The sequence below is a fragment of the Calonectris borealis genome, chromosome 26, assembly GCF_964195595.1.
Source record: "Calonectris borealis chromosome 26, bCalBor7.hap1.2, whole genome shotgun sequence".
NCBI classification, from domain to species: Eukaryota; Metazoa; Chordata; class Aves; order Procellariiformes; family Procellariidae; genus Calonectris; species Calonectris borealis.
In genome coordinates this window covers 2,867,810-2,936,460 of record NC_134337.1, presented here as the reverse complement: position 1 = coordinate 2,936,460, position 68,651 = coordinate 2,867,810, and the positions used below count along the sequence as shown (strand labels likewise).

Genomic DNA, 68,651 nt, shown 5'->3' with positions numbered 1-68,651 from the left:
TGCTGCTCCGCTCGCCCCGCGCCGACGAGGAGGAGGACGCCGAGTCCTCGCCGCCCCCGCCGCCCCGCGAACGCTTGGCTTTGGCCGGCGAACGCTCCTTGCCCTTCATGGCGGCGGGCGGCGGGGCCCCCTCCCGCCCCCGGCCCTGCTCCCGCCGGCGGCCTCACCGACTGACTGACCGCCGCGCTCACGCACCCGCCGCCATCTTGGAAGCCGCGGCGGCAGCGAGCCCCGCCCCCCCGGCGCCCATTGGGCGCTCGGCGCCGGCCCGCCGCCCTCGTTGGCCGCCAAGCGCGTCACCCCCACCCCCTCGCCCACGCCGGGCGGAAGGCCCGCCCATTCCCCCTCTCTGCCCCTTCCGATTGGTTCAGCGTGCTGTCCTTCCGCCGGCCGGCCTCGCGCGCCCGCGAGGAGGGGGCGGGAAGAGCCGCCCCCTCAGTCCTCCCCAACCCGCTCGCTCATTGGACGGTTAGGAAGGGCGCGGCCTTCTGATTGGGGACCCCCCTGTCAATCGTAGCAGTTCAACCATGGGAGGACGTCCCCTGCTCATTGGCCATTGGGCCGAACCTACCTCCTCCTTCTGATTGGCTCTCTTACCTGCCAGTTATAATGGTCCTGCTGCGGCCCCACCCCACCCTTCCCCATTGGCCCGCTCGCTTAGACGCGGGTTCCCATCGTCCCTCTCAAATTCTCGCGAGCTGCTCTTTCCCCGCTCCCTTTCCTCATTGGTCACTGGTAACCTTTCCTACGCTGCTCTGATTGGCTGAAATCTACGCCGCTCCCGAAGAAGCGCGGGCTGCTGCCCAAGCTCCATTCTTCGTTTATCATTGGGCGACAAAAAGCTCCCCAGGCATCTGATTGGTTGCAGTCAGATAGCTTGCGGATAGGCTAAAGCGTAGATCAGTCACGCTTGCTCTGTCTCTGATTGGTCGTAGCGGGGAAGGGGGCGGTTTCCCCGGCAGAGTTCGCCTTGCGGCCGCGGCTCAGGGTTCAGAGCGCGCCGGGCTGCGGCGCGGAGCTGAGGGGGCGGAGGTGCGGTCTCCGCCCGTCTCCTCAGCCGGCGGGGACGCGCGAGCGGCCGCGGGATAAACGCCGCCGGGGTGGGCTGGGGCTCAACTTCACCGGAGGGAAGGGCCGAGGGGGAAAGGAGAGAGCGATCAGGCCGGTCGCGACAGCTCGGTCTACAGTCAGTGCCTGTTCTGCCCTCCGCCTGTTGCCATGTACGTGTCCGCACCAGGAAATGCACTGAAACACCTCCCGGTGCGGCTGTGGGGGTCCCGCAGGTCCCTGGGCCGGCAGCGTGACCCGGGGCCCGGCCCTCCCCTCCTGGGTGTCGGGGCCTGAGGAGGAGCGGCCGGGAGCAGGGCCGGGGACTGTCCGCCTGTCACGGTCGCGCCTCGCCCTGTTACTGCTCACTGGAGGCGTTCGAACCGTTTGCAGTATTCCCCATTTAAACCATCACAGAAATCGTTAGTTATGCTGATATATTTTCGCTTTCCCCAGTGTTCTGGGCCCCTGTACTCGCGCTCCTCTTCGCTCCCCTGCTCTGCCTGTGCGTAGAATGGAAAAATAAAGGTTCAAAGGGTGAGAAAGCTGTGGCAGGGGAGGACCCCGGTGGAAGTGCTGCCCCTGCATCCTACTATCCCATAAATAACCCCCCCAAACCCTAATTTCACACCCCCAGGGCTCCGCTGGAGAATTATTTGTTCGTTCTTCCTGGCTGCCATCGAAACGCGTCGCAATCCAGCAGTACCTGAGGAGGGGAAAAAAAAAACCCTGCAACCACACTGCAGCAGGAAGAACTTCATTTAACCCAACGATGCTACGGCCCCCCTGAGCCATGTTTTATAATCACAGCCTAAGTGGTTTGAAATAAGGAGAGCAGAAAGCACAATGTTCCCTGGCTGTGCCTCTGAGTGAAATGTCCTCGCAGCTCTGTGTCACCCCATGGAAATAAGATCGCTCCCCAGGAACGCCTAAATCCAACGGAGGGGGAATTGAATCAGATTTTTTAATAGCGGTCCATTAGACTGCATTTCTCCCTGTCATATCATCTCCTTCTGACAGAGATGGTACACAGAGGCTCCTGAAATTGTGGGTGGGTTTTCAGGAGTGGGTAAATAGCTGATGTCTAAACATAGACCTAGGAGTGATAGAAACCGTGTTTGAAATATACGTTGAGCTTCAGAAAATGAGATCCTCCTATGTAACAACGCTGAGTTAACCTAACACGCATATCGGAAACAGACCCGCAATGATATGGGAGTTCGGCTCATGTGGATATCATTATCGTAAAATGTATGGAAGACAGATACAATTAGATGGATGTGGATCATCCAGATGAAGTGATACAAAGGTATGTGAGGGAGGGGTGGCATCACCGGCGCGGAGGAGCCTCGGCTGAGCGAGACCTGGAGTCTGTCAGGCTTATCGCAACCGCTGCTCTTGTCTTTCCACCGGAAAAAGCCGCTTTCCTGGGGAGAGCGGAAGGATAAAGGATAACTGAAGGATAAAGCTCGGGCTTTTTTTTATCCCCCCCCCCAAAAAAATTGCTATTCTGTCAAGGTGCTACCAGTTTACAGAAATATCTCACTTCCAGGGCCAGGGTTGCGAGAAAGGTTTCTGGAGGCTGGGATGGGATGGATTGAGGAAGGAGCCCCAGCCCACAGCATGCTTTGGGGAGCAGAATATCCCAGTTTACAATTAAAAAAAGCATCATTTTAGTCTGGACCCACATCCCATGCAGATACCCCTCCCCGCCAGCTTCCCTCCTGCATGTCCCGTGGCGTCTGTCAGAGCATCACAGAGGAGCTGAGGAATCACTCCTCGGCTAGGTAAGATAAAACTGTGGGGAAAAACCTATTTTGTCATATTCCAGCTTCATCTTTGAGGTTACATCTGGTAAAACCTGGCACAGCTCCACTGGCTTGAGAGGAAATGCATCACTTTAAACAGCTAGTGATAGAGACTTCTATCTGCCAAGGTCCTAACCGCTTCCTCGTGCTGCCTCGGGTTGGGAGAGAAACACAGAAATTAAAATTCCTCAGCTGATGAGTCACGGCTTAAAAGACACCTTGGGGGAGCGCTGGGCCACATCATGGCAGGGACGGGCCCTCCTGACGGACATTTAATCTGATTTCACTCCTCCTGACCCGCTCCTTCCAAGGGAGGACTCTTCTCCTCCTGGATTTTTCCACCTCCACATCAGTCGCCGTCGACATGGATCTCTGCAGCGCCCGGTTCAGCAGCACCGGTGCGTTTTGGAGCGGGTTTTGGCACTGGAAAAAGGCAACGCAGCACCTGAGACCAGCCCTGGAGAAGGGCACGCTTTGTCAGGCCATGAGAAACGAGCCGGCTTAAGAAGGAATCTCCCCCCAGGCCCAGGCTAGATAAAGAGCCCTCTGTCTGCGCTTATGTATATGTGTATGAATAATTAAGGTGCCAGATGGCCCTTGAGCCCCTGGTCTAGATATAAACATCTAATTACATTTGGTGTCCGTGGGAGTTGGATATCCAGGTCCCTCTGCGGAGCTGGGCTCATCCCAGAGGATACTTGGGTGTTGTAGAACCAAGGAAACCTGCTGTTTTCCTGCAAAAACCTTTCTCTAGGGGTTTAACTGTGCGTCTTCTTTTCAAAACCTGGCTGGAGATGATTGCAGAGGAACAGGTCAGTCTGATGGAGGAGGACAAGCAAAGAGAACTCCCCGACAGGATCCCAAAGCCCCAGCTCTGAGCCCCGCTGATCGACACGGGCAGAAGACTTGCGAGCATCTCGACTGGCAAGGCGTTTGCTTGTTTGCAGTTCTGCATTCAGACAAGCTGCCTTTCTTCCTGGAGATGCGCTTGCATCCCAGCTGGCCATTAGAGACGTCGAAATACATTAGCTTCACTTAGGCGAGGCCACAAGAGCCCTCCCGGGACCGGAGCTGCCAGCACAGGAGCGAGCTGTCGCGCACTCTGACCCGGAGAGGAGGCGAAAGGTTCCCCTGAACGGTCGCTGCAATTCTCGCGACGATCTCCGCAGCGGTCCAGACCTCGCCTTTGCCAGCAGAAAAAAAAACTGGAGAACATCCACCCTGCGGGATGCCGGTGAGGTTTGGCAACGAACCGCAGGGCAGCTCCCAGTACCTCGAGGAAAGTCGGGAGAGAGCCGATTTCTTCCTGCAGCCGGGAAAACGATGTCCGGCAGCCTCGCGGGGAGGATGGGGGTCAAGTTCAAGACTCCTCACTCTGCCCTGTGCCTCGGCTCGCGTTAACTGCTCCCTTCGCCCTGGTTCAGCTCTGCTCAGCACCGTCCCTGAGGGCTTTGGGGACAGCTTTTGCAGCGGTTCCTCAAGCGGGGTGGTCCCGGCGCCCCGTCGACCTCCTCGGAGCATCCTTGCAAAGAGCAGCCGCAGGCACCCGGCTGCTCCCCAGCCTCCTGCCACCCCGGGGACCCAGCCCCATGCCCCCCGGGGCTCTGCCCCATCCTGCCCGGCAGGCAGAGCAGGCAGCCCCTGCCTGTCCCGCTGCCGGCAGAGGGCAACGGCAGCCCATGAATTACCGGGGCCTGATCCGGCCCCGCTGCCGCAGCCCTGCCCGGGGCCGGCCGCAGGAGCTGGGCCCTCTGCCCTGGCGCAGCCCCTCCTAACCCCCCCCTCCTCCGCTCCCTTTTCTTCTCCATTTCATCTCTTTTCCTCCGCTGCACGGGGAGTGCTCGAGTTTAATAAGTAATGAAGGAATTTATGGAGCCATTAGCACAGTAATTGTTCGCTTGCCACCTAATATTCAGAGATTAATGGAGAGGGAAAAATAAACCCCCGAAGTATAGAGAGGATTAAGGCAGGATCGGGGATCCAGGATCACATTGCAGGGCCACATCCTCCACCGAAGCCCTGGGTCCTGAGGACGGCTGGTGCCTGGACATGAATCTATAATTACAAAGATTTGGGCACCCAGGGATTCTCCATGCTCTCGGCCTCCTGCCCTTCCCAGTCCCCAGCTTCCCTGCCCAGGACTCGCCGAGGATGGTCCCGCTCAGGACAGCGATGTCCATATGGGGCGGAGGCACCTGATTTTGGGTGCCCAGCCCTGGTCTCTTCTCGCAGGGCCCCGCGGCTCCTCCTGCAGGGGTGCAGCCCGAGGAAGCCAAGCAGTGCCCTGGGAAGCTGCGCACATCCACGGGCTTCAGGTGGTTTGGCTCACGTCTGTCTCCGGTCCATCTGCCCCCTGCAAGCTGGTGCCTTTGCCTTCCAATCGCTACCTGTGCACAGAGGAGCCCAATTTTACATCCTACTCCGCTCAGAGACCCTTCCACCGAGAGGCAGCAACCTGGTCCATCATCACTCTGTGCCTCAGTTCCTCCCTCTGGGAGCAGGGAGGAAAACGAAGCCGTCCTCCCGGGGAGGAGCAGCACGGCCCAGAAGGTCTCGGGCCATCTGTGCTCACGCCGAGCAGAGACGAGACCCGCCACGATCCCGGCAGGCAGGCGCCTTTAAACGCTGGAGCCTCCGCTCGAGCCATTGCCATGTCACCGCACGGTGACACGCTGCCACAGCCAGGACATGACGAGCGAGCGCCGCAGCAGCCTCGCATGAGCTGGGTCTTGCTGGGCAGACGGCAAACAGGTGGCAGCTCCGGAGGAGGGGGACCTCACATAACCACGGGACCCCAAAACGACCCGAACACCTGAAATGTGGCTTGGTCTCTTGGGTCCCTTTGATGGAGGAGGATTCTTCTTGGTCAGAGAGAGAGGGGGAATATGGGGAGGGGAGACCTTCCCCATCTCTGCTCTGAGCTATAACGTCACTGCCGAGCATGACGTGTTTGCAGGATGAGTGACACTTGCTCCGGGAGGGAGAGGCAGTGCTAAGGGATGCTGTGAAAAGCCAGCCGGCGGCACCAGGGCCCGGTTCCCAGCAGCTGAGACTTGCACCCTTTCCCCATGTCCCAGCGGGGAGGAAAGCAAGGACGCAGCCTGCGGCACAAGACGTTTCTCAACCATTTGCACAAGCAGCCAGGAAGGGAGAAGCTGGGTAGGAGCTTGCGGGGACCCACACTGGGCGGACCAAGGAGATGGCCCCATGTGCCAGCCAGCTCCCAGGCACCTCATGCCTCTCTTCCACCCCCGTAAGGATTGGTACCTTGTTCCTGCTGTGCCAAATGCTGTCACAAAAATGCAGAAGCCCCCCATCTCCCTTTAGTCTTCAGGGTGGCGTGTGACACGTCTCGCAGCTCTTCCCTGTGACATGCTCCAGCCGCAGTGGGAGCGGAGAGCGTCATGCCGAACAGCACGTCCTCTCCTGTCCCATCAGGGCACCTTTGCCTGCAGCCTTAGAGGAGAAAAGACCAAATCTTCACAACATCTTCCCTCCCTTCCGACACCTTCCCAAGCGAAAAAGGCGTCGTGCTGAAATGCGTTGCTCTGTGCGGCAGGCGAGGAGCCCAGAAGTTGCCAGGGACCCCTCTGCTCCGAGGACGCACGTGCTAACCACAAAACTCCAGGGTTTTTTTCCTAGTTATCCCCCTTCCCCACCCTACCACTCCCCGCCATGCACGGGCAGCCCGACACTGGTTTCTCTTCCCTGTCACCCATGCACAAATTCCCACCTTCTCCTAACCAGCTCCTGTGCCTCAGTTTCCCCTGTGGGTTTTCAGAGAGGGTTTTTTCTGTGCAAGGCAGGTGGGGATGGACCATGCCCTCACCAAGCACCAAACGCCCACCAGCATCTCCCAGCTCAGGTACTCCATCACACGTCCATCATGTCTTTATGTCGCTAGTGGGAGGGAAAGATGGCAATTAAAATAAATCAGAGGCCGGCAGCGCCGTTTGTCATCTGGAGGGGAGCAGTTACAACCTGGACAGGGTGGGAACTCAGGCAGGAGACAATCAATAAAGCCCACAGGTCTGTAAGGAGACACCCACCAACCTTCAGCCGGGCCCCCAAAGTCAAAACCCCGCCTGACTTTGCTGTCGGAGCAACGCTGGACCTGCAGAAGGAACATGCGAGTTGAATTCCCTCGAGCTCTTGGGTTTCCAAGCCGACAGCCTGGGGCGAGACTTTGCTGCTCAAGGAGACCCTTCTCCACAGCGTAACGGGATCCTCCGCACCACGGAGGAGCGGTGAATAATTCATGGGCTCTGGCTGATCACGCAGCTCCTGGGGCAGACGTGGGAGCTGGGCAACGAGGGCTGCTCTGGAACAGGGTCTTTAGCCCAGGATGCTCCTAGGAATGAGGGCATCTTCTTACTCCTGAAGGACCGAGAGCTGGAAAACACTTAGGGATCTCAGTGCCAATGGCCCATCTGGTGTGAGGGGCGTAGTGCTGCTCCTGGCCATCCCGGTCCTTCATACCTGCTGAGCATTGTGGTAGCTTCATACTCTTCCTCCCGTGGGACCATACCTGCCCCTCGTGTCTCCTTGTGGGTGTTGCATTACGGATTTAGTGCCATGCCATTCCATCCCTCTAGCTGGTCCATCAGCAGTTCACTTCCAGAAGGGCTGGGCTCAGTCCAACATCTCCTCATCCACTCCCAGCTTTCACGGGGACAAGGACCCAAGCCAGGCTGTCCTCACTCAGGCAGAGGGACCAGCGCAGGTTACTCCCGAAGAAGGAAAACCACAATGGACCGGGTGGTGACACCGCAAACCTGCCCCACGCAGGCTGGTGAGAGCCCATGGGGTCTCCGAGGGTTGCATTGCCAGCCCTACCTCATCAGCAGGAGCCCTGGATTTGGCCTGCTGGTAGACTCTGATGGAAAACGACCTTATTTTAGAAACCCAAAAGGCTCAACATGTGGCTTTTTGTGGCGTGAGGGCAGTTCATGGGCACGGGAGGGTGGCTCAGAGCAACCCTGCAGCCTCCTGCCCCAGGATCTCCCCCAACTCCATCCCATGAACCTCCTTCCCCTCTAAGCTGTGCTAGATCCCATAGGTCTTTATCAAAAACCACTCTGTACATTTGGTGCCTGGAGCTCCCTCAGCCATGGACTATGAATTCTTGCTAAATATATATTTAAGGGAGTCGTGGGGATATTTTTAAATGACCCCTGAAGCTATTTCTGCTTAATTTCCCTCACTTTTCCTCCATGTCTCTCCCTGATTTGCTTCTCCACAGAGGACAAGAGCTCATTTTCATCTCTCCTGTCTGGGAGATGGGGTGCCTGGCTGGCTGAAGACAAAAAAAAAACAGTCCAAAAAAGAGCAGACATGGCTGAGCAAGAATAGCAGCTGGGGCTGGCCCAGGGCAGAGCACGGCGGGGTCCATCCCCCCTCCTGCTTCAGGGTGCTGCTATCACCAGCCAAGAGCAACCAGGGTGAAATATTCCCCTCTGCAGCCCTGCCCAGGCACCCAACAGGGCTTTTAACCCCTCTGTAGTCTTAAATTAGATTAAACCTACGTGGTCAGGACAAGATCTGCTCGTGGTCCTGATGCTTTGGGCCAGTCTTTAGTCCGGGCTCAAAAGCGAAGGCACGTCCCCACTGCACTCAGCTTCTGCAAGAAAACAGCGGCTCCATCCATAGCCCCAAAACCATCTTACTTTCCACTCCGGGCCAAGCCATTTCACTGCTTTACATCTCAATTTTCCCGTCTGACACCTGTGGATAATCACCCAGCCCTGGAGCTAATAAGGTCCCACAGATGGAAGAGGTTATTCTCCAAGGCAGCCCTCAGGGAAAGGGCAACGTGTGCGCGTGTGTGTGTGCACTCGCGTACACACATGTGGGTTTATTGCACCTAAACACTGCCAGGAGAGAAATACAAACAGTGGAAAACCCAAGTCTTTGCTGCTGATAAGAAAGCGGTTCGTTAGGTTAACCCTTTCATCTCCGCGGCGGTCTCCTGCCCCGTCCTCTTTCCGCTGATGTCCTTGAGAAGCCACCATCATTCATCTCGGCTGATCGGCTCATTCGTCTTCCCCGCAGGTGGGATTTGCCCTTCAGGCTCTGCCCCTCGCCCTTACCATCCGTTCTTTACACGGGCGATTAGCTCCCAGCACTAAGCTTCATCCTGCCCGCTGGCGGCTGTCTCCCCCCGCGGCAGACTCCCCCTCATCCTGACCGCTTCGGTTTGGGCATTTCTTGGATGGTCGTGGGGATTTTGTCTGGCTCTTTTGGGTGGGTTAAGTGGGAAGCAGCAGGATTGCCTGCTGGCTTGCAGCAGAAACGGGGGAAATGCTCTGCTGTGGTTTGCCCCGGCAGGCAGCCAAACACCACACAGCCGCTCGCTCACTCCCCCCATACAGTGGGATGGGGGAAAGAATTGGAAAAAAAAAAGTAAAATTCATGGCTTGAGAGAAAGACAGCTTAATAGAACAGAAAAGGAAGGGAAAATAATAATAATAATAATAATAATAAACAACAACAATAATGGTAGAATATACAAAATGAGTGATGCACAATGCAATTGCTCACCACCCACCGACCGATACCCAAGCAGCGATCGCTACTTCCTAGACCACGCCTTCTATTTATATACTGAGCATGACGTCGTATGGTATGGAATACCCCATTGGCCAGTTGGGTCAGCTGTCCTGGCTATGCTCCCTCCCAGCCCCTTGTGCACCTGGCAGAGCACGGGAAGCTGAAAAGTCCTTGACTATGGACTACTTAGCAACAACTAAAAACATCAGTGTGTTATCAACGTTCTTCTCATACTAAATCCAAAACACGGCACTGGGAAGAAATTTAACTCTATCCCAACCGAAACCAGGACATGCTCCTTGCTTCTCCTCCATGGCTTTCCGTCCCTGCCTTCCCTCCCAAATTTCCTCACCTGCAACCCACCTTTAGCTTTTTTTTGGCACTTCCCCGGCTGCTCAGACACCTCCAACCCTTGCGAAGTGCTGACTCACTGGAATCCTTCAGAAAATACGGACAAGAGCACGTAGTAAACCAGAAAATGGGGATCCCAGGGAGGGAGTGGATCCCTGCCGAGGTCCCACCTCCCAGGGAACTCCCCCAGCCCCTCTGCCCCAAGGCAGGATTTTAACCTGCAGCTGCACTGTCCCAGGTGAGCAGCCCCAGCATTTCACCAGTGAGATTTAACCACCAGAGTCCAGCCTGGATTTCCCACCCAGGCTCCTCCAAACTCTCCCACAAGGCACGTGGAGTAGCACAGACACAGGAACAAACACATTTCAGAGCCTGAGGACACTCAGACCTTCAATTTTGTTCCAGAACTCTCCAGAAAACTTTAAGAAACCCTAGTTGCTCTTTCCTGGTGCTTAATGACCCCAAGGTAGAGGCTTCTGGTAATCAGGTTACCATTGCTCTGCTGAGATGCAATAACCACCGCCGACACTCTCGGTGCATTCACGGCAAACTAAATTGCGTGAGCTGGTGCAGCCAGTTCCTCCCTGGGCGCTTGCTACACATTCAGGGTTTGGCACTGAGGTTGTTTCTCACACCTCAGTCAAATGCAGGCTGGAGCTGCTGTGAATATTTGTCTGCTCGTTGGAAAAAATCTCCCCAAATTCTGGCTGGGAGATGGGACAGAGGAGCTGAGGACGGGGGAAACTGTGTGGCTCACTGTAAAACTTCTCAGCCAAGGTCCTTTCAAAGTCCCGTTGCACATTCAGTCCTGGAGATGCTCCATCAACTCCTGCATCTGTATTTCAGCACAGGACGGATCCGGGATCCTTGGTTAGGAGCTCAGGAGCACCCATGTGCTACAGCCTGACACGCTGAGACCAAGTACGGATGGGGCGAGATGCCCTGAAATGCCTCTAAGAGAGGGAACCTGACCCCAGGAGACCACCGAGACATGGAGAGTCTCGGTGCTTCAGAAAACATTATACCAAGTGAGAAAAGTTGAGTGCTGCAACCTGCACACTGGATCTAACCACCTTCCTCACCACGACGTGGATGGCCACAAAGCCCTCGGCTTCACCTCTGAAGACATCCCTGGAGGACCAGAAAGGTCTTTTCAAGCTAAACAACATGGGGAAAAAGTCCTCCCTCAGCCAGTGCCCATCTCCCCTCTTTGCAGGCGCTGCTTGCAAAGGCAGAAATCAAGCCAGAGCCCACCCCGAGCTAATCCGGGTCCTGCCTTGGCCCTGGGTTGCCATTCCCCGTGGTGGCTCCAGACCCTCCGTCCCAGTACGCTGCATCCCTTCCTTTCTCCGAGCCCGCAGCGTCACGGCGAGAGCTCTTATCGCTCGAGCAGGTGCTGCCGCCCGGAAAAGGACTCCCAAGGACATGAGCCAAGGAAGGTCACACCACGCTTGGCTTGATTAGATGGATCACAGACCAGTTCCTACCCCTCCTCCAAGGCCAACGGAGCAGGGCTGTGATCTTCCCAGGTGACCGGCTCCAGTTTGCCTGGGGCTGATCTCTGGGACACAGAAGGGGAGATGACACCCACCTCCATGGGAGCCACATTTTCCCCAGGTCCAAGGCCAGGGGTGCAGCCCTGCTGCGTTCACCCTCTCCCCTGGCTCCTCTGGCCACTGTCCCCACAGGGAGAGAGGCAGTGGCTGAGATAATTTACCATTTAATGTGGGCAGATGGCTTAATTTAAACAAAATCAGAGAGGAGGAAAGCCAGTCTGTGAATGTCTCGATGAGTTCAGCCTGTTCTCCCATCTCTCCCCCTCCCTGCACTGCCCTTCTCCAGCAGCAGGTAAGGTCCCCACGCTGCCCAGGGCATGGCAGCGCCCTGCTGCAGGGCTGGATCCAGCCCCAAAGGCTCCTCGGGTCCTTTCATCCTTTCTCCTCCCCAAGCTTCACTGTGCAGGAGGGAGAAAAAAAAAATATCCAGGTGCAGCAAAAATGCCAGCCTCCCCCAAGCCCCAAGTCCTCCCCCAAGTCTACAGAAGCTCTTGAGATCTCCACCTGGGAGGGACGGGTTGACCGGTGACAGGTTTTGGCATGGTTGAGGTGGTGGTCACCCAGCAGTGCTGGGCCCCAATGACTGTAGGAGCAGAGGCTGTCCTGCCAGTGATGGAGAGAGGGGCTGAGGTGGGCAGAGTTAAGGGGAAACCTGCTGGGGTGGGGAGGTGGGTGCGGGGAAACTGCTGAGCAGAAGAAGGGAGGCATAAAGACCAAAGGGACTGCGGTTCCTATGCTGTAGCAGGCTAAATCCTTTCCTCCTCCTGTCCTGGGGACATCCCAGAGATCACGGTGCCCATTAATCCCTTCCTAAACTCTCCTCCAAGCCATGCTCCCCAGACTCTGCACCTCCACCCACGACTTCATCACGCGTCCAGCTCTTCCCTATCTCGAGGTCTTCCCCCATCTCAGGGCACCTCCTGGCTCTTGCCTTCCACCCGAAACCAAAGCCTGCTCAGGCTTTAACCACGCAGGTCCCATTTTAATGCCCATCAAGCCCCTCACACAGCGAAGTCCTGCCCAGGCTGGGGCTTCCAGTGCTAAAACAGACCAGTGCCCTCTTGGCCACGCTGGTCAGCAGGGACGGAGGAGGCAGATCTGAGCCAAAACCATCACCAGAGCCCGGTGGCGAACACGGAGGACGATCAGGCAAAGGTATGATCAGGCATTCAACTCTGCGATTTCCTACCCAGGAATTAACCCAGCACGGCTCCCTGTGCTCACGAGGAGAGCCAGGCAGCCAGCCCTGGTCCGGGCAGGCATCGTGGAAGCAAACACAGCACCTTGGGTTGCCAACCACCACCATCCCCGCCTGCCTGAGCAAAGCAACCCTGAGATGGGGGGAAAACACCTACAACAACTGCGCCAACCCCCCTAATTTCCAGAACAAACACGGCAGGCTCTTATCTGTCAAGAAACAGTGATTTTCCTATAATTACCCACATCCCTTACACACATAACAAATCCATGCTGGTTATGCAGAGAGTTTTTGTAACAGGTTGCATGGCCGTAGGTGATTGCTTTAAAAAGCTCCCCACCCATGGAGCCGCGCTTTCCGTGCCTGTTCCCTCCACAGTAATAAACGCTAATAATAAGGCTTAGTACCACGCAGCATTTTATGGCCTGTCTAATGCAGGAAGTCAAAGTTACCGAACACAATGGTCTCTCCTTTGGTCACAAAAATAAGCATAATCCAAGGAAAAAGACAAAGCAGCCTTTTGGAAGCGGCAGAGCACACCGACAGCCTTGATTTGGGCTATCAAAGCTGAGCCCGGGAGTTAAGCGGTGTGCCTGAGGCTAAAAAGTGCATCGATGGCAGAACCCATGGCCGGCCATTTGCTCCTCTCCCACCCGTGACGGGCTTATGCCAAATGTGGCTGGATTAGTCCCATGTCCCCCCAGCAATTTTCTCCCCCGTTAGACTAATTAGACCCCCCCAGCCCAGCGGGTTGCCCTCATTCCCAGCCTGGTTGCATGGCTCTGCCGAGGTCTGGGGGGTCTTGGGGAGCTGCTCGGTGCCGTATCAGCATGAAGCAGCTGCTTTGGCAGGGCTGATAACCAGCCAGGACGTGCTGATCCGAATTTCAATCAGACCAGGTAAAACCCATCCACCTGCATCCTCCACAGGGGAAATCTGGGGGGAGAAACCCAGAAAATGCTTCTTTTGTGTCTTGGGAAGGTGCTGATCCCATGGAAATGCAGTCAGCAATGGGGTGTTGAGGGGACGGGCTGGGGGTGCCTGCTGGGCGGCAGGGTGGAAGGCAGCTGCGGAGGGGATGGTTTTGTCCTGCAGGCTGGAAACCCAGCGGGTAAAAGCAGCAAGGAAACGTGGGGAGAGGAGCCAGGAGCAAAGGTGATGGGGCTCACTAATAAACTTCCTTTTTTTCCTTCCTCCTGGTGAGGTTTTGAGAAGGACGGGCATGGACCGTGGCCATGAGAGGGAGGAGACCTTTCCTCAACAGCACAGGCAGCTCCTTGCCCACTGTGGATATTGGGGATCCCCTGTTGCGGCTCTTTTCGGATCGCCCAGCAGCAATAAGGGACCCAAGTGCCTGGGAGACACGTGAGCCATCCTGATTTACACCTGCGCTTCAGCTCCCCCCCGCACCCCCTTCGCTCCTGCCCAGACCGTTGCCCTCAGCCTGCCGGAGCGGTGCTGTCTGCAGCAGAGACAACGGGATTAGCATCGATTTGCCGAGAGCAGCATCCTCGGCGTGGGCTCTGCACGCTTCCCCGAGCGGCCGAGAGCACCCGCCGCCCCCGTGGCTCCCTCCCAGCCCCCAGATCCACACCTCTTCCCCCCTCAGCCACCAGCAGATCCATTTGCAGAGCGTCTTGGCCCCGTGTTGCCCCCAGCACTGCCCATCAGAGGGTAGAAAAGTGGGTCCTGACCCAAATATACTGTGCAGCTTTGAGAGCTGAGCCCCAACGTGCGCATCACCTCCCTCCTGCTAGCTTGGCTTTTTGGGTATGGCTGTTGTAGGACAAAGCTGTTTTCTTATACAAGAGAGAGAGAAAAGCATCCCTGGGATCAAAGCCGGCTGGTTTATCCCCAAAAAGCTCGCTGGCTCCAGTAACATCTGTGCAACTCCAGAGGGAAACAGGGAGAGGGGGTGAACGTGCAAACAAGACAATTCCCGGCACATGTGCTGCATTTTGGGATGGGGAGATGCCTGCAGCCCGGAGAGCTCCTGCATTTAAATTGCTTTTCATAGAAGCCCGATCCCCGTTGCGGTAGCCGGCAGCTGGCGTGGAGGGGAAGCGGCAGCACGGCTGCTGGGAACGGCACAACACGGCTCTGCCGTGCGGCCGGCGGCTCCCCCCTGCCACGCCGAGACCGTGCAGTCGCCAGCGATTTCAAAGAGGTGCTGGGGAACGGAGGCACTTGAACATTTTTAATGATGCATGTTCCCCGTCGGCTCCGCGCCGAATGGGAAGCCTTTAAAGTCTTTGATTAGACAACGGACCCGGCGAGAGAAACGCTTCCCCTCCTCCTTCTCCCCCCTCCACCTTCCTCCATACCCCTCCTGCCCCAAAAGGCCTAAATTTAGAAGCACAAAACCATGAATTGCAGGTAAGGGACGGTGGATGCTGCCCGAGAGTGGAGCAGCAGCCCCAGGACCATGCTCATTCAGCCCACGGTGTCTCCTGATGGGTTTTAGCAGAGGATGGAGGACACCGAGGGGCCTCCTCGCCAGCCACCCCCAATTTATACCCATCATTTTCTGGGATACAGGAGCCCTCGTTCTGCCCCACAGAGCCAACAAGTTTCCCCCCCATCACGGCCACAACCAAGACCAGAGAGGAGAACCCGCACCTCTCCCAGCTTCTCCCTAATCGCCTCCCAAGTACTGCTCTGGAGGGGTTGTTTCAGTTCAGCCCCAGCCTCTTAAAAGGCCATTTCTCCCCACAAAACCCAGCCCTGCCAAGCTCATCAGCTCACACTGGCTTTCAACGCGCCAGTCAGCACCAAGGACACGTTTAAACCAGTTACGGGAACGTGACGTCCTTCTCCGAGAGGAACAAGCACTCGGGAAGCACGAAGAGCCCCCAGCTCTAGCTGACTCCCAATTATTCCGCTCAGAAATTGCTCTGTGGTATTTTTTTTTGAGTCATTAACGTCCCATTAAAAGCGTCCCGTTAAGCAGAGCTGGCTGGCAGGGAGCTGGGCAGATGCAAGGCTGGAAGGAACCGCAGCTCTCCCGTTATGGTAAGTTTTCCAAAACCCACTAGTTATGTCCCTAAATAGTTTCCTTCCACAAACAGCTAGATGGTGTCAGCTGCTTTTTTTAAATGAACAGCAGAAAATAACAAAAGAGCTGCAAATGGCAGCTATAAATGCAAAGCAGAGGCTGGAGTGTGGGGGTCCCATGGAGAGGGACCGGGGGGGTTGGCAGGGAGAAGGGGAACGCGTTCAAAGGGAACGATGCCGGCACTGACCCTGGGAGGTGCCGCCGCAGCCTGGCAAAGCTGCTCGGACACGGTTGACCTTCTCTTTGCTTGCAGTCTGGAAGGAGATGGTATTTACTCCAGCTGGAAGCAACCAGAGCATCCTTACTGCAAGCTGCTCTTAGGGCTTCCCCCTTCTTCCCCTGGCCAAGCCTCCTGCAGTCTCCACGCACAAGGGAGGGCACGATCCTCTGCTGCAAACAGGGTGATGTTTCCCGCCAGGGCTTAAATGCAACAGGTTTATAATATATCTCCCCTCGTCTCCACGCACTGCCCTCCCCTGCCCGACCACCCCTGCTTCCCATCGGTGCTGGGAACGAAGCTGCACAAGTCACCCTCTCCCAAAGGAGGGCCACGGGGTCCCGTGGAGAATTTAGCCGGGTTACTGAAATAAAGTCAATAGATATCTGGAGCGCTGCAATTTGGTTTGGGTTTTGTTTGCGTTTTGTTTTTTTTTTTTGCTGCAGGCTGTGCTGCAAATACCATTTTCTGTGAGCAGAAAGCAAAGATGAAGACTAGCTCACCCAAGGAAAAAACAAAAGGCTGATGATGGAGCAGCCCGGCCGGCCGGCAGTGATAAAAGGCAATTCATTTGCACGTGTTTCATGCAGCCTCCGAGACATGCGAAAAAAGCCCCTTGTTACCTCCGAGCGTCTGGCAGGGTTAAGAGTGTGGCCTCAGCACATGGTCCCCCAGCCCAGGGACACAGGGGACTCCCTGGGACACCCCTGCCGTGGTGTGACACCGTACCCAGGTACCCCGCCAGGTTGCATCTTGCATCCCAGCTGAACGGGTGCCCCCAAATCCAGCAGCATTGCGGGTGCGGGGGTGTTAGTCCTCTAACGTGACGTCATGTCAGTCCTCTAACGTGACGTCATGCCAAGCGTTGGCCAAAGCCAAGATCCAAGAGCTGAACCGTGAACCTCAGACGCCAGCGTCCCTCTACAGCACCCCCTTGACTCCATGGGGAAAGACACAGCTTCCAAAACTACACAAAAACAAAGAGCTAGGCTGAAATATGATTTTTTTCCCCTTTTTATTACCCAGAACAAGGAAAATAGACCATTTTCTGAACGCAGCCTGAATAGGAACAAGTCTGCCTAAATTCGCCGTGAACATAGATAAAAGCCCATCGTGTCGGCTGTTTCCAATCCTGGAAAATAGGAGCTGTTTCAGGCATGCTGAGTGCAGGCTAGGGATGGGAGAACAGCTATTAATGAAAGTGGAAGTGGTTTTCAATTAAAAAAAAAAAGCCGATGACAACAGTTTTTAGATCAAAAGAAGCCTTTTCACAGAAAGTATTCTGTTTGGGCGAAAATATTAATCAATCAGGCTGAAAAATGCTGCAGTAAAAGTCATTTTGTTTGGTACAAGTTCTCAACTTGGATTTGGCTCGGAGGACATGGGGTTTTAAACATCCATTTCTCTTTTAATGAAAATGCCTTTGAGAAACCGAAGAAGTTTTTCTGCAGATGGGATTTCATTTTTTTCCCCCTAGGTGAAGGATGGGAAAGCACAAACTCTGCTTTGAAAACCGAGTAGTTTTGTTCAACCGTGGCCGTTCTCAACCGGTTTGAAAAATCAAAATCCCAAACCCTGTGGCAGAGGACGTGGCCTCAAGGTACCCAATTGCATCAGCGAGTTGGTGGCTCGTGTTTGTCTGTGGCTTCTTGCAAAATCTCTGCTCTGCCTCTCCGTGAAGCCCATCTGCACTCAGATCCCGCCGTAGGACGAGATCTCACCAGGAGCTCTGGATTTGGGGAGCCCTTCTGCTGCCAGAAGCAGCGCATCCCTCCAGAGATGATCCATCCCAACCCTGCCCAGAAGTTGCACCACGTTAGACATCACCCATGGATCTGTCCCTGCAGATCCAGCAGCCCCATGCAAGGAGGCAGTGATGGAGCTGGCCACTCCAAGAGCTGGCCTTTGCTTTGTGCTTTTTATCATCATGCTTTACTGCTTGGTTTTAGCCTCCATCGGGGCAGCGACAGGCGGTCCCAGGCTGGGTTTTGGAGGTTTCTACATGCTGGATTCGCCACATGGAAAAGTCCCATCACAGCAAAGGGAAAGCAACTGGGAGGAAATGTCTTGGCTCCAGCTTGGATCTCAGTGGGTTCAAGGATGGGGCTTGCTTGGAATTCTCACCACCGAGGCAGGACCCCACTGCTGGGGGCCAAACAAGCAGAGACCAGCTCCTGGGGTTCAACATACAACCCGTGTCCACATCCCCATCAAAACAATATCTCCAAGGGTGCCACCGAATGAGTCTGCAGCCCAACCATCTTGCTGTTATTAGGACAAGCAGATGATCACCTCATTGCTGCAGACCAGCCAGCTCCAGGTCTCTCTTGCCAAATCTTCTCCAGTGCCAGACTGGGAGCATTGAGTTTTCTGCACACAGACCCACTTTGCCACCCAACACTGTCACTGCACCAGCTGAGATGAGTCCTAACCACAGTGCTGGGGACAGGCAGGAGAAATTATATAAATGTCTAGCAAAAAGTAATATTTTTCTTTTTTTCCCCCCAAATTTCCAAGATAGATGCAGCAGGAGGGGGGGGAAGGGAGATTTGCCGAGCTAGAAAATAAAGGAGAACAGCAATGTTTCGGTCTCTTCTCCGTGGGAGACTCTTAAGGCTGACGTCTCTACGTTGGCCAACAGGCAAACCAAGACAGGGTGGTTCTGCAGTGTGATCCTAAGCAACCGTCTTCATCCTCACGTCCTCTTACAGCGTTTCTGCTCCCACACTGAGGGCTGGAGACAACCTTCCCCTGGCAAAGCCCCTTCAGAGGTGCCTCAAGGCAGAAGACGACACGGTCCCAACATGGGTAAGAGGATCTGCTGATTTAACTCATTTCATTCCCAGAGATGGGGGCAAATTCCTGGCTCCACCATTCCAGGAGAACAAACTCAAACCCATCTTCTCCTCGGCACCACGTCGCTCCTTTTCTCCGCAGCAAGGCACCTCCCACCGACCTCCACCACCAATTTAGCAAACCCACCACCCAGAAAGCACATCCAACCCTCAAAAAACCCCGACCAAAGGGGTCCGGGATGGGACAAGCAACACAGCTCGCACCCAACGGCGTTTTGCAACCTAACGCCCGCCTCTCTGCCTCCACGCCTGCATCCCGGCTGAGAAAGGACCGGGATTTATAGCCACCATTCTCCTTCTGGAGCCGGAGCTTGGCCATCCCTTGCGCCCGCTCCCTACCTGCTGCTTTTTTTTTTTTTTTTTTTTTTTTTTTGCAAGGAAAACGGGTTGCCCTGGAGCTGGGTCTCCATGGAAACTTGGGTTTTTCAGACACTCAATGGAAAACGCTGGCACAGAGAGGCTTGTGCAGGAATACTGATTCAGCCCCAGCGTCTGTAACACTGACTGCATTTTAATCCCGCTCTGCTACCCGGCGAGCTAAAAATACCCCGCGCGCTGTCGCCTCCTGAACTCGCGTAAACAGCTTAAAGCAACGCGGCGATGCCAGAGCAGAAATTTCATGAATCAGCTAAAAAAAAAAAAAAAAAAAAAAAAGGATGAGGGAGGTAACGGTGGGGTCTCAGCCCTCGTCACGGCATGGGGAGCACCAGCTTGGTGGGGAAGAGCACATCCCTGCTCCAGGGATGGAGGAGAAGGAGCAACCGGAGATGTGCACCACATGGGTCCTTGGGTTTTTGTTTTACCTCTCTAAGGTGCCCTTTTCCAGGTGTAAAAGCAAGAAAAGAAGGTTCCTCTCAGTCCCCAGCCAGCTGGGAGGAGCGGTGTGTTCATTGGCGTGCCAAGCTCAACACGTAGCACTAACGTGGGCCGGGGGAAGAGCCAACTGTCCCCAGCAAGGAGTTTGGGGACAATCTGGGGATGGGGTGACCTTGGCTGCCCGCTGGCGAGCCATGAGCTGGCACGGTGCTTTCCCTTCTCACTCCTATCATCTCTTTGAGAAAAAAAAGATGTCGAAGTCCAGCAAATGGTTACCTCCGGGATGCGGGACATCGGGGCTGGCTACGCTGCCAGCGCCCTCACTGTGCTCACAGCCGTGTGTCAGCCCAGCATTACTGGGACCGTAATAGGCAAATAAGATCACGCTCTCTTCTCTCCAATTAGCCAGGACTGTCCTCAGCTGACTCCCAGAGCTTCTTCTTGCAGAACACACAAACACCTCCTTTTCTTTTTTAAAGGCTTTCTCCCAGCAGCACACCCTTCCCTGGGAAGGAACACTCAGACAGGGAAACTGAGGCACAAGCCTGCTTGCTCAAGACCTGTCTGCAAGCTGGGAGGGAATCCAGTTTTCCCAGTTCCTCCAGCCATGCCGGGAGCTGCAGTCAGGCATTGCCCTTCACCTCCAAAGCACTGCAGCCTGCAGCACCCCTGCACCCATCACAGCCACCCTCCTACCCCCAATTAGCCCTGCCTCCTAATTAAAAGGCTCTCAAAAGCCCAGGGCAGGGGGATGAACCCACATCCAAGTGGTTTTGAGGAGGCTCATCCAACCCAGCAGCTGGCTGGAGAGTTGGGATTGATTTTTCTGGGGAAACTCTGCATTTACACGTTTGCTTTCGTCCCGGCTGCGGGGGGAACAGCCAGCATTCCCAGGATGCTGCTTTAAACCTTTACTTCCACCAGGAACCAGAGAAGCAGGAGAAATGCCATCCCCAGCTCACAGTCAGGGGATTTGGGGGGGTGATAAATGGGGTTTTGCAGTGGAAAATTCCCTCCTGCCCTGCCCAAAACAGGAAAAGCTAATTTCCCAGTAAAAACCATTTCAGGTGAATTTTTCTAGGCTGAGGACAGGAGAACTTGCTACAGGGTTTCTCACTGCTGGCTCAGGCAGGGGAACGTGCACCCTGGGGTCCCTCAGCCATCCCCAGCACCCCAGACATCCCCTCCCAAGCATCTCCCCTGCTGACCTGGTTCTCTCACGCATGTTACAATATTTCAAAGTAGGGAGATGGAAAAAAAGAACATTTGAGATCACTTTTTGTGGGTTCTAAGAGTTTTTTTTTCCAGTAACAGCAAGATTAAGGCCATTGGCTCTGAATAGCCAGAGCAGTAAAATAAATCCATGCAAGGCTCGCGTAGCCCAGCCAAAAATGGGCTGCAAGTCTCATTCCTTGATGGTAAAGAAAAGCCATTCTGGGCTTGAGTTATTTATTAGATTTCATCACATTAAATGAGTGGGAACTGGACATAATCAACGCCACCGTCCCTAGCCCTCCATGCCAAAATCCTCCGCGCCAGCCCTATTAAACTAAGAGCCTGAAGCATCACCGATGGGGAGGGGATGCACAGAGATGCGGCAGCCGGGGACCGCTGGAGAATTCAGCGGCTGTAAATCTCCGTGGGGGTAAGAAGAGGGGTGCTGAGCCAAATGTGGCTCAGCACCCTGTTTTACAGGATGCTGATGTTTTACAGCAGCAGTTTTCCAGGCAGAGCCATGCCAGGGGTGCTGGGACAGACCCCGGTGAGCTCGCTGGGCAATGAACCACCACATGGGAGAAATCCTGAACCCCTCTTCCCAGCAGTAAACTGGTTCTAGTTGGTTTGGAGCGGGGCAATGCTTTGGTAGAAATAGGGATGGTGGGAATAAAGCTGCCAGGAAGCTGGAGAGAGACTGGGCTGCAAGGGGTTTCTCGAGGGATGGCACCAAGCTTGGGGAGGGGGTTTCCACCCAATGCCAAGATGCACCCATGAGGTTGGGGCTCTGCCGAGCTGCAGCGGGGCTCGGCAGGAGGAAGGGGCTTTGTAGGGTTCCACCAATCCCAAATGGAGCAAAGTGGCCCTTTGCATCGCTTCTCTTACCTTCACCACGCCTGCTCCAAGGCCACGACCAGCGACGTCAACTGCCAGAGACCTGGGTAGCCTCCAGAGCTGCTCTGGGGTGGATTTATAATCTCTCTGGTGCTTCCAGCCCCACCTCCTGCAGCCCACAGGCTCCTCCAGGCAGTGGCAAGCTCAGGTGTCCTCAATTAAGACCCAGATTAGGGCAGGGAAGCAACCTCCTCATCTTTCCATAGGTATTCGGTAGGAAGGAGGAGATACACCTGGCTCCTGGGGAGCCTCCCCCCTTCCGAAATCCCCCCGAGGTGATGCCACCACCTCCCACCACAGCCTCGAAGAGGAGCTTGGTGTGAGACCAAGTCAACCAGAGCAATGCAATGCAAGGGAAGGTGCCCACTGCTGGGGTGGGGGGGGTTTAAGAGGGGGGATACAGCGAGCATCGCTGCCGGGCTTGTAGGCACCTGATGGGGACATGAGCTGGTCCCAGAGTTTCAGGCTTTCCCAAATCTCATGGCCTTCAGAGAGCTGTCACCCTGCTCAGGTCGCTGCAGGAGAAACGCAGGGGCAGTGGGGAGAGCTCTTCCCCCGTGGGCTCAGGGTAACGTTGATTTTAGCAGGCGACTTCCAGCCGGCTGAGAAGCACACAGGGGTCTGCTCACGTCGAGCTGTCTCCCCGCTGGAAATCCCTTAAAGAAGGGCTGCCTGCTGCTGGATTACAGCGATTGCCTGGTTCGAACGGCTCTGACGGGCAGGCTGATGCTCAGCGCGGCGGCCGCGGCTCCTCTCGTCCCCGGGATGGAGGTGCAGCACGAAGCTCTGGAAACCCGTCCTCGCCCAGGGCTGGCTTCAGCCCTGGTTACCTGCTCCCGGCAGGGATGCTCAGCTCCCGCTGCCCTTCCCCTGGGCTTTGCTCCAGGCTTGTCCCACAGCCCCTTGTCACCCAGCACCCTGCAAGCAGTCTCTCTTTTTATACCCCCACCCTGCACATCTGCCTGTCTTTAAAGGGCTGATTAAGCATCATCACTCAGAAAAGGGGAAACTGAGGCACGGGAGAACAGTCCCCAAGCAAACCAGCTGCAGATCCCCATGCAATGACCAAACCCCCCCATCCCTTTCCCCACCACCTCCCCCTGCAACGGCACCCCAAAGGGTGGCCTGGCTCTGGGAGGGGGGGGGGGAAGCCCCTCTCCCAGCCTGGATCTGGCCCCTCGGTTATCCCTGGCATGGGCGCAGCTCCCCGGGCGCCGCTGCCCAGCCGCGTGCCGTTCCCCTCCCGGCAGCTACTTTCCTAGATTAAAAATCATGCGCTCATCGCCTTGGCGCGGCGCCACGGAGCCTCTCGCTTGTTTTTATTGACAGCACCATCTTTCACTGATTAAAATTCCTTTAAGTGCACCCGATGGCGAATCCCAGCCCCGAGGCCAGGGATGCTGTCACCGTCCCCCCTCCTATATCGGGTCTTTCTGCCCATGTTCCCTCTCCGCTGCGTCCCAGCCTGCCGGTCCCCGCTGCGTGTCCTCGGGTGTGCCTCCCTCCGGGCTTGGTCTTTCCTTGGCTTCAAAAATAAAGGAAAAGAGTCAAAAATGCTCCTGGAGATGGGGAAAAGGGAGTTTTTATTCGGGAAAACAAATTGAGGGGTGTAACGTTGTGCCAGGCTCCATCCCCATCCCTTGTCCCCCTCCTCCCGCTTGGCTGGTGCTGGATTTATACCCAGAGGGATGGAGAGCCAAGAGACACGGTCCAGGAGGGGAGTCATGCCAAAAGCGCCCGAATCCAAGCCTTGCGGCTCCAAACGAGCAGCGGTGCTAACGAAATCCCCGCCAGCCCTGGGCCGGGGCTGCCAGAGTTGTCGGGCTCGGCTGGGATCGCCCGCCGGCAGGAATGGGCTGCTCCGTGGGGATTACGGGGAACGCCGGGAGCATCCCACTGCCCGCTGGGGAGTTGGATGTGTGGGTCCAAAAATGGTTTGAGTTCCTCGTGGGGATGGCCGAAGCGGCACACGGTGGTGGTCCCTGGGGCAGGGCCAGGAGCAGGGCCAAAATCACCCTTTCTGCTCCCCTTTGGGCTTTCTGCTCCCTCCGGGAGCTGTTGCTCCTCCATAGCTGGTCCTGGTGCTCCCCAGGAGGGAGCACCCCAAGAGGGTTTCGGCTCCTCCGGGGGTCCCGCCTCTCCCGTCTCCATCCCCCCACCCTCCGTGGTCCATCAGGAAGTCGGGGTGCCCAGTGCACAGCCCCAGCCTGGCACGATGGAGCATCCAGAGCAGAAGCTAAGGAAGCCCTGCAACATCTGGGGATCTGGGATGGGGGCTTCACCCCCCTCCTGCACTCGGAGCCCCCCCAGGGTGTCCTGGGGTGAGGGACCTTACCTGGCTGATGGCTCACCTTGGTGCAGCTTCAGAAAGGCTTGGCAAGGCTTCACCTGCCTGCCCCAAACCTACGCTGAGGCCATAACACTCATCCTATAGCCCCAGGGTCGGGCGTAGAGGGACTTACCTCTCTCGCCGAGCCAACAGCCGAAGAGCGAGGAGGAAGGAGAGGGGCACCCTGGGGAGCCGGGGGGTCCCTGGGGACACACTCGGTCCCTGAGCCACCGCTTTGTTCCTCCTGATTAATTTTTTTGCCCAGGGGTCGGGGGGAACAGGTTGTAAACGGCCGACGTGGTACGGAACGGTGATGGGAAGAGGCTTTGTCCAGGATGGAGAAAGGATCTTGTCCTGCTGCTGGGGGACACTACAGGGGACATCTCCAGCCACCCGCAAGGTGACCACCCTGTCCCTAAACCCACCTCCCAAAGAGTCAGGCTGTCCTGGTCCCCTCGAGGTCACCCTCAAGCAGCCTGGCAGGTCCTGAGCACCACCGAGATGCTCCGAGCGCTCCCGGTCCCCAAACGGTGCGTGAGCAGGACCCCGGGGGTGTGCAGGTACCCAGCATCCCCTGAAGGAGCATCCCTGATCAGCCGAGCCAAGCCCTCGGCATCGATCCGATCATCAATCCGTGACCATGTCGGAGAAGGGCCACGGCATCCAGTGTCACCAGGGAGCCAGCGGCACCGCGGGGCTCTCGCAAGGGCTCTCTGCAGCCGCAGCGGGAAGCGGAGCATCTCGCTCCCGGCCTCGGAGGAAGGCTCTCGCTTTAATTGCTCTTTGGCCTCCGGCCACTGATTGCTCACATTTGTGACTGCTTTCTTTTCAGTTTCGTGGCAGCTTTTTGGTTTCTCCCCCAGTTTTAATCGGCCCGGCCTCTCCCTGTGCTGCCGGTCTCAAATAAAAGACCTCATGGCCCCTGGGGTGGGTTGTCAGCAGGTAGAGCCCCAAAATCTCCATCCTGGAGGTGTCAGCTGAGGCCCCTCCAACTCACTGCAGCGGTGATCGGAGTCGTGCCAGGTCTCTTCAGCTCTCTGGGGGCTCACGCTGCGCCTCGGGGGGTGCAGGGGGGTTAAACCTCCTTTGGAGCCGGTCAAAAGGCAACACCGGGAGCACCCCAGCCCCAAAAGGGTGTGAAATATTCAGCCCTAAACCCACGAATCAGCTTAGTGCCGTCTGCTCGGCTCTGCGGCCAGGCTGCCCAACTCGGGGAGGACCAGCCCGTTCACCTCAATGCGGTGTTCACTCTGAAACCTAAGGATGGCACCGGGATGGCCATAATGCTGATTATTTCGTCTTTGATAGTCAGAGCAGGCAGAGCCAATGCATTTGTCAGCTCTGCAGTGCCTTTCCCTCCACAAATGAATATCGCGTGGATGTTGAAACCAGTCTGCCATGGGCTTTCCAGCGGGCTCTCATCCAAGCCGTGTGAGAAAGCAAGGAGCTCGGCCACAACATCCAGGCAACGCTGCTGCTGAAATCACCGTCCCCGCTGCCAGGGACACCCGGGGTCAGGACAGGGCTTTGTGGGCACGCAGGCAGCCGGCGGGCGAGGAAATGCGGAGGCAGGAGGGGTTCGGGAGCTGACTCAGCTCATGGATGTCTTTATTCGAACTCTAGTACGGTTGGACAGGTAGAGGCATGCGTACAGGACAGACAGAAATGGGAGTAGTATTGCCTTGATCACAGATATGTAACAGCGTTAGAAAGTCACTGACCCTTCCAGGCCAGCCGGGTTCACCCCACCTCATTCACCTATTGCTTCCCGTCCCCGTCCCCGCGCCCAAACCGACCCGCTCGTCCCCTCCCCGTCCGCTCGGGGTCTGCGCCCCGGGGTAAGCACCCATGAGAGGGGGGGTGATGGTGCAGCGACCCGCTCGTGGCACCTCGAATGGAGCCTTCGAAACCCCGGAGAAGGGTCCCCAGCGGCCGTTTGACGATGGAGGTGGTCAGAGCACGGATGGAGCCGCGGGCGGCGATGGCTCGGGCGAGCAGCTGGCGAGTCTCCGGAGGCGGAGGGGCGAGGTGCATCCGAAAGCGTGGGCGAGGGGAGGGGGGCAGCCCAGGGGTGCGCTGGGGAGCCGGGCAGCGTGTACGTGGCAGGGCTGGCAGCAGGCAGGGGAGCGGGGCCGCCCCTGGCACCCCGACTTTCCTTCCCGGCCCCGCTGCCCTGCGGCACCTCTCTGGGGGGGGAACCCGGCTGCCAACCCCCCCCCTCCCGGCCACGGAGCTGGCAGCCGGAGCTTTGGGCTGCTGCGGTGGGCAAGCAAAGCTCCTCGGGGAAAGCATCCCTGGGGGAATGCATGTCCCAGCCTTGGGGAGAGCATCCCTCTGCTTTGGGGAGAGCATCCCTGGGCTTTGGGGAGAGCACCCCTTGGCCTCGGGGAGAGCATCTCCCTTGGGGAGAGCACCCCTTGGCCTCGGGGAGAGCATCTCCCTTGGGGAATGCATCCCTTGGCCTCGGGAAGAACCTCCCTGCGCTTTGGGGAGAGCATCCCTTGGGGAATGCGTCGCTCAGCCTTAGGAAGAGCATCCCTTGGCCTCAGGGAGAGCATCCCTGAGCCTTGGGGAGAGCATCCCTTGGCCTTGGGGAACGCATCCCTTGGGGAAAGCATCCCATAGCCTCAGGGACAGCATCCCTCCGCCTCGGGGAAAGCGTCCCTCGGGGTACACATCCCTCTGCCTCGGAGAAGGCATCCCTCGGGGAGAGCATCCCTCGGGGAGAGCATCCCTCGGGGAGAGCATCCCTCGCCGGGGCGCTGCCTGCATCCCGCCGGGGCTCAGGAGAAGGTGACCACCTCACCCTGGGGGTAACTGGAAGAGAGGACGTCTTGGCAGGTGTCTGCAATTAAAGACACAAGTATTAAACACACCGTTAGACACTGCTGTCGTCGGCTATTTGTGGAGAAATAGGAGAGGAGAGCGAGACTGAGCTTCCAGGGGACCCAAACTTTGCAGGGTGCAGAAAACAGAGTAACTACAAAGTGAAGTGGCCTTCTCCGGAGGGATAAAATGCTGCTATTCCATCAGTAAATCAGGAAAAAATGTTTTCAAAAAGCTTCAGAATGGACCCAGAGATGGAGACTTGGGAAACGATTCTTGAAAGAAACCAGCTGGGGAGTCAGGGCGATTCTGAGGGTAAAAATGAAGAGCCGAGGAACGAAGTCATCCCGCGGCTCTTGACCAAAACTTCCCAAGCCAACCCCAAGCCAGATGTCCCAAAGCCAAGCCTGGTGCATTAATATCCCGCAGTGTTTTTTCTTGTTTCTCTCTCTCTCATTTGTTATCATTGAATTAATTAACATTGATTGGAGCTCTGAGTCACGACGCCACCTCTACCCGTGTGCCAGGACCCGGTTTCCAGGCGAGGGGCCGTCAGACGGGGAGACAGCTCCTGATCACCCGATAAGCCACGGAGCTGCCCTTTCCACCCAGGGATTTTGCTGCAAAACCCAACACCAGCTCCTGACCGTGGCTTTGACCCAACTTTCCCCCCTGCGGACCGAACACAGCTCCAAAAGCATCTCATTTTTCCCCAAAATTTTCCCCCCCCCATTTTCTCATCCTCCGTTGAGCATCACTGCGCAGCTTGGGTGAGCAGCGCCCAGAGGCTTTTCAGAGCCCCACATCCCAGAAAAAACCCTTGGGATTAAAGCCCCTAAATCCCAGGGCTTGCAGGAGAGGTCCCCACCTCCCGAGCTGCCGCGATGGACCGGTTCAGGGGACCCAGCACCGTCCCCCAGCAGCAATTTGGGGACCAGCGCTGGCCACGCGCGAAGCGGCTGCTGAAAAATATCACGGCTCCTGGTTCAATCACTCCTGCGAGCGGCTAAAAGCTCTCGGCAGGGCTCGTGGCCTGCTAGAAACATTCTCCGTCAGGTCGATTGATTTACCAGGGACACGACTCGGCTTTTAACTCCCATCTCCTCCTCCCCGTTCAAAGCCATTTTGTGTGCTAGCTCGAGACCTGCTGCCCACATCCTCCGGGGATCTGCCTTGGAAAGCAGCTTCCCAGCCTCGGAAAAAATTAGCACGACTAAAAATAAATAACGACAGCCGAGATTTTGTTGTTGTTTAATCGCTGTCCCCCAGACAAAGCCACCAGGAAGAAAACCGCTCTCCTGTCTCGGCTTGTCGTTACCGGCTGGATTCCGCACCGCCGGCGGGTCCCAGCCCCTCGCAGCCCCTCTGCAGCGTAGGGCTCCTTCCTCGGCCCTTATTTTTGGGTGCAGATCTGCCACCCAAAGGCAGCGGGGTGATGCCCTGCCACCCCCTCCTCGGCACAGCCCGGCCGTGAGCCAGCCCTGAAAATCCCCCGGGTTTGCTGCGGTGCTGCCGGGGCCATCCTCCTCCCCAGATTTCCAGGGATGGTGAGTTCTCACAGTCCCACTTTCCCCCGACGAGCATCTCCCCAAACACCCTTAAGCGCTGCCTCCGCGGGCTGCCCGCCTCCAGCTGCTCCAGCGCAACGTTTGGGTAGGTCCTACACTAACTCCGCTTCGGTCTGCCAGTGCGCTTGCTTTTTTTTTTTTTCCCCTTGCTTTTTTCTTTTTCCCCCCGTTAAAGATCTGTTTGCAGACAAGAGGCTCGGGAGGTGCTGAAAGAGAAATCACCAAAAACCAAACCCCTCCTGCAGGGACGGCTCCCCGCAGCCCCCCCCGGCCACCCCAGGACACTTTGCAGGTCCCTTTTCTTTTCCCCCCCTGCGCCAGGAGGGGTTTGAAGAGCCGGCACCCCGCCGCGCTCCCCAGATGTTGCAGTTAAACACCTCCCGGCCAACATCTGCATCTCCCGCAACGCCCGTCTCCACGGACCACGTAAAGTCGGGGGGATTTCACGACGACGGAGCAAAAGCCGGGCTGCGAGGGGCAGAGGCGCAGCCTCGGGGGGTACAAGAGGAGGAGCACGACCCGCTCCCCAGCAGTTCGTAAAATTCTTTCTGAGCCTCCATTTACCTTTTCGTGGGGGAAAAGCATAAGGATGGATTGCCCGGGCGGAGGTAAGGAAGTAACAGACTGGGAGCTGGGAGGCACCTATTTATAAGCTCAACTGCATCTTATTTTGCATCTGCCTCTGCTCTCCCCGTTCCTCGTCAGCATGGGGAAGGGATGAGGTTGCTATTTATTTTAAATTTTTTTTTTTTTTTTTTAATTGTCATCAAATAAGCACTGAGGATTTTTCCTGGCAGTGCCGGGGAAGCCAGAAACAGGCTGCTTCTGGGTAGAGCAATTACTCTCTTGACATCTTAACCTCCTGCCCGCCTGCCTGACAGGCCTTTCTATTTTCTCAGCTCTTTCAGGCATCTCCCGAGAAACAGAGCAGTTGTTGCAATAATAACAATTAATACTTTGCACGCAGGCCGGGCTGGCGGCGCGGTCTCCACGCAGCACTGGACTCCCAGTCTGCCAGGAGGAAGAGAGAAGGAAGAAGCTGCTGCCGGACAATGGAGGGGGGAACGGTCCCCAGATCCCCCCCGGATCCAAAGGATGAGGCCGCTGGGCTTTTGCCCCCTCGCACGGCTGCTTTCTGCCCCGGGCGCGGGTGGTTACAGGGGTTTGATCTCCGTCCCAAAGTGCTGCCGGTCTCAGCAGACAGACACACGGATGCGAGGATTCCCAACAGCACCGGGGCAGCATCTCTCATCCCGTTCCCGCTGTTGAGCATCAGGTGCATCTGCAGCCGCGATGGGGCGAGGAGCAATAAAGCTCCCCTTGGTGCCACGCTGCCGGGCATGACGCTATACATAGGCGAGGGGCACGTATGTATGGTATACACGGTGCTTTATCTGTATGTTCCTGCTCAATCACAGCATCCTGCTGGGAACAAGACGGCGGCTCAGACCCGAGACGCTCACCGCATCCCATGGGAAACTCTCCTTTTCCAGGCTGCGAGCTCCCTGCCCTGACAGTCGCTGCACACCAGTCGGGTTTTTTTTGGTTTTGGTTTTTTTTTTTTTAAATGCCATTTTAGGACTTGGGCAGAGGCAGCCGGACTCCTATTGATTTATTCACTTCGTCAAGAATAAATCAAACAACCTTGCTTTCTCCCGCTGCTTTTCCCCCTTAGCTGGAACGTGCGCTCCTCGCCAGATCCCTAAACATAGATAAGCGGCTGGGAGGATATTCGGGGGAAGTATCGTATATTCTTGCTCTATTCTTATCCTATTCTCTAGGCAGCCAATTTTGGCCACTGTTTGAGATAAAACCCTGGGCTACAGAGATATTTAGTGGTCTGCTCTTCTGATCCACCACAGCTCCTCTTATCATCTTACCCAGGGGATTAACCCCTGCTAACTCGCCCCCCGAACCAACCCGGACCCCACCTAAAAATAACAACGTGCTGTTTTCCCCCTCCTGCATCCCCCAAATCACTTGTTCAGAAGAAGGCGGGGAGGAAGAGGGAGAAGATGCGATGGGTTTTTCAACAGTTTGGTGCCTCCCACTGAAATCCCTCCGTCTCCCATTCGGGGCTCGGGTTGTTTTAGAGGAGCTTTTTGCACATTAGTCATCCCTTCTCCCGAGTTGCATAACGCCACTGCTAAAAATTGCATCCTACCGGCTCCATGTCAGCTCTCATGCACAGCCCTCGGTCCTCCGGTGGGGATGAGATTATTTTTTGGGGGGTCCACCAAGGGTTTTTCACCCCGGGAAACCAACTCCAGCGTAGGATGAGCTGCTTTGGGAGCCTGGTGGGGGGGGAAAGGGGAGGATGGGATCTCTCGGGATCTGTGGCTGCGTCTGCTCCGGGGTTAATCCTCTGCTTTCAAAAGACTCAAACCCCAAAGTCTGAGTCTCTTGATCTGCTGCTTCTGCAAGAGACGGGGCAGCAGAGCTGGTTTCTCATGCCTGGCTCGTCCCCAAAGCCAGCGCGTGACCTTGGTGAGATCATTTATGATTCAGAGACCACTGAAACCATGGAGGGTGACCTTCCCTCTCGCACGGGCTGGGGATATTCCAGCTCCTCCTGCTCCCAGAGGAGCCCGCTCCAAAGGGGAGGATGTGCCAGAGAAGCACCGGTACGGTGCCGCCGTACTCACCCCTTCGCCCAGCTCACGGGGTTTTGGGGTGATTCACGAACCTGCTGGGGTACCCCGGCCGGTTGGTGCGGGAATACGCTTTAATTACAGAAATTCAAGGAATGCAGCTGCCAGCGAGGGGTGAATCACCATCACGGCACAGGGGAGGAAACCACCACGGGACATCCTGGGCGGAGGACGGATGCGGCTCATCCTAATTTCTCCCCAAATCCAGAGAAATTCCAGCTCCAGCACCGGGTCTACGCAGTGCTCAGCTCCTGCCCTCGAGCCCCAGGATCCAGCTCATGGCACCAAGGTTTTTTTGCCTCTTTTCTGCTTCCCTTCGACTCTCGCGGCTCTGCTCACGGCTGGGGCAGGAGAAGGCACGAAGGAAAGAAGAAAAGCCAAATAAAAGGCAAGAGCTTCTTGTCGGCCCTGGGTAGGACTTGGAGGGGGGAGGTTTTGGAGATGTGGTGACTGGCTCCTCCTGTCAGCTCCTTCAACTCAGTGGGGAGGAAAAAAAATAAGCCAGACGAGGCATTTAACACTTCCCCCTTATGTAGCATCTCTTCCACCGTGGCAGCAAGGAGTTTCACTGCAGGAGGCTCTCAGCGTTAACGCTTCTCTACACCGAGGGAAACTGAGGCACGGGGAGCCTGGGAAGGAGGGTCCCGGCTGTGGGAGCCAGCCAAAATCCAGCCCGGCTCCTTCGGGGTGCGGGGACCAGCCTTGCACCAAAGGGATCCGCTCTGCATCAGCACCAGCTCCAGTTTGGCCGTGATGGATGGGAAGAGCCTGACCCCCGAAAAGCTCTTGGGGCTTTTTTTTTTTTTAAACACACCCAAAGCAAAGCTTTGCTCCCCATCCTCCGGCTGAAAGGCCCCAGGCTCCAGCCCCACCGAGCTCAGGGGAAGGAAAGAGGCCGAGCGAGCAGCGGGAGCAGGGTCGGGACCAGGGATGCACCCACCAAACCAGCCCCTTTCAGCCACCCGAGACCCAGATGCCTCCGGGGAGGCAGAGCCGGGGCGACGGAGCTAGAAATGAGCCAGAAGTCAGGGGAGGGAAGGTTTTGTTCTAGTTCGGGAAGACACCCGAGATCGTTCAAAATCATCCCCAAAACTAATATACGTGAGCAAAACCCAGCAGTGCGACGGGGAGTTGGGCACCCCAACCTCCTCCTCCCAAGGCTGGGGCAGGACCTGGTTCAAACCCAGCCCCCAGCCCCATGGGGAGGCTCTGCCCCACCACCCTGCGCCCATCGCAAAAGAGGATTCGTCCTCCCATCCTTTTAGGCATCGCTTTATCTCAAATCTCTCCTTTCCCCACTATTCGACAGCAGCTTTCCCAACCGCTCCCAGCGACCCCTATTCCTCTCCCCACCACCTCCCAAGCTCTTCGTGGGAGCATCCATACGTATATTTTGCCAATCCTTTATCCCAACCTCCGCCTGCTCCCCGCACCCAGCCCGGGGCCCTCCAGCCTCCCCAGGACCTCGGGGCTGGTTTTCAGCCAAAAGCCACGTTCAGCCCCAGGACCATCCCTGAGGTTGGATGGAGAAGCAGACACAAGCGGGGAAGGAGCAAGTATGATTTAGGCAGAAAAAGGCACGAGAGGGGAACCGTTGCTGGGCAGGGAATAGAGGTTTATTCATCTGTCGCCTTGAGAAACTTGAGGTTGTTTTTTAAAAAAAAAAAAAAAGACCTAAAATTATATGAACTCAGCCATTTCCAGCACAATGATATATAATTTGATGAGCCAACACGTCCTCCTTGTTTCCACCACCCTTTAGCCCAAATGCAAACGGCCCACGGGAAGGAGGGCTCAACCCCAGAGGGAATCGCATGGGTTGGCCCAATTTATTTAGGATGAAATAAGGTTTCAAAGGGGGGGGAAAATAAACAACACCTACTCCAGGGACTGTCCCAAAACACATGGACACGAGACAAGTTCAATGGAGACGTTACAGGTCCTGCAAACCGGGCAGGGGGAGCACGGCGGCAGCGCTGGGCTGGAGAAGATCAGAACCCGCTTCTCAGCGATGGAGATGTCCCAGCTCGGTCTCCTCCGGGCACTGGCACCGCCACGGAGACGCGGCGTCTCGGGGAAGGGGGGACAGAGCGACACGACACGACAAAGCGGGATCCGGGCGGCGATGTTTTAGAGGATGGAGGGGACGGGAGAGCAGGGACGCTGCAGAGGACAGGGAGAGCTGCAGCGGGACGCGAGGGGAGCCAAGCCCACCGGGGATCCTGCCACACCATCTATGCTGCTTAGGCTTCGGGATTTTCCATAGCCTTGGTGAAGAAAACGGACAGGTTAGAGCCGAGCAGCCTCCTTCCCAAGGCTCGGAAAGCAAAGAGCACCAGGGTGAGCATCGCCCAGCCCCACAGTCCAATTCAACCCCCGAAAAAAATTCAGGAAGGGCTTTTTGAAGGTAACCAAGCTTCTGCAGATCCTCCAGACCTCCCCTCGCCTCCCCTTGGCTCCCCGTGCCGGCCGAATCCAGGATTCGAGAGTCATTGATGCTGGGAGATGAAATCGGTGCTGGGGGGTGTTGGGTTTTGTTTCCCAAATTGCTCGGAATGAGGAATGAGTCTGGGGATTTCGTGGGCTGAAGCAATCAGGGAAAAGCAGCAGAACTCAAACAAATATGGGATTTGGAAGGAGTTATTCCCCCGGCTCTGGTTTTTAAGCCAGCTGTAGCAGCAAGCTGCTGCTGACACCTTTCTGTGCGGAAAGGAGCAGGTAGACGTGCTCATTATTTTCCATAAGAAATTGCATTAAAGAGCAAATATTTCTATTGCTTTAAGCATGGGAACCCTTCACACTCCCCCAAAGAGCCCGAAATCGCTCCAGCTTTTATTGAAAAGCAACAGCCAGAACAAATGCTCTCGCAGGTCAAAAGCCACTTTTCTTCCTGGAAAGAAACTAAGTATTTGCACTGAAAATCGGATTTTTAGGCCCAAACAACAGCCCTGTTCAAAGATGAGCCCCAAGATCTGCTCTCCGGATCGCTGCACCTTGCAGGGACAGCTCTGCTGCCGAGATATGGGAAATTAAGGATGCTCCCAGCCGTGATGAGCCCCGCTGCCCTGCGCCGTGCCACGCACGCTGCGTCGTCCCCGGGCGAGCAAATCCAGCCTCGCCTTTGCCTTCCCTGCAAGCACCAGCGAGCTCCGGAGAGAGCAAGCGCGTGCGAGCGAGCACGTGTGCGTACGCAGGGGGGAGCGGAGGGAGGCGGCTCCCTGACAGCAGAAAAACAAGGTGATGGATGGGCCCTTCGGCAGCGCCAGGCTTGGAAACCGTCCCCGCGTCCCGCCGGAGAGTTAATGGCGCATCTTTGGGTTCTGCTTTGATGCGAAGGCGCCGAGGGCGGGTGCTGGCCCCGGCCAGGGTGTTCTGGGCTCGGATCGGGGCTGACCGCTCACCCCAGAGCGATCGCAGCATCACCTCCACGCACACCCGAGGAGGATGCCAAGACACGAGCATCGTCTGGAAAAGGCTCCAGAGCGCTACCTCTTTAAATCTGATTTTTATCCCCTTTTTATACCTTTTTCCTACTCATTTCCCGACCACAACAGCCAGCAGGGAGGCCCGGGAGTCTTCAACCTCCTCCCATACTCGGCCCCCCCAGGGGACACGGCTCCTCCAGCTTCCACGCAGAGAAAGGGCTGGGGGACGGGAGGCCGCCAGCCTAAACCTGTTGCTGACTTCAGCAAAGCTTTTCCAGTTCCCGCAGTGGAAGCGAGAGCAGAATCAGGCCCCGAAGAGAAGAGCAATTTCCTTCTTTACTTTTTGGCGTGAATCCACGCAGCGAGAGAGGAGGGAAGCGAGCGCAGCCCTGAGCCGGGGGGAGCCCCATCCCGAGCTGGGGATGTTTCCCACCTACAGCAGCTGATGCAAAGACCCCCCTGTTCCCCCCCCCCCAAAAAAAAAAAAACCACACCAAAAAACTGCATGGGGCTCATCCTTCAGCAAACCTTCCTCTTTTTCCAGGAGCGCTGAGGCTCTTTGAAGAGCTCACGCGTTTCCCTGCCCGCATCCCACCCTAAGCCGTGTGCGTGGGAAGCAATCATGCCGAGATGCAACCTGAAGGCTCGGGGTTACCGATGGATCCAGCACCCAAACCCCATCAATTTGTCGAGCGGTGTTATGGGGTCGGGGCTTGCTGGCAGTGCAAGGACCCGCTGATGCGGTTGAGCACTTTACAGGGATGCTCTTTGCCCTCTTGCTCAGATCTTTGAATAGAAAAGGGCGGAAGGAGGGCATAGGAACAGGGCCAAAATCATGCTGCCAGTTTTGATTAAGTCTCAAGCATCACAGTTTGGGGCAGCACTTCATAAAGATGCTTGATTGCTCCAGGGCCCCTCTGCAATGGGGCTCCGAGGGCAAACCTGCCCCGAGCCCAACACTTCATTTTCTCCATCAATTAATTCCCAATGCGCATAAAGCCACGCTCGTGGGAGCACCTGGCTCAGGACTCCATCCCTCAAGGCCATCGTGGGTTTGCACCAAGCTCAGGGCCAGGTGCCACCACAGAGTCGAGCTGCAAAGCGCCGGAGGGTTGTGCTCTGCTAATTGCCACCGATGCTGTTCGTTAACGGAGCCGGTATCCCAGCAACTCGCATAGGTGCTAACTGAGGTCACCGGGATTGCTTTATAAATTAGTTTGTTGCCAAGGAGCCGTATGGAGGCATCTTATAAACAGAGCGGTGGGGCAGCGGGTAACCCCCGGGGGCTCTTCCCCGGGACCTGGCAATGCCGCGCTCCCCACGTGCGAACGCTCGCGGCTCACGAGCACACGTGCGTGCTCGCACATGCTTTGAGCCGGCAGCAGATGGGGACGGGGTAATGCAAGCAGGCAGCATTGCCCAGGAACGCCTGTGCTTGTTTATAACGTCTGCGTGTTGCACGCACTCGCACGTGTGTCCCCGTGCAAACGTGGGCTTGTCCCTGCTCACCCCCCAGCCAAGCGTCGCCGGTGGGTGCTCACGTGAGCATCCCCGCGCTTGATCCCACACCGCTCGAGCCACATGCCGGTCAAGATCCTGCACTAAGAGCAAGCAACGGAGTAAAAATCAGCTGCATGAATGTTTTGGCTTCTGGCAACCAAGCCAAAAATTGCCATTTTGCAATCCCAGTGTGCCGCCAAAGGGTAAATCCCCTTCCCTCCATTTAACCCCATTCCCTGTGGCTCCTCTTGAAATCCCACTCTGGTTTCAATCACTGCCTTCTCCTAGACCATCATAACCAATCTCGCTGGCATGGGGGATGCTGGACTCATCCTGCCTCCGTATCACTCCATCCAAGCAGAAGATGGGTGCTCACATGCCAAGACAGACCCATGCCAACGTGTCTGTGCCCCAGCAGGACACATTTTGGGGAACTGCGGGCAGGACCTGAGTGCTGGAGGGAGATAAGGGGTCCAGAGCCATCCCCGGCAGCCGGGGAGCAAGGTGATATCACTGGAAGCAGCAACAGGGACAAGAAACACATGCCGCATGGCAATCCACTGCAATCCAGCTTGGTCTTCTCCAGGACCCAAGTCCAAGGGGTGGTGGGCAGGGGTAGCTCTTCTCTTTGAGCTGCCCCAATGAGACCAACCGCTGGAATTGGGCTTGAACCATGATGGATGCCGAGATCTGCAGCATATTCGTGAACCAGCTCCATCTCCTGATTTCCACAGCTTGTACAGACATCAGTACCTGTCCCAGGATCTGACAGATGGCCATCAGCTAGTTGGGCTCAGAACCAAGCTCATCTCAATTTGCAGAGCTGCCAACATCCCAGTACCAGAACAAACAGCCTCAGCAGGAGATAAATCAGGACCGAGGGAAGAGGCGCCTCTGCGGCTCCCAACAGCTTTTGGCTGGAGCGCAGGAGGCTGCTTTGCCCCTCTGATCATCTCTGGTCACCGCTACCCCTGACCACACTGGAGCATTTCACCAGGGAAGACATCAGCCCTGACCCCCCCGCATCCCACCAGTCCATCCCCAACAGCCCAAGCAGGACGCAGATATTGAGGTTCCCTCTTCCCAAAAGGTCTCGCACATCACTCAAGCCCCTCTGGACCAGATCCACCTTTCCCCAGGTGCAAGAGCATTTCAGCACGGGTAAGCGACTCACGTACACATCTATATTTAATTGTAAAAAGCACTCTGACATTTGCAGGAAGGACACCAGAACAAACCGATGAAGATCACCAAAGTGCCCTTTCGAATAGCTGTTGCTGCCACCGGGCAAGGAGAAAAAAACCTCCTGGTGTCCTGCAACCAAGTAATGTGATTTGGGAGCCCAGCAAGAGCATCACTGGATCCTCAGCTATTAGATCTGCTCTGGTTCTCCCGGCTTCAGTGGGACCAAGCTCAAATGCTTCGGTTGAAGAGACGCCTGACTTGAGCGTCTTGTAAGGATGAAGATCAGCACTGGCTTTCATCCCTCTCCTTCATCCCTTCCAGTTCAGCATCCCCCTGAGTCTGGGGCAGGACTACAGCCTCCTCACTTCTTCTTATTAGCAGGCATTAAGAAAAGAGATCAACTTCACTGAAAAAGGCACTTCCAGGAAAAAGCTGAGGCTTTTCAAGCAAATATTTGTATAGTACCCTTCTGCCCAAAGATGAGCAAAGCTTTTCATCTTTTTCCTCTTTCTGAGGGACGATGCTGAGCAGGAACGCCAACGGGAATCCTTGATTTCCCAGGAGGAAGCAACCAATTTGCTTCTACTAATGCAATAAATGTGATTGCCCCCAAACACCTCCCCTTGCTCCAGGGGCCGTTGGAGAACCTGGCCCAGGGCTGGGACAAGCAGGGCTGCCTCACACATGAAAACAGGCGACTTCCCAGTGTAAAAGATGCCAGGAGGGTGTGAGATGAACCTGAGCACCAGGGCTGGAGGTCACAGACCCAAAGCTGAGGTCCTCCCTATGTCCCAAGCCCATCCAGCCTTTACCAACCCAAGCAGAGCTATGGCAACAAACCCTTGAGGGCCTCCAGAGCACCAACACCACGAGCCAACAGGTCTGGTGTGCAGCTCAGAGATGTAGCACATCATCTTTTCTCCTGCCTGGTCCCAGCTCGCATGCGCCGTTCCCTGTGAGTGACTGGGATTAGGTGATACCAAGGAGGCAGAGGTAGGTCAGCTCTGCAGCTACATCATCCCACACCACCCTGGACACACAAGAAAAACTGCAGAACTAAAAAACCGAGCCGTGTCCTAAGAATTATCCCAGCAATCGAGGGTGCAGCTGGATTTTGTGGCTCAAGGTAGGCACTGGATTTACCCTCCCAGGGGCTGGGGTGCTGAGAGACGGGCACAGGGCACGCTGGCTGGTGGAGCCGAGGAGGCTGGAGGACGGTGCGAAGGGACCAGGCTGAAGAGGACTTTTGTTTTGTCACAGGAAGAAGAGTTTTGTGTTTTCCTGACTCATCTCCCCCCCAGTTTCCCACAGAAAACCTCAACACTTAGCAAAGCTCACTTCCCAAACCCAGAGGACACATCTGGGACGTTTCTGGCAGCCCGCTGCTTTTGGCAAGGCAGCTCTTGACACATCGCGGCTCCCCATGCCCGAACCCACCAAAAGACATCAGAGAGGGAGAGGAAAGGAAAAGCCTGTGGATTTTTTCCCCCTACTGAAAACCTTTTGACCACCTTCAGTCACCACCTCCCCAGGAGAGATGTCCCCCTCACACCACCCTGAGATGGGTGACTGAGGCCCAGGGAGAAGAGCCGGAGGGACAGGAGAAGTCGGAGCACTGGGGAGCAGAGGGACAGACCTGTCCCCGAGGAGGGCAGTGCAGCCAGCATGGGGTCACAGACCCCAAAGAGTGGCAATCAGGGGAGGAGGACTTGGGGGAGGAGAAAAAAAGAGTAGAGCTAGCACGGAGAGACGTGGTGGATGGAGATGAAGCAGATGGAGAGGCAGGAAGACAAGTGGATTTGGGGAGCAGAGAACAACAGCCAGGCAGGCAGATGGAGATGAACCACCACCTCGGACAGATGCAATAAACCTCCACCTCACTCCTCCATCTCGCCCTCCCCAGCCCACGGGCCAGCTCACACCTCCAGCATCAGCCGTACCTTTCTGGATGCCTCCATCCGCTGCACAGGAGAAGTCACTCGTGGCCAGCAGGAAGCACGTGGAGGATTTCTTGTTCTTATCCCGGGTGCTGGAGCGCCGCATGGGCCGCTTCTCCTCATCGGTCGGCGACAGCGGCTGCTCCTTGTCCGACAGCACCACATTGGCCTCACCGTTCTGCTTAGAGTCTGCAAGAAGGTGGCAGAGACCCATCAGCAGCCGATAAACCCACAGGACGAGGTGCTTGGGGTGGCCAGAAGGGTTTGCTTAGACCATGCAAGGAAGCAGAAGACCAGACTGCAGATGGCCCAGAGCAACACCCCCAAATTCAGGTACAGATCCCAGCCTGGACATGCTAACTTAGAGTGACCTTAGAGCAGGACCATGCCAGGTTTTAATCCCAAGCAGCAAACAGCAGCTCTCACTCCTGCTGAGGGTTATACACCCTGCGTGAAGCCAGGCAGGGTTTGCCAGGGAAGAAACACCCTGGTCTTTGAGATCCACTCACCTCGTTGGTGGGAATTAGCTCTCCAAAATTCACACTGCTGAGATGCTCAGGTTAGTGGTGAAGTGCTAATTTATGTCATCTGACTCTCTGGTTCGTTAGCTAAGAGCTATGCCAGGTGAGGGTCTGGCCTGAGCTCCTGGATGGGTGTTGGGGTGAAGGGATGGGCTTGACCTGCTCCTCCAGAGCAGGACAGCTCCTCTCTCCGCTCCCCACTGCCAGGGCTCCTGGAGCAGGCGGGATGCGCAGGCACGTGGAAAAGGGAGATTTATAAAGGGGCATTTGGGGCTCCCTGTGTCCCCACGGGTGAAGAACCATCACCGTTAAACACGTGGCCAGATGCGCGGCTGCTCAGGGCTGACCTCAGCGAATGCCACGTCGGTGCAGGACACGACTCCACCGTGGTCCCTCCTGTTGCCGCACTGCAATGCCGGCTGCTCCAGAGGTGCCGTGGCAGCAAACCAAGACGAAAAGGGCAAAGCAGCCTGCGTGGCCAGCAATGGTACCGCGGCAGGGCTCTCGCGGTCCCCCAGGCTTAGCCCAAGCGATGCTGCCCGCCAACGACTGCCCACAGCCGGGGCCATGCCCTCTCCTGACCTGAAGGAAAGAGTGGCCAAACCCCAAACTTCAGCTCAGTGCAGGAGACCAAATAATCAAGGTACAGGGGCTGATTTTGCTCCTGCCTGAGCACAGGATTTGGAGCAGCGTTGACCTTGCCGTGCAGGGATGCTACATCTACTAGAAGATGAATGGGGAGGTGGGGTCAAGCCCCAGGGAACATCCGTGGATTTAACCATTTTGGTGAAGCTTACCCTGATTTATGGTGGGAGGAAGCAAAAGAAAATCTACCCCAAGGGCATTACCAGGCTAAGATGGGAATCGGGCAAATGGTCCTACCTCTGTCAGCATGAGGAAGAGGTGGGCTAGATAGGGACATCTTGAATCACACCACGGTGGCTTGATCTATGCCGTTAGGAGAGCAGGACATGGCCTTTCCCCCCCTGCCTGGAGGGAGGATCTTGATCTGCAGCATCCTGGTCCACCAACATGGCACCCAATACCCGGACACCCAAGGGCCCAGCCCCTTTCTGCACCAAGTTCTCACCAACCCAAGAGCTGGGTCCTGCAGCAGGGCAGTCCCCAGGGACTCTGGGACACAGGGGACCAAAAACGCTGCCTTGGGAGCTCCCAGAGGTCTCCCCCTCCCTCTGCCCCACCTTTGGGGTCTCACCTGACCGTTTCCGCTCAGCCGCCCCCTCTTCTACCGCCAACGGGCAAGTGTCGCTCTGGGTGCTGTTACGGGGAGAGTTTTCCTCGGATTTGCAGTAGGTAGGGGAGTCCAGCGGGGCCGGACGGGGTATATGCTTTTTCTTCTTCTTTGGCAGCTTCTGCTTGGCCATGGCCAACGAATAGTACATCCCAAAGTTATTGACAATGACGGGCACGGGCATGGCGATGGTGAGCACCCCGGCCAACGCGCAGAGAGCCCCCACCACCATGCCCGACCAGGTCTTGGGGTACATGTCGCCGTAGCCCAGGGTCGTCATCGTGACCACAGCCCACCAGAACCCAATGGGGATGTTCTTAAAGTGAGTGTGGTCGTTCCCGCTGGGGTCGGACGTCTTGGCTCCGATCCGCTCGGCGTAGTAGATCATAGTGGCAAAAATCAAGACCCCCAAGGCGAGGAAGATGATGAGGAGCAGGAATTCATTGGTGCTGGCCCGGAGTGTGTGGCCCAGCACCCGGAGACCCACAAAGTGCCGTGTCAGCTTGAAGATCCGGAGGATCCGGACGAAACGGACCACCCGTAGGAAGCCCAGTACGTCCCGGGCAGCTTTAGAGGACAGGCCACTGAGACCTACCTCCAGGTAGAAGGGCAAGATGGCCACAAAGTCAATGATGTTGAGCAGGTTTTTAACGAAGAGAAGCTTATCTGGACAGCAGATGATGCGAACCAGGAACTCGAGGGTGAACCACAGAACACAAACCCCTTCGATGTAGGTGAGGATGGGCTCCGTCTCCACTTTATGCGTCAGCAGGATCGTCGTGGTGTTGCCAACCACGAGGGTCTCCGTCACGTTGACGTCGATGTTGAAGGCCTCGTGCGTCTCCAGGCAGAAGGTTGTGATGGAGACCAGGATGAAGAAAAGCGAGGCAAAAGCAACTACCTGCAAAAGTAGAAATTACATGGACCGTTAGCTGATTTGGGTCAACCTCTCCTCTTTGGAGGAGAGCAGCAATTTTATGAACCACCGTGACAACAACCTTGGGGCAGCCTGAGACACGCTTCTGGTGTCACCTGCCTTTGGTACATCTCTTCTAATCCCTGCTAGTGAATAGCAATAGCAGGGATGAGAGAAGTCCTCATTCAATTAAAATGAGTGTAACAGGCTCAAAACACCCCAGGAGCTATGCTGCTGCCACCCACTTCCCCAAGACCAAGGATGGAGCATGGGGAGGGTTCCCTGGACCTGTCCCATGAGTTGACAGCAAACCTCAGTGTCTGGGGCCATCAGCCCAGAACCTTTCTCCAAGTGCTACGATGTGTACAGGGGAAGGCGTGCTGGCCTCCAGCTGTGGCTGAAGATGTGCCAGAAATGACAGTGGTGGGGATGAAGGGAGACCTGCAACAGCCTGGGTTTGGAGCAAACCTCCACTGGGAACACATGAAAAGGGAACTTTGAGAGGGCTGAGTCAAAGAGATCATCCCAACCCCCCCCAAATGAGATGTTCGCACCATTCACAACTGTGAGGTTTGGGGGTCTGGATGTATCCGAGATGTCCTTTTGCTCCCCGTCCCCGCTCCCAAAGGGTCAGTGGTGGATGATGTGCCCACGAATGGTCCCAGGACCGAGAGAGCAGGACAAGGAGGAGAGGAGCAGGCAGAGCTCAGCATCCCGCTGATGCCTGGACCTGGTGACACCCACATGCTCCCATTTCTCCCCTCTACCCGACCGGGTGAGACCTTTGTCCCCTCCGCGCCGCCTCCTCCCGGCGTCGCCTCGGATGTGAGTGAGGAGGGGCCGGCAGCACGCGGTGGAAATCACAGGCTGTGTCAGAAAGCAAACGCTTTGTCGTCCCCCCCATCAATCCTGCTCAGCCCTCCTCCCCGGCAGGATGAGCTCATGATGAGTCCATTACCCAGAGCATCTGTTTCCAAGAGCCCCCGAAAAAAAAAAGCCTCCGAGCAGAAAAGCTCTTCTTCTACCTTCCTCCAGCACAAAAGCACAGCGGGTTTGGCTTCCTGGGAGCAGATCCTGCTACAGCACCCTTTGCTTCTAACCCAGCCTGCCCGCACCCAGCAGGATGCGACCTTTTGCTGTCCAACCCACCCGACCGGCTGCGTTCAGCAGGCAGCCGCACCGCGAGCCTGCTCGAGACGACAGCCCGGGTCCTCGGCTGGAGTGAATCAGCAGCAGAGACAGTCTGAGTCACGCTTGAGAAAAACCCGGACACCGGCGGTAACGTGCCGGCAGCCCTGAGCCTGCCGAGAGCATCCTTGAGGGGTGTCCCCAAGGGCAAAGCCCTGTGGGTCCAGCACAGAGAGCATCAGCCCTCCAAAAGTTAGGTGTGAAGTTTAAGCCAGGCTCTAACTGATAGAGAAACCTCTGGAAGATGATTCTCTCCCCCCAAAGATAGACTTCTGCTCGGGGATGGGCCGAGATGCTCTATACCCCTCAGATCAGACCACTTTGGACCACACGCCGTGATGCTGCTCTGCTGGTGGCAACTCTCGCCGATCAGCCGTGCGCAATTGGGGAAGCAAACCCAACAAAAAAGTGGGATCTTAAAGCAAGGCCGATTTAACTGGACAAGTGTGTTTATACAGCGGTGGCATGGCCAAAATAATCCGCTTTTCAGCTGAGGGCTGAGTAACGTTCCTGAGTTTGCCCGTATGGGGAATCTCAGGAAAACTTGAAGAGTAAAAACTTAGACTCAAAGCAAAATAGGAAGAAAAAAATTACCAAGGAAGAGAGTGAGACCCTGCAAACGCTCAGGCAATGAAACCGCCCTGCTCTATGAGCCGCGTAGGTGAGATCTGATTTAGCCCCAGGAGCAAAAGCAACCTCTAAAAATAGAAGAGTCAGGTTCACAGCCGGTGCCAACCATCATCCCCCCCCCAAAGTCAATAGTGCTGCTCCAGTTTTGTGTCAGCTGAAGATCTGACCTGAGATGGCTTATCTCAGCTTTGGCCTCTGCTCCAAGCTCAGGTGTTCATCCAAAACCGTCTTAAAAATAAAATCAAATCTATGTATATACCCAGTGGCCACCAATACAGCACCGAAAGTCCCACCAAAGAAGTCCTCCAGAACCTGCCAATGATCTACACGATCTCAACATGCGCTCAACAGCTTGGGATGGGTGTTCCCAAAAAAAACCCATGACTCTACAGGGGGTCACTAGCCTGGAAGTGCCAATGGAAGGGAGGTCAGGACCCCACAAGTTGGGCTGCAAAGGGAAAAATAACGAGCTACAAGTGAGCAGAGTTTGGAAGTGGAGGTAAAACCACAACCGGGGCAGTTTCCCATGGGCAGAAGAAGAGTTTTACACTCCAGCTGGGACAGCAGCTACACTAGGGACCAAGTTTGCACTGAGACTGGACTAGACACAGCAGCCAAGATCCCGTGGGCATCGATGCTCCAAGGAAAAGATGCTAAAAACTTGGGGGGGGGGGAAGTTTCTAACCGCACGCTCACGCAGTTGCCAGCTCAGGCGGTGCCGGGAGAGAGAAGTGCTGGAAGGAGGGAAAGATGGAAATAGCCAAGGAGCCAACTGAGTCAGGGCCCGAGGGGCTGCTCCGCGGGCGAGGAGGAGCAAGGACCGGAGAAATTCAGCCCCCGAGACTCTTAGTCACTGCTGTCGCACGATCGAGAGGTTTTATGCACACAACCTGGGATCGCTCTCCTTCCCGCTGCTGCCAAGGTTTGGCAAGACGCACCGGACCGGCTGCTCCGGCGCATCCCCAGGCCAAACGCCGTGGCCGGCAGCACCCCTTTTGCTCTGAAAAGGAAGGGGGAGACTCTGAAACGGGGCAGTATTAAAGAAATCCCACTTCAGCCACCCCAAAACGCCAGGGCAGCACCATGAACGTTGCACCTGCGGAGATGCTCACGGGTCCCGGAGCATCCTAGTGCTGGTGACTCCGAACCAGTAACGGTTCCCTGCATTAACTGGGTGCACTGGGCAGGTTGTGCTCACTTAGGTTGGTTGCTCTGCCCCGTGCCTCAGTTTCCCCTTCTGCCAAAGCAGTTCTCCTAAGCCATTGCAAAACTATACTGATATTTTAGGGGGGAAAATATGACCCAGAAGAGCCTGTGAACGTTACCGCTGGAAGGTCACCGTCCCCGTGGTGGTGCTAAGCTCAGCCTTTATCTTAGAGCAGTAAGAAGGAAGCGGGGAGCTCCCAGTGCAGACTGGTCCCACTCCAACCCCAGTCAGGGCTCACATCACAGCCACCTCTGCTCCCTCCGACACGCTCCTCCTGCTTCGGTTTAGCGAATGCCTTTCTGAGAGCAGCTCAGCACACGGGAAAAGCAGAACCAAATAATAACGTGAAAAATCTGAGTTGAATTATTCTGCTTGGGTTTATTTTGTAATTTGGAGCTTTGCACCACTCAGAGCAAATCTCGGAGGCAACGACCCCTCAGAGACAGGCAAAGGATCAGGTACCCCTTTCAAAATGAATAAAGCTTTTGCTGCCCAAGCATCCTCTGCGTGTGCGCGTGTTGCTCTTACGTTAGCTGCAAAAGCACCGCCTTGACAAACCGACCCCCTGCCCCGCGCGCTGCTGGTGGGTGTGAAATGCCTGCAGGATTTCTTACGATTGATGGTTTTTTTACACCTCTAAACACATCCAGAATTCATTTAGATCCCAAATATCTATACGTGTGTGTGCGGCAGATTTATAAGCTGGGCGTGACGGGGGACACAGGCGCGGGGATGGGAGCGGATGGGTATGGAACGGCGTGGGTGGGTGTCTGGGGGTCGGTGGGCAGCGCTTTGGGGATGATCTAAGAGTAGCTGAGAGAGGAGACTCGTGTGCAGGATAGTGCCCGAGACGGGCTGGGAGCCCAAAGATGCGCCTGGTTATGGGGGATACGTCCCGGGCACGTCGGTGTCTGGGGGTAGGGATCGTCTGCGTGTGCAAGGGGGGTCGTGGGGGGATGTGAGCTCGTGTATGAGCTCACGTGTGCGTGTACGTGGTGTACCGGGTCCCCAGGGACGCGCGTGGATGAAGGGGGTTGGTGTGTTTGTGTGTTAACCATGGCTGAGAGCCTGCGCTTGCACGTGCTGATGGGGACCGTATGCTGCGCGTGGGCAGCATCGACGCGGCGACGGTGGGGGACAGGGGTGCGGGGACGAGGGCACTTGCAGGGCGCAGGGAGGGGGGCTTGCGCAGACGCATGGGGTGTCCTTTGGGGCTGCTGCTGCTGTAGAAGAGGAGCACGAGCTCCTTGAGGACACCCATGAGGATCCCATTTGCTTCAGGAGCTGCTTTAGGTGCCAGCAGGCACCAGCCCTGTCCCCCCACTCCACACCTGGGCCATTAAACGTGGGGTTTGGCGTGGGCATGCACACAACCCAGCGAGAGGAACCCAAGCAGCCCTGCCTGTCCTAGAGCATCTTGAAACTCTGCCAGGGCTCAGCCCTGCCAAGGACTCTCCCTGACAATCTCTCATCTCCGTGTGCCCAGGAGGTGCCCCGGCAGCACCCAAGGGTGCGAAAGGGGCAGGAAGTGGGCTTGCCCCCAGTTTCAGCACAGCTCCCCGGGATACGATGAGTTGGGAGGGGACGGGGAGATGATGGAAGAGACTTCCCGTAGGATGGGAGATGGCCAATGTGCCCCATGGTAGGAGGGGGATGGCTACGGGGAGGCCCACGTAACCCACGAGGAGAGTCCACCTCACCCACGGGGTTGGGGAGATGAAGACACAACCCCAGCACGGCCCCATCCCACCTCCCCACTGGCGCGTTTCGGGAGCTTACCCTTGCCGCCTTGGACGAGTAGGGATCCTCAAAGAGCGCCCACATCCTGGGCTGCCAATTCCGACAGCAGCCACCCCCTCCGGCAGCCCCCGCCGCCCCCGGCGGCCTGTCATCCATGCCCAGGCGTTGAAGGGCCATCTCCCTACCCCCTTCCTCTTCAGGCTCCTCTCCACCGGCCCCTCCGCCGGGTTCGGGACTCTCGAAGATATCCAGGGCCTCTTCGGCATCGCGATGCTGGCGGTAGGTCATCCAGCAACAGGGCTCCACGTCCGTCTCATCGATGCCCCAGTAGGTCAGCTCCTCCTCGAAGAGGGGTCCGCAGATGTCCGCAGGGCAGTGCAGCTTGCCGGTACGGTAGTAGTTGAGGACGTAGGAGAAGATCCCGGGGTGACGGTCGAAGAAGAACTCATTGCTTTTACCATCAAAGTCAAAGTTGCTCTGGGCATCGGGGTCGGCGAGCCAGGCCAGGCGGGTGCCCGGCAAAGTCCGTAGGGTGCTTTTGTAGGTCTCATGCCGGGTGCCACCTACATTGATGGTGATCTTGTCCGACTCTTCCCCTTTGCCCATCTCTTCCTTCAGGCATGTTTTAGAGGGTGGTTTGTTCCCAGACTTGCGTCCACGGTAGGAGGAGACACACACCGAGCTGATCATAGATTTCGGTGGATGGGAGATGCACGCTACGCGCACCCTTCCTCCGGGCGAGGAGCTGGGGGTCGGCGGAGGCAGGAGAGGGGGGCAGAGATGGGACTGGGGAGGGGAAAAGGGGGGGTTCAGGCTTGGCTCTGGCCTCAGGGGGAGCAGGCTGGAGCCGAGCCGGACACCGCTGGCTGCTGGGGGACGGCAGGGGAGGCTGCAACCTCCACCCCCTCCAAAACCACCCCCCCTCAATAAAACCGCCCTAAACCAGGAGCCAGCCCAGCCCTGCCGGGCAGCAACAAGTGCGGGCAGGAGGGGGCCGGGGGAGGGCTCGGGGAGGGGGGTCCGGCAGCCCCGGCTCCGCCGCGGGGGGATGCGGGCCCGGCTGGGAGGATGCTGCCGCCGCCAAGGCCGGGGCGGGGGGGGCAGAGCCCTGAGCCCCGCGTGTGTCCCCGTCCCCCCCTCCCCGGTACCTGCAGCGCCAGGCGCGGGGGGGCCCCGCCGCCCGCCCCTCCCGCTCCGGCTCCGCGCTCCCTCCGCCCCCCTCCCGGGCCGGGCTCGGGGAGGGGGGCGGCGGCCGGGGGGGCCTCCCCGGTTCCCGCCGGCAAGGGGGGGGGGGATGGATGCGCCCCTCCGCCTCCCCTCCCGCTCCCCCCCCGCCAGCCGGGCCCTGCCTTCCCCGGGGGGCTGCGGCGCCGGGGGGGCCCCGCTGACGCGTGGCCGGGCCGGGGGGGGCCTGTTGCGCCCCGGTTGCCTCCCGGCCCGGCTCGGCGCGGGGGAGGCGGCGAGGGCTGCTCCGGGGCTCGGCGGGGGAAGCGCCGCCGCCGCCCGGGGCTTTTATAGGGCTGGGAAGCGAGCGGCGGGGTTACGGGAGCCGGCACCGCCCCGCCGGGGGGCCGGGGACCCCAGCGCCCAGCCCCACAAGCCCCCCGCCGCTGCCCTCCCTCCCATCCACCCTCCTCCATCCCCGCATCCCTCCCTCCATCCTCCCATCCCTCCATCCATCCATCCCCTCCACCCCCATCCCAGCATCCCCCCCCCCGCCCCAGGGCCCCCGCACCCCCAGCCCCCGGCTCACCTCCCCGCGGGGCCCGACGTGCCGGTGAGGCTCTCGGGGGTTCGGTGTCAGCGAGGAGTGAACCCCGGACACCCCAGCTCCGCTTCGCGCCGGAGGGGAAATGCAGCCCAGAGCTGCCTGCGGATCTGGAGCCAGCTCTTGGCAGAGGCTCGAGCAGATCCCATCCCTCCCTGGCTCGCAATCCCTCGCTCACCGAGAGGTCAGGAGAGACCGACCCCGAGTGCGGGTCCGTGGCCGGTGGGGAGCTGGGTGGCTGCAGGCAGACCTGGCCCTCCTTCCCTCCCACGACCCTCCCCGAGCATCCCTCTGTCCTCTTTCGGCTCCTGCCTGAAAGATGCCCCTTCCCCGGAGCTGCACCCACGAACGCCAAGGCTGGGACTCAGGGTACCAACCACCCCAGCCCCAGGGGCCCTTCCCCTAAACCCCCCTCTCTTGGGGGGGCTCTTACACCCCCGGGGTGCTGGGGATGCTCAGCCCCATCTCCTGGGACTGGGGAGGAGAAGAGCTGCGGTGCCCCAGGGGACAAGCCTGTCACCAAGATGAAGACCCGAGGGACCGGGTCCTGCCAGCCGTGTTTACTCCTGCACTGGCACTGCTGGTGCTGGGGGGGGATGCAGGCGGGTGCTTTGGGGGTCGTAGGTGGGATCCAAGCCCAGCACAGGCCTGTTATTGGGGTGGGGGGCTGAGCCGGGGGGTCAGCACTTGGATAAGGGGGTCCTTGGTGCAGGGCAAGGGGACAGCGAGTGGGAGATGCTGCCCCACGCCAGCATCCCTCTCTGCACCTCCCTGGGCTCTGTGGAGCGTCCCCCCCAGGGCCCCGGGTCCCCTCCTCGCCCCCAGCCCAGGTTTGTCCCCTCGGTGACATATCGGGGGGGGCATTGGGGGTGGCTGGGGCAAAACGCTCCACCCAAAAAGCCACGAGGCACGAGTGCCGCGCTTAAAATCTTACCACCAAGAAAGCCCTGCTCCAACTGTAACTGCAACTCGACAGCTTCCAGGGCCGGATCCTGAGCGGGTGGAGGCTGGCGTAGCTCCACACCCAAACCACTCGGGGCTGCACCAGCGGGAGAGCGTGGAGCCCGAGGGAAAACCGTGCTGGAAAAATCGAGCCTTGCATCACCGGCCAGGCATCGCAGCTCAGCTCCTCATCATCGGTAATGCGAGTTTGGCCGGGAGGAAGGAATGCCGTGACCTGATGCTAATATTTTATCCGGCGACTTTCATCCCGGGGAGATCTTCGTGCACCCAAGCGCGGCCGTTCCTGGGGTGGGAGGAGGTGGCCAGGCAGACAAATGGGTTGTATCTGGGGAAGGAAGAGATCTTTTAGCCAGCAACACCCGCCCAAAGCTGTCTGCTCTCTAAATATGCCTTCAGATTTTTAATGTCCATGAAAAAAAAAAAAGAAAAGAAAAAAAAGAGAGAGAGAGAGTGAAAGAGAGAAAATAGAAAGAGCTTGATGAATAAGGGCCTTTTTGGAGCAAGAGGGAGTCACTTCTGCAGGGACCTCCTGTAAGGCTGAAGGCATCTCAGATAACATCCAGGTGAAGGATGGAACGAAGAGCAGGACCTGGAAGATCTCAAGGAGGATCAGCTCCAACCTGGAAAGCCACAGCCCTTGGGTGGGTCCTGAGGACGCAATAAGAGGTCTCTGGTCCCCCAATGGTCTCTGCACTGTCTCTCCCCGTGACGGGGCACAGCACCCCGAGCCCTGCCCGTGGCCCAGCACATCGGGCACGTCCCCAGCTTGGCACACTGAGACCAGCACAACGGGCCACAGGGTGCTCGGAGGGCTGTGTGGCCTGAAGGAGAGGTTGGGGACATGCTAGGATCACACCATGTCTCCATCCATGGAGGGACAGCGGAGGAAGGTGGACTGCAGCTCACTTTAGGGAGAGACGATCCTGCTTTGGGGTAGAGATGGACAAACCAACCTCTCCAGGTCCTTCCAGCCTAGGATTCTGTTAATAAAAAGATACGCTGACCTCAGCAACCCCTAGATGCTCCAAACAAGGGCTCTGCCCTCTTCCCCTTCATGCTTTTGGTGGGACAGGTCCATCTCCGGTCTGTGGGTGGTGGCACCCACAGCACCACAGGGTGCTGAGCAGCTCCCCAGGGCAGGAGCCCCAAGCAACCTTTCAGGACGCTCTCTTGGAGGTGGGTCTTCCCAAAGAAGCTGGTTCATCTCTGCCGTCCGCATTTTTCAGCTAAAACTGCTCATCGCCAGCTGAGCACGGCTATTTGGGCTGCGCAGGTCGCCCCGTCCCTCCCCGACCTCTGCCTGGAAGGGGAGCCGGCTCATCCCCTGACCCCCGTGTAGGGCCTGCACCCCAAATTTCTCTCGAGGACACGGGTGGCAGAGTCCCCGTGCTGCTGTCACACAGTGCCATCTTGTGGGTCCTTCAACAGAGGCTGGAACCAAGGCAAGGAAAAAAAAACCAGGCGGTGGAGGGTGTCTTGTTCCGGCGACGAATCTGGCTCCATCCGCAGCGGCACCGATGCAATTTTGCTCCATAAAAGTAATTTGGGAGAGGGATGGAGGCTGGGCTGGAGCGGGGATGGTGGTGGTGATCATCTGCCTTCGGAATGACCGGGAGCGGGTTCATGAGCTGCTGCTGTGCCTCGGTTTCCCCAGGATAACTCGGGGAACCACAGCAAGATGTTGCTGTTAGAGCAGCTCCACCGTGTGTCCGTACCCCGGTCCAGAGCTGTTTTGAGATGGGACACCCAAAAACAAGCCCCCCAGTCCGACGGCACCCTCCCACCAGGCTCTGCAGGCACCCTGCCTCGCTGTCACGGGAAATTCAGTATTTTTTTTAAAAAGCACGTATTTGGCTTAAATTTTACATTTGGGCCCCTTTTCCTGCGTCTTTTTTCTAGCCCCAGAAGGGCCAGAATCACCCTTTTTCAGTTTGTTTCATTATTCGTCTTGCAGGGAGCCCCTGGCACCAGGAGCTGGGGGTTTCTGGCCCCCCCAGCCCCACTCTTAGCCCCCTGCGGGGTGGATGGAGCTGAATCCTGCCCCACTCACCCCCCCGGCCCGGAGCTTTTCCACGGCAGCAGCTCGCCCAGACCCGTACGATAGCTGCAATCCCAAAGATGCGGCGGAGCCGCTGCTTGGGGGTTCGGCAGGGTTTGCTTTTAGCCTGGGAGAGGAAAAGGGGCTAAAACAAAACGAGGTCCCTCCACGCTGGGGGGGTGGCCTGGGGACAAGCTGGCATGGCAGCAGCCTCAGACACAGCCACGTGTCAGACACGTGTCCCCTCCCCGGGTTCGGGGTTTGAGCCTCTTCCCAAGCCCACAGCCACCCAGTGCACCCAGCAGCAGGAGCACGGGGGTGGGCTGAGGCTGGACAGCTCAGCACAGCAGTGAGCACCACACGTGGGTACCGCGGAGCCCTGGGCATCACCCTGAGCCAGGCTCGATGGGTGCTGCAGCCATAATCCTGCATCCCCCCTCTGTGCCACCTCACTGAGGATGAGGAGGAGCTGGGAGCACCTCCATCCCTGCTCCCACAGATGGGCTGTGCTGGGGTCCCATTCTCCTGGTCCCATTCTCCCGGTCGTCGCCCCTGGGGGATGTTTTCCCCCGGAGCCAGGTCCTGGAGGGACTCCGGGCAAAGATAACCCACGTGCCATCTCCTGCCTCCACCGCAGCCAGGGCTGCTCCTCCAGCCCCCGTTGCAGACACTCGCCCCGGTCCTACACCAACATCTCCAGATGATGCAGAGGTGCTCAGAAAACCTGCCCTGCTCCTACGCGGCTGCCACCGCAGGGGGACGAGTTCAGTTCACAGCCGCAGCGGTACCCCGACGGCATCCCCAGTGCTGGCGGATCTCTCCTGGTCCCATCCATCCTGTTTTCTTTCCCCCTTCCTCATGCTCCCCGGGGTTGGATCAGCCCTGGAGAAGCCAAACGAGCTACAAAAGACAGGAGGGAAGGGAAGGAGCAGCCCTGCTCCCCACCAGGCCTGTTACTAAGCTACTGTCCAGCAGCTGAAGTCATCTGGGGCTGCTGGAAATCACTGGTCCTTCTCCAGGGAGAGTCTCCCAGTACCCCCAGTGCTGGCCTCCAGACTCCCAGTACCCCCAGTGCTCAGGATAAGCCACCAGCAATGTTATCAGGGCATCGCACAGAGGAGCAGACACTGCATCTTACCAGTCTGTGTGCCCTCTAAAGCCAGTGTCTACTGGTTGAACTGGTCCAGGATGGCAGATCACCTCCACGATGCTCCTGAAGCACCTGCAGGCAGCCGTGCCCTGGGCAAGCCCCTTGCTGGGATTATGGAGAAAGGGAATCAGAGGATGAGGGGAGCCAGAAGGACGATAGGGGTGACAGGACAGGCCAGGGAAGGACAGAGACATCGAGGCCATGGGTGCCGGCAGCCCCAGTGCCCGTTGCTTTAGCTCTCTGAACCCCGAACCTCAGAGAGACCCCAAAGCCCACCCCAAGAAAGGAAACAGAGGCAGAGAAGAGACTTGGTGAGAAGAGATTTGGTAAGAAGAGACTTTTAATCGGACTCCGTTACAGCTGTTACAGGGTTTCTCTCGACCGCCGAGGAGTCCGGCCGGCACGGCACGCGTGGTAAATACACCGGCTAGGAGGTTACATGGGAGGAGTTACTACAAGATCTGTGCTTTTACCTGTACAGGAGGGTTTCGCCAGCGTTGTGCTTGGCCGCAGGGGAAGCGGCCACATCCTGCTCGCTGCCGTGGCTCTGCCCGGGTTGTGCCGTGTCCCCCCCCCCGGCCACCAAGGCCACCCGGCTCTGCTCCCCACTCCTGCCAGTGAGACCCAGGCTCGGGGAAGGATGGGGGAGAGGAGGAAGGCAGTGGGAGGTGCTGGGGTTTAACATGACCTGCCCGGGGTCTGGGTGGGGGCCAGGAGGTGAAGCAGGGGTTGGTTTGGAGGGATTGAGGAGAAGGGGCCAAGGGACACCCGGGGACAGTGCAAATCAGCAGAGTACAGCCATCCCCTCTGCTTTGCACCAGGGTCAAGGGCAGGTCTAGCCCCCACCCACAGCCCCGGCAGCAGAGCCCGACGCTCGGGGACGGAGCATCCCAGACTGCACGCACCCTCGGACCCGCGGCACCCGCTGGGCACCCTCCTGCAAGGCTCCTTCCTGCCCTCAGCACCAGCCACCCCCTCCCCAGCCCCACTTATCCCCTCCCCAGCTCTGTCCCCAGAGAGGTGACAAGGTTTTGACCCCTCCGGCTCTACCCAGCACCTCCTTGTCCCCCAGCCAGGGACACCATCCTGCTCCGAGCAACAGGATCCGGGCTGGGAACCGAGCGGGGAGCTGATGTGGGGAGACAGGAATATCGGCAGCGGTTCCCCCCTCCTTCTCCCACCGCCTGGAGGAAAACTGAAAAGTGCCTGTGCTCACAACTAGCAGCTATTCCCTGTGCCTCCGTGGAGAAAAAGAGGAAAAAAAAAGTGATTTCTAGGGCTAAAAGCCACAGGGGGTCAGCCCGATCCGCAGCCCGGGGCCCCGAGAAGGTGCGTGGAGGGAGAACCTGCCCCGGCGAGCGGGAGAAACCCCCAAGGCAGGCTCCAAAAGTGACCGAGTACAGCGAGAAGTGAATCCGAAACAAAACCCACACCCGCGCACACACACACGCACGCACGCGCACACCCCCACGCACGGCATCTACGGACGAACACGCGCACGCTCACACGGCGACGACACGGATCACTTAAAACCGAAAACGCACGGGTCCCCCCCCCCCCAACACCCTGTGTCTAACACCGAGCAAACGCCACGAAGAAATACAGTATTTTCCACGGATAAAAATAAAGGTGTCGTCCCTCCTCCTCCTCCTCTCCTCCGGATCCCCGGGGCAGCTGGACCCCCCAGGGCTGGGCGGGGGACGGCCACCCACCACACACGAGAAATAAAAAGGTAAAAATCTGTCCCGATATACACCGAGAATTGATCTGTACAGCACGGGGAATGAAAATATGTCACGGGCCACTTTGGAATACGTTTTGTCATTTAACAGCATTTACAGTGACATTTACAGAATAAATATACAATAGAAATAGAGAATCTCTAGGTTATTATTCCATCTCCTCTCTCTGCATATATTTTATATATATATAATATAGCTTTTTTGTTACTTTCTTATTGACTTTGCCTCTTATTGACGCTGCAAGAAGAGGGGAGGAAAGCGAACGCTTCCCTGGCTGGTTTGGGAATGGCGATGGGAGAGACGGAGGGCCGGATCCTTCCCCCCAGGGTTCGAGGAGCATCACGCCACGGGAGCGGATGGGACTTCGGCTACGGGAGGTGTCCTGCTCCGTTAACTCCATGGGAGCTATGGTGGGAATCCGGCCCCCGGGCTCAGGGGCATCGGGAAGGTGACGTTGGGCAACGATTTGGCTCATCCTCTGTTTTGCTGGTCGGGTGGAGGAAACTGGGAACAGAGGGAGAAATAAGAGATGGGAGGGATGGTCTCGCCTAACGATGGGGTTTGTGCTTCTCCCACTCAGAGGCGATGCGGCGGGGATATTCCTACGGCCGTCGGCACGGGAAGGAGAAAGACGGCGGAGGGGATGGTGAGAGGGCTCTGCTGGAGGAGAGACAAGAGCACGGCTGATCCTGGTGTCCTCAGAGCCATCAAAGACCGGGTGCTCTGTTTCAGTCCATGCCTCCATTTCCCCCCTAGAAAAGTGGCTAATGAAGGGCCTGGGCTAATTGTCCAGGAAGAGTCTCCAGGTCACCAGCCAAGCCCCTGGAGAAGGACTATAAATAAAGGAGCACAACCCACAAGAGAAACGTCCCTGTGGGGAACCTCCTGGCCCCAGGGATGTTAAGAGAAGTCAAGGATGTAGCAGGGCAACGGAGCTGGTGAAGGGCCTGGAGCACAAGTCTGATGGGGAGCGGCTGAGGGAACTGGGGGTGTTCAGCCTGGAGAAGAGGAGGTGAGGGCAGACCTCATCGTGCTCTACAACTCCCTGAAAGGAGGTTGTAGTGAGGTGGGGGTTGGTCTCCTCTCCCAAGTAACAGCGATAGGATGAGAGGAAATGGCCTCAAGTTGCGCCAGGGGAGGTTTAGACTGGACATTAGGAGAAATTTCTTTACTGAAAGAGTGGTCAGGCCTTGGACCAGGCTGCCCAGGGAAGTGGTGGAGTCCCCATCCCTGGAGGTATTTAAAAGACGTGTGGATGAGGCGCTTAGGGACATGGTGTAGTGGGCATGGGGGTGTTGGGTTGAGGGTTGGACTCGATGATCTTAGAGGTCTTTTCCAACCTTAATGATTCTGTGATTCTACATGGACCAGGAACTTTCTGCCTTTGCCTCCCTGCCGAAAGGAAGAAAACCCATTGACAGGAAAGCGAAGGAGAGAAGGGCTCGTGGGCAAGCACCCACAAACCTGGCCTTCAGACTGGCTTGAAATACCATCATGCATGATCTAAGCCCAGCAGGACCAAGGATGAGGAGCTCCCTTGGCTTTTGGAGACCATAGCAACGTGCTGAGAGGAAAAGAGGCTGCAAGCAGGCTGCTGCACCCTTGTCCTCATGGGGAACGGAGGAAGATGCCACGTAATACTGGTACCCTTGACAGAAATGCTTGGCTACATGTAGGAAACGACCCTTGGTCCCAGTGGGAGAGACTCTGAGCTGGGAGATCCCAACCTTTCCTAGATAGCGTGGGGAGAAACAACATCAGGTCCCATTAATCTGGTCCCCAGGTAACACGGATGGGCACCACAGAGGCCCCTGGGCTCTAACAAGGGCTCACCAGCCTGGATCAAGGGCTAGCGGGGACACCGGGACCTGGCGCTGCTGCTGCTCAGCAGACCCCTGCTGTCCCCGGGAGCTGGTTACCCCCATCCGAAGGCTGGTGAGCCCCCGTGGAGATGCAACGGGAGGCAACGCAGACCCCCCTGGCTCGAAGCTATGAGAAATGAGGACATATGTCCAGAGATAATCACTGCCCAGCTCACCTCCGCTGGTGGGTGCAAGGGAGGTAAGTCAGGGGGTGGTTTCCTGAGAGCTAAACCAGGACTCCGGTAGGACTGGATGCCCCACAACTTCTCTGCTTTTCCCTCTGGGACATCTAAAGAGAGTGGCAAGAGGAGACGATCACCATGCCAGGGATTTTGGTTCAGCAGAGCATCCCGCATGTCAGGAGGAATTCCAGGAGAGCGCTCCTGACCCCCACCACGGTAACCCTATCCAGACCTCCCCCACACTCACACATCCAAATCACCCTCACTTCAGAGGTCCTCCTGCCACTCGGCACGATAACTGCCTAACCACGGAGCATGCTGACCACTTCATCCCACGGAGGTGACATCTCCGCGTCTCAGAACAACCCACAGATGCTGTCCCCATGCTGGTGGTAACAAAACAGATACCAAGGATCCACCATCCACCGTCTCACACATTGCAACGTCTCAGCCAGCCCCGCACTGCTCCCTGCCAACCCTGGTCAAAATTTGGGGGTTATTTGGGTGTGTCCACAGCTATAAAAACCTATAGGAGATACAACAACAACAACGGTGACAACAGCAGCACCTTTTTGTGCTATGAACATCGATGGTTAATTGTGCTCGTTGGAATAAGGCCATGACTCCTCCCGGCTAAAGGACAACAGACTGGGAGGGAAGAGCGCTGGGTTACAGGGGGAAGCGTGGTTGGCTTTCCACCTGACACCAGGTCCTTTTTCCAACCATCAGCTGCTTAGAAAAGAGAGATTCTTTGCTTCAGATTCGAGCTGCGTGAGAACAACTCTCGGAAAGATATCGCAGCATCTCCTGTTCCTCCTCCCTTCCCCGAAGGCAAGCCCGGGGGATCCTGCCTTTCAGCCGAGTGTTGTCGGAGGAGTCCTGCCCCTCCCGCAATCCCTTCTTCCCGATGGCATCTTAGAAATGGCTGCTTTTGGTTACGATTTTAAGAGGGGTTTCTTCTTCATCTTCCTATTAATTAATTTTCCTGTTGCCTGGACAGCCAGGACCCACTCCCCAGTGACCTCCTCTCCCGGTGGGGGTGGTCGGCGAGCAACCATCACAGTTCGGATTCAGGGGTGCTGGCCAGTAGGTACCCACTCCCGTATCGTCCGTTGGGGGCACTGCTCATTTCCATGGGGGAATTGCTCCCGGGACCCAGGTAGGAACGGTGCGTGGGCATGGGGGACGGGGTCTCGCTGGGCACTTTGCTCAGGATAAAGCGGGTCTCATCGTTGTCTTCCAAATTGGAGATGTCCTTCATCATCCGGCCCTTCTTGTAGGTGACAGAGAGGGCGTTGGAGCCATCCGACACGAGGTGGAACTGTCGGAGGATGAAGACCAGAGGCAGAGGGAGGGATGCCAGGATGATCAGGGAGATGAGGATAGCCATGGCCCAGGTTGGGTAGAAAAGGAACTTTTCTGCAGCCTGGAAGAGACAGATATTAGCGTCAAGGGGCTGTTACAGCAAAGGTGATGCACACCAGGTACAACGTCTCCTACGTGCCAGGCAATTCCCACTGCCTCCTGCCAGACTTCATCCTCAGGGGCACCACATGAAGCTATCAGAAGGTGGGTTCAAATCAAGGAAAAGGAGATGGTCCTGCACACAGCGTATAGCTGGGGAAGCAAACCAAAATCCAAGCTCAAACTTCAGCCCATGGTCAGAGCTGGCTGGAGACTTCCGGGCAGTGTGGACAAACCTGAGTGCTTGCAGAGGATGCGTGACCACAGGCAGGACGTCTCCCAGCAGGAGAGGGGAGGAGAAATGAGCAGAGCTGTGAAGAGCAGGGTGGTCTGCAGCTCTCAGCTGCCCCCTGCTCAGCCTGGACCTGGGGTGGAGGTGGCTGTGGGGAAGAGAGCTGTGCTCACCTCCTCTCTGATCCATGCGCTGTAGCCCGGGGGGCTAACTCCCAGCTGGATGATGCTGGCGGTCATGAGCACAGCCATGCAGATGGGAGAGACGTACTTCCAGGTGTAGTAATAGAACTGATAGGGCCGGAAACCCAGCATTTCTGTCAGCTCCTGCATGAACCTGCCAAGAAGAAGAGATGGAACCACGCCGTTCCCCACCTTGAAGTGAGAAACTCCCTCCCAGCAGCCCCCATTGTAAGTTTTGCTCAAGGTAGAGCCTGAAGAACAATCCAGCTAATCCAGGCAAGCATCTCAGTGTCCCTCAAGCCTGTAGGACTGGTTGGGAACCTCCTAAGGAAAAGGCCATTTGAGCATTAGCCAGAGCCTCCTTTGCTCTGGCCAACTTGTAAACAACAAGAACAGGCACTGGGGGGAACAAGGTCTCCTTCCAGAAGGACCTGGAAACCTCAGACAAAAGAGTAATCACAAGTGACAGAGCACCACAACCAACAGCAGATACCCATGAGAAGGACCTGCTCCTGGGGCTGGGTTACACCTAGGGCAGGGCAAGAGGATCAAGGTGAACTGAGTTCCTGCCTCTATAAGGTAGCTGCCCCTGGGACATTTGCTCCATCAGAGCTGGCCTCCTGGGGAAAAAGTCATACGGAAAAGAGCTGAAGGAGGGGTTTTTTTTAGCCAGGAGTTACAGCGCAGTTATTCTTTTTGTTGTACAAACGCCTTACTTCTTGGTGCCGTAAATCCAGGCCACAGCAATGTTCTCCAGGATGACCACGACCGTGAGCGGCAGCGTGGCTGAATAATCATCAAACATGGTGACAAAGTAATTCCCAGAGCGCTGCACAAAGATCAGTCCCACCAGGAAGGCGAAGATGCAGCAACCAACTGTGGGGAGCAAACGGGCATGGTCAGCAAAGCACCCCAAGGGGAACCAAGGCCTCCACCATAAGGTCCATTCCCTGCATTAGCAGGCCCCAGTACATGTCCACGATGTCCACACTCTTCTGGAATGACTCCCCAGGGCAATGGGGACCCTCCACCCCTTCCCCAGGAAGTTGCAGGAGAAAAGACCTCACCTGTGAACACTTCCTTCCGCACCTTGAAGGTGTCGATGATGGGCGTAGTGATGCCTGACATGGTCCCGATCATGCTCCCCAACCCCAGGTTTATCAGCATCAGGAAGAACATGACGGACCAAAATGGTGAGGCTGGGAAGTGGGTCATGGCTTCCGTGAAGGCAATGAAGGCCAGGCCAGTTCCTTGCACCGACTGTTCAGGGGGAGATAGGACCAAAAGATGAGAAGAAACATGTCAGGAACACAGCCTGCAAGCCCCTGCATGCCTCAGGACTCTCTCACTGAACCACTCTTCAAGGAAAGAAAAATCCAGTCTGGTACCCCAGCCTGGAAACGGTGATGACCCTGCTAGACTTGCTATGGGCAGACCTTTCCCCCATCCCAGGAAGGACCACTGTGTGCTGGGGAAGACCATGGGGACAGGGAATCCCCATCCCTGGAGGGTCTCTAAAAACAGTTTTTCCAGATCCATGTGCCAGGAGTGACACAAGCAGAGCAGCTCCTACCAGCGAGAGGCAATGGAGTAGGTGACCTCCCGGTCCTACTAGGAGTGCCACCAGGTACCTTGTTGAGTTCATCTTCCAACAGGCAGGCGTCCAAGCCCAGTTCCTTGAAGTGCCCCTCTTTCACTGTCATGATCACCCTGTACATCTCATTGTAGTCTTTGGCGGTGAGGTGGGAGAAGTTCACGTGGGGTGGGATGAGGTCGTGGCTCAGCACGTTGGTGTTCAGGTAGCCCAAAATCTTCTCAGCATTCCTAAGGGAGAGCAGAGCCTCGTCACCCAGAGATGTCTCCTCCTTCCCAGGGTGGAGGACCAGGCCTGACCATGCAAGTCCTCTGCCCCAGGCAGGATGAACCTCCCTGGGTCACATTACCCAGGTCTCAGTCAGAGGACCTCTTTGCAATTTCCCAAGGCGTAAGTAAACATTGCATTACGCCTCATGACAGAGGATGCAGATGGGGGCCCACCAGGGAATGGTGGGCTTCCTTCTCAGGTTTATCTCCTGCTCTGAGACTCCACACTGCACGGCCTGGATTTTTATGGATGCAGCTCACTGTCTAAAGATAACATTGGGTGCACAAATTCACCTTCCTCCAGCTGCTTCTAGGGTACAGCACAGCAGTTCCCTTAACCTTGCAGACAAGTGGACCCCACGATGAGTGGAAACTGGGGGAAACCCAGGTGATGTCACTAGACATGTTGGATTTACCCTCAATTTGCAGACTAAGAGCCCATCTTAGGGCTGGATTTTAGGTTGGAGAAGCCGAATACCCAACTCCCTCAGCTACAAGAGGACGTCTCTGGATTTCCACGTCTTAACCATCAGGAACTTGGGTCCACCAAAACACAGTATCACCCAGCTCCAGAGCCCTTACTCTATTGCCTCCAGACCCACCACAACCAGCAGCAGCAAAGACCTGCCCATCCCCAAACAGAGAAAAAGCAAATCTTACTCCACCACACATTTCTCATTCATGATGTTGGCCTTGAAGCCCAGCACAGCAAAGACAACCAGGGTGGCCAGGACGGATGTGAAGAAGTTGATGAAGGAGACCAGCGTGGCATCAAAGTGGCAGTTGTTGTCCTGCTTGTTGTAGCTGGAGAAGGCGATGACTCCTCCGAAGCCTAAGCCCAAGGCGAAGAAAACCTGCGTAGCTGCCTCCCGCCACACCTGGGGATCTAGCATCTTGTCCAGCTTGGAGGGGAAACAGAAGAAGAAGTCAGGTGGTTTGGTGGCCCCACAACTCATCCCAGTGGAGCCAGAGCTAAATTAAAAGGCTGCTGTGCCTAGAACCTGGGCTGGTTTTGGAGCAGCCATGGGCATGCTTTGATCTACCACAACCAGGTCTTGCATTATCCAGCACTCGTAGGTCCTTTTTCTCTTTCCCACAAAGGGCAAAATTGAGGCCTGGAGAAGGGCAGGAGAAGATTTGACCTGACCATGTCTCTGGGTGCTCCATCTGCCCCAGAGCCCAAGCTGGGTGCCCGATCTCCCAGTGCAAAGCCCTAGAGCTTCCCAGTGGACCACCCAGCTGCCCTGGGGAGCTGGTGTCCCCGTCCCCCCACTCAAGGGAGCCACGTGCCGTCCAGCAATGGGTCTCCATCCTCCCCTGGCCACCTCCTGCCTCCCGAGTGCCTGGAGCACTCAAAACCAAATGTCTCGCTTGGTGGATTTGTTTAACCTCCCGTCCCCCCAGCCACATCCCGCCTCTCCTGCGAGTCAGAGCCGCAGGCCGGAGGCCTCCGAGCATCATTCATCAAGAGATCATAATTAATATCTTCTAACAGCTTAACCGGCTGAGCTGACTCATCTACATCCCTCCTTAATTAATTAATTAGCATGTTAATTAATGGATGCATACCACCAACGGAGGTTTTGCTGCCAGCCAGCATCTGCCCATGAAGTTTTTAAATATATCGCCTCGGGCACCCCCACACCCCAAGCCTGGCGTCTGGGCACCTAAAGGTGACGGGAGCGATGCTAAGGCTCAAAGCAGCTCCAGGGTGGTGAGTTTGCGGGGCTCTGGCTGTCCTGGCCGTACCCCGTATTTAGGGTGGCACATCCTGATGATATATCAGGGTCTCCGAGGTAGTTTGGGGTTGGTACTCTGGTTTTTGAGGTGGGGAAAATAGGGTGTGACCAGCCGGGAGGAGAATCTTCTTGGAGTCTGCTGGGTTTGGAGACTCTTACCTTGGGTGTGAACATGTGCATGATCCCATCCACCGCTCCGCGCAGCAGAAGACCCCGCACCAAGAAGCAAACCAGCACCACGTAGGGGAAGAGCGAGCTGAAATACATCACCTAGGGCGAGAGGGATGCAACACGGGCACAATCTCATTTACCGCCCGCTGAGCTCAGCCACCTCCCCATCCAACCCAGGGACAACAGGGGCGAGAAGGGAGGGCCACCCTCCCCAAAAGGAGGTCTGCTCCTCAGGCAGCACAGGATGCTACAAGCGCTGAAGCTCAGGTGGATTTGCAAAGTGCTTGGACACACTTAAGGGAGAAAATCTGCTGAATGCGAAGATGCTGGTGTTGGCTCAAAAAATCCTTGAAACAAAAACTGCTGGGGCCCGGGGGAGCCCGAGGGAAGGACAGCTCTGCACCCCCACCCCATGCTCTTCCCCCAGCATCCGCCAAGGGCTGCGGGCAGCCCCAGCTGGTTCCTGGCACGGGGCATTTTTCCAGTGCCCCGATCAGCAGATGTGGATGGGGCTTCACCCTGGGCAGAGGAGACCTGGTGCCAAGGTCCTGCTCCTGCAGCTCACTCCCACCCCCTGCTCTCGGGGTCGCGGGGCAGGGGTCTCATCACCCTCTGCTACCGGCCAACGCACCAGATGTTTTGCAGAGCACATCTGGAGGCAGGGATGTTCAAGCGTCCCAGGAGACCATACCCTTCTGCATCTGACGCAGCCTTGCTTAAAATGTCAACGGCCTCTGCAAGCTAACGGCATCCCTCTCCCAAAGCTTTCTGTTCCTTCCGGCTCTGCTTCCCGTGCGCAGAGTCCCAGTGCTCCCCCCGCGAAGGCAGGCTCAGCTCCCACCCCTACCTCCTACGAGCATCCATCGAGATGGTGTGCATCAGGGGATCGGACAGTTGCTGGCCCCCGAATGCAGGGGCTGGGCCAGTGATTTGGCTAGCCCTGATGTGGCTGAGCCCTGGGCCATTGCTGCGGGTGTCAGCTGGACTAAACTTCTTCCTCTTTTCATCTTATTCTGGATCCCCCTAGAGATGGCCCCAACTCTGGAGTGGGTGTGAGCATCCCTCAATGGACACGGCATCCTCCAGCCACCCCAGATCAGGGCAGGAGAGCGTGGTCCAGGCAGGAGGTTTCTGCCTCGAGGACAGACCCCAGCGAGGCTCAGGTGGCCACCAATACCCACCTTCCCCGAGGACTGGATGCCTTTGATCATGGCCAAGCCAACAAGGCTCCAGGCCACCAGCAGACACAGGGTCATCTTCCAGTTGAGCCCTCCACTCTCCGAGATGGAGTTAGAGATGTCCAGGGTCTCCCGGTACCAGAAGTAGGTGGTGGCCGAGCTCCTCTCACATTCAGTCTCCACAACTGCAACCGAGCAGAGGCAGGAGAGCGTGAGGGGCTTGGGGGAGAGTCACCCACCGTCTCTTAGGGGGATGAACATCAATTAATGTCAAAGACCTGCCGGAGCCAGCCGGGGAAGGCAGGCACCCCTGGAAACTAAGGGACAGGAATTAATGGGGCTCATTTTTAGCAGGAAAAAGAAGAGATGGGACATAAAGCCATTGTCAGGTGAAAATAAGATGTTAAATACAGGGAGAGACATTTGCATTTGCTATAAAACCTCCCAGAGTGTCCCAAGATGATGCTCAGACGCTGTTAAACACCATTAGCTCCATCAGCGTCTCAGTCGGGCACTGATGGAGCAGCCAGGTGAGCCCTGCCTGCCTCCCTCCGTGGTCCTGGGTCAGATCCTGGCCCTGAGCACCAAGGTAGCCTGGAGACCCAAGTTCTGGATCCCCAAACTGGCATCAAATCCCATCACTGGGGACAGACCCCGAGGGTACAGCATGGGAGAGACTCGTCCAACCCAAGGAAAACATCTCCAGATGATCAAGGCAGCTGGACCGGAGAGGACCCAGTGACACCTCAACCTCCAGTGTCCCCAGCCTGTGATAGCTACAGATATTGGGGGTCCCCACAGTCCCCCCCTTCCCTGGGAACTGCTCCCTCCCAGCCAAGCCTGCCCCCGTGCCAGTAGCCATCCCTTACTGGCCACCGAGCCGTTTTTCACGATGGGGCACTCGCTCCAGGGCAGAGGGTACTGGAAGGACTTAAAGAAGTAGAAGATGCTCCAGCCGATGATGACGTTGTAATAGAGACCGACAAAAAAACAGACCTGGGGGGAGGAAGGAGGATACGATATTAAATCGTGACAGTGGCAGTGACACTGTCCCCAACAGACCTCCCGCTGGGCAGGGACCCCGGGGGGAGCAGGGCTGTTGGGATCAGGGGATGGGCTCATTCCCAGCCAGCCCTAAACCCACAGGTGGAGCTGGAGAAGCTCCCCTTGACCTCTCAAATCTCCGCACGGGGCCCCTCAACGTTTGTTTTCAGGCCACCACCCCCCACTTTGCAGCTTGCAAAGCCATCCCACGCACCCCGAGGTGAGGGTCCGAGGGGACCCGTGGGTGCACTCACGAGGCAGCTGGCATAGCCGATGCCCCCCAGGCGAGGACAGATGTAATTCCAGACGCCGATGCTGCCCCGGCGGATCCGCTGCCCCACCGCCAGCTCCAGGAAGAAGAGGGGGAGCCCGATGATGATGAGCAGGACCAGGTACGGGACCAGGTAGGCACCTGGTAGAGGAGAGAAAGCTCATCGTGGACCCATCTCTGCCTGCTCTCATGTAGGCAAGGATGGACGGACAGGGATGGACAGGCAGAGCTGGGACGGGCTCTGCCTGGTCCATCGGTTCATTTGCTATGGATCTGGGAACGCAGATCAGGGCTTGGACAGCAAAGAAAACAGCCGTGGGGAGGAGCAAACACACGTGCGTGGAAGGGAAGGCTGCAACATGTGGGTACATGTGGGATAGACCCCAACGCACCCCAAGACACGCCGCACGCATACAGGCACATCCCCTACGCGCAAGGAGACACCTCCATAAGCCAACCCATAGGGACACGCTCAGGTTCCGGGCCACCTCAGACACACGGGCAGGCAGGAGCCCTCTTCTTCACCCAGGTCCTGCCTGCACGCGCGTGTCCGAGCCCAGCCGAGCCCCCTGCACCGACACGCACCCCCCACGGACACCCCGCACCCCCGGCAGCAGCATTCACCGCACCGCGTGCCGCCCGGCATGGAGCGAGGTCCTCCGGTAGGGGTAGAAAGAGCTCAAATTAGAAACTCGGTTAATCTCTGTCTAATTGAGGAGGCCGGAGAGAAATTAGCAGTTCCCGAAGCATAACCAAATGACCGTAAAGGATGCGATGACTCACGCTGCAGCGCCCGGCTGATGAATTACTCCAACCTCCTGCCAGGGGCCGAGGAACGGGCTCGGGAGCGTGTGGCTCACTCCCACGGGGCGGCAGGCGATCCAAAGGCACACGCCGGAGCCCGGTTGCTTTGGGCAAATTCCCAGCTGGATTTACACCCCAGTGACAGCCACCATCCCCTGGTCCCGGGCAGGACCTGCGGCAGCTGATGCAGCGGCGCTGCAAAGAGGTTGAGCCCGCAATAGTGTCACGAGCCGAGCGCCCTGGCAGCGGGTTGGGGATCGATGCGTTAGAAACGCAGGTGGGGAGATAAATTAAGATGCAGCAACCCCGGGCGATTAGGAAGACGAAAGGAGAGGCAGAGAGCAGGGCAGAGCTGGAGCCCGGTGTAATTTGGGAAGGACCACGAGCATCCCATCTCTGCAACGCCCTCCTGGGCATCCACATCTCGACCCGCGGACGGACGGAGATGAGACAGATGGACAAATTCAGATGCAAATTTGTCCAATATTGGAGATTTTCTTCCCGTGATCTCTGGAAAGACGGGCACCAGCTCATGCCTGTGCATCACCGTGCTCGGCAGCACCGGTGTGGAAGCGCGGCGGGCAGCGCTGCCAGCCCATGCCAGCTCCCTGCACACCAAGTCCTGGAAATTTGGCTCCAGCCCATCTTGCTACCAGCACAGAGCCGTTCTCCCCCAGCAGACACCCGCCTGGGGAGCAGGAGGGAAAGCAGCAGCCGGCAGCGCATCCCGGGGGTGCTCAGCACAGCCAGAAGTGGTCTGTCCATCGCTCCCCAGCTCCCGCATCCATCTGTCTGGCACCAGCCTCACAGCCCGGTGGGAAGCCCAGCCGGGGGCCAAGGGGTTAAATGTGGTGGGAAGAAAAGGCAGAAAATCATTGTCTGCCCCGTGGGAGAGGGGAGATGATGCCACTTGGCCAAAAGAAGAAGTGCAGGAAAGCTCAGCGATCTGCTGCTCAAGCCAGTTCCCAGCTCCGTGCCTCAGTTTCCCCAACTGTAAAATAGAGGCAATGGTCGGGGCAGCTTGTAAAGCTTTTTTTGAGATCTGCTGCGGGAAAATGTTGTACAACAGCAAAGAGCTCCTAAAAATCAGCTGCTTGTCCCAGTCCCTGCCTGGCTCGGCGCCCCTGTGTCCCACCGCCGGATGGGGCCGAGCCGACGGGTTCAAGTGGGCTGTTGTAGGTTCAATTCCCCATCTCCACTTCACAGCCCACCTGGCTTTTGGTCTAAAACCACTTGCTTAATGCTCCACACACACAGACAGCAAATTCAGGCCTGGATTTGCTAGGGGACACATCAGGATGAACCCTGGGAACACAAGCTGCTCCTCCCGTCACCCAGCACCTCAGACAGCCGAGGCTAAAGCCCCACAAACGTACGGGACAGCAGAGACCTCAGCGTAAGCTGAGGAATTTTCATTCGTTGCGCTAATTACAGCGAGTTATTGACTGTTGTGCCAGTGGGGAAACTGAGGCACAGCTGGGTTAAGTGCTTACAGAGAAGCAGGACTCTGGATCTCCAACCTCTGGGTCTGAGCTGGTTCCCAATCTCGTTGGGAGCTCATTCCCAATCTCATTTAATCGGGAAAACCTGCTTGGAAGTCAGATGCGGAGAGCTGTGTAACGAAGCCAGCGGCGCCGTATCGATCTATCCCAGCCCTGAATTTACCCCAGGCTCTGCCTCCGACCTCCTTCAGGCCGCGCATTCAACCCTCCCCGCTGCATCCGCTGCACACGCGCACCGGCGCATGCAACGCAGCTAACACAGGCGTCCCAGTCCCGCAACTCCTGCGGGTGCTTGCTGCGACCTAAGACCCCGCATTGGTTTTGCAAAGCCGTGCTGCGCCAAAACCGAGCCTCGCCTGGACCCAAACTGGGACACCGGGAGCTAAGCGTGCCGGCGGCTGGGAAGATGCTGGGATGCAGGAGCCGGCCGCAGCGTGCTCCATCCCAGCCGGGGAGGGAAGGCGACGGGGGTGCGAGCAGCCCTGGGGTGGGAAGTGCTGACTGCCCAGGTCTTCATTTGGGAGAATGACTCATCGTGAAGATGACACCAGAGACGTTTGAATTCTTGAGGACGCTGCAGGTTTGCCAGCTCCGGGGCTGGGGGCTTGCCGAATGATGCAGCGCCGGGAACAAGGGGAGTGCAAGGGGGAGAGGGGAAAGCTGGGCTGGTCCTGGCTTCGTTCAACGCCGCTCGGCTGCTTCCCATCGCTGCCGGGGGAGAGACCTCGAGGGCTGGGTTTGGGTTAATGATGGGCAATTAGCCCTCTCATCAGTGTCGTGAAGGGTGTCGGGTCTCAGCACAGCTGGAAGAGACCTCCAGGCTGCTCCTGGAAGCCCAAGGAGAGGGGGCATGGGGTGGGATGGGAGGACGGGCTGGTTGAGAGGAGGATTCGGGAAGAGGCTGGAGCCTACACAACGTGGCTTCAGGGCCTTGGGAAGCGGAAGGACTCTCCTTTTTTTTTACCCCCTGGTTTCCAAATTGCCCCAACAGGAATTGGGGGCTGCAGCAAGAAACCCCGGCTCCCGCCCTGGGATTCATTCGCCTTTGGAGCCGGCAGGCGGACACCCTTTAGCAAGGGGCTGACCTGGAGGTTCCTGCGTCTCTGCACCGATGCCCCTTTCCTCCTTCAGAGCCCAAATAACCCCCGTCCTGCCCCGGGATCCACACCCCGACGTGCAGCGAGGCAGGATTGGGCCATACCCCCTTCCCCACGGGCTGAGCCCGTCCCTGCCCCATCTCTCACCTCCTCCGTTCTTCTGGCAGAGGTAGGGGAAGCGCCAGACGTTGCCCAGCCCCACGGAGTAGCCGATCTGCGCCAAGATGTACTGCAGCTTGCTGTTCCACGCCGGCCGGTTCTCCGCATCCAGCTCCTCCTCTCCATCCTTCTGCTTGTCCCAGGTCTCTCCCGTCACGTTGAGGACGCTGCGTTTGTAGTCCACGGGCTCTTCGTGGGCTAGCAAGTCGGCCACCGACTCGGTGACGTGCTCGCTGCTGTGCTCCCGCTGCGTCACCTTGCTGTTCTTCGGCATCGGGACGGTTCCGCGTGGCCCCGGGGGGCGGGATGGGGCGAGGGGAGATGATGAGCGTCCCGCAGGGAACGGCACCCGTGTGAGCTACAGCTCGGGCCTCACCTCCTCTTCATCAGCAGGACCTGGGTGGGGAAGGGGTCAACAGAGGATGAGTTGGTTTTGCCTTACCCCAAGGACGTCCTGGTGCTGGTGGGAGAGGGGTCTCCATCACCCCATGCCTTGGGGACCCTCCCTTTGGGCTGGGGGATGCTAAGGGCCCCCTTCTCCATGAATGATGGACCTGCTTCAGCATTCACGGAGAAGAGCCTCCCACAACCCACAGAAGGGAATTTCCCCGGGCTGCAGGGGACGGTGACAAGTGATGGAGCCAGTCGCATCGCCCTCACATCTCTTTTATCCTCTAACAACCCCGTTCCCGGGCCAGCAGCACCAGCGAGGGCTTGACACCACATCCAGCCCCACTCCCTCCCCTCCTGGCCCCTCGGCAGAGCCCGGGCTCAGCCCCACGATGGGTCAAAAGCGCTGGGGGG

The 68,651-nt window shown here is 57.3% G+C and overlaps 3 protein-coding genes across 8 annotated transcripts in view; all 3 read right to left on the bottom strand.

The window, feature by feature from the left end:
* Positions 1–210, bottom strand: part of RBM15 (RNA binding motif protein 15) — a 3,301-nt gene extending 3,091 nt beyond the window's left edge. Inside the window, exon 1 of the mRNA XM_075174005.1 lies at positions 1–210. This exon is cut by the window's left edge and continues 3,091 nt beyond it. Within this exon, the coding sequence (XP_075030106.1) occupies positions 1–109 (109 nt within the window). The 5' untranslated portion in view covers positions 110–210.
* A 26,463-nt stretch (positions 211–26,673) lies between these two features.
* Positions 26,674–47,222, bottom strand: KCNC4 (potassium voltage-gated channel subfamily C member 4). Of its 5 annotated transcripts, none has more exons than XM_075174016.1 (4): positions 46,476–47,216; positions 40,720–41,656; positions 38,986–39,171; positions 26,674–26,735 (listed from the first exon to the last, which is right to left on the bottom strand). In XM_075174016.1, exons 1-4 carry the CDS (start codon positions 47,124–47,126, stop codon positions 26,674–26,676), a joined length of 1,836 nt encoding a protein of 611 aa, XP_075030117.1. In that variant the 5' UTR covers positions 47,127–47,216. The 5 variants fall into 5 exon arrangements, with proteins under 5 accessions (XP_075030117.1, XP_075030114.1, XP_075030115.1 ...); XM_075174013.1 differs by lacking the exon at positions 26,674–26,735 and adding an exon at positions 33,066–33,202 and having other exon boundaries at positions 46,476–47,222; XM_075174014.1 differs by lacking the exon at positions 26,674–26,735 and adding an exon at positions 33,066–33,202 and having other exon boundaries at positions 38,986–39,127; positions 40,661–41,656.
* A 9,893-nt stretch (positions 47,223–57,115) lies between these two features.
* Positions 57,116–68,121, bottom strand: SLC6A17 (solute carrier family 6 member 17). Of its 2 annotated transcripts, none has more exons than XM_075174011.1 (11): positions 67,836–68,121; positions 64,269–64,426; positions 63,840–63,966; positions 62,974–63,155; positions 61,781–61,891; positions 60,543–60,784; positions 59,651–59,843; positions 59,087–59,279; positions 58,736–58,895; positions 58,011–58,173; positions 57,116–57,567 (listed from the first exon to the last, which is right to left on the bottom strand). In XM_075174011.1, exons 1-11 carry the CDS (start codon positions 68,119–68,121, stop codon positions 57,199–57,201), a joined length of 2,184 nt encoding a protein of 727 aa, XP_075030112.1. In that variant the 3' UTR covers positions 57,116–57,198. The 2 variants fall into 2 exon arrangements, with proteins under 2 accessions (XP_075030112.1, XP_075030113.1); XM_075174012.1 differs by having other exon boundaries at positions 57,199–57,567; positions 59,087–59,269; positions 59,644–59,843.
* Positions 68,122–68,651: the final 530 nt, after the last annotated feature.

Coding starts and splice junctions, on each gene's coding strand:
- KCNC4 (XM_075174014.1), bottom strand. CDS start 47,126: ATGATCAGCTCGGTGTGTGTCTCCTCCTACCGTGGACGCAAGTCTGGG. Junction 41,657..46,475: donor ACTCGTCCAAGGCGGCAAGG/GTAAGCTCCCGA, acceptor CTACTTTTGCAG/GTAGTTGCTTTTGCCTCGCT. Junction 39,128..40,660: donor CTGGGAGCTCCCAAGGCAGC/GTTTTTGGTCCC, acceptor CTGTCGGACAAG/GAGCAGCCGCTGTCGCCGAC.
- SLC6A17 (XM_075174011.1), bottom strand. CDS start 68,121: ATGCCGAAGAACAGCAAGGTGACGCAGCGGGAGCACAGCAGCGAGCAC. Junction 64,427..67,835: donor CTGCCAGAAGAACGGAGGAG/GTGAGAGATGGG, acceptor CTCCTCTACCAG/GTGCCTACCTGGTCCCGTAC. Junction 63,967..64,268: donor TCGGCTATGCCAGCTGCCTC/GTGAGTGCACCC, acceptor TCCTCCCCCCAG/GTCTGTTTTTTTGTCGGTCT.